General features: G+C 36.0%; 1 protein-coding gene across 4 annotated transcripts; it reads right to left on the minus strand.

Annotated features, from left to right (window-relative positions):
• Positions 1–9,643: 9,643 nt before the first annotated feature.
• ABCB1 (ATP binding cassette subfamily B member 1) lies at positions 9,644–58,068 on the minus strand. Of its 4 annotated transcripts, XM_050971261.1 has the most exons (31): positions 57,869–58,068; positions 50,544–50,680; positions 45,691–45,853; positions 44,778–44,893; positions 43,984–44,044; positions 42,542–42,689; positions 39,586–39,646; positions 35,747–35,938; positions 34,912–35,083; positions 33,659–33,783; positions 32,743–32,914; positions 31,046–31,159; positions 30,632–30,742; positions 29,428–29,553; positions 29,031–29,234; positions 28,495–28,665; positions 27,140–27,301; positions 25,368–25,610; positions 24,470–24,616; positions 24,035–24,139; positions 22,717–22,794; positions 21,262–21,345; positions 19,986–20,189; positions 18,017–18,117; positions 16,881–17,021; positions 15,595–15,751; positions 15,089–15,286; positions 14,396–14,602; positions 13,341–13,487; positions 11,782–11,968; positions 9,649–11,235 (listed from the first exon to the last, which is right to left on the minus strand). In XM_050971261.1, the coding sequence occupies exons 4-31, from the start codon at positions 44,867–44,869 to the stop codon at positions 11,231–11,233; spliced, it is 3,915 nt and encodes a 1,304-aa protein (XP_050827218.1). In that variant the 5' UTR covers positions 44,870–44,893; positions 45,691–45,853; positions 50,544–50,680; positions 57,869–58,068; the 3' UTR covers positions 9,649–11,230. The 4 variants fall into 4 exon arrangements, with proteins under 4 accessions (XP_018764928.1, XP_050827218.1, XP_009084175.2 ...); XM_009085927.4 differs by having other exon boundaries at positions 9,650–11,968; XM_018909382.3 differs by lacking the exons at positions 9,649–11,235; positions 11,782–11,968; positions 13,341–13,487; ... (3 more) ...; positions 16,881–17,021; positions 18,017–18,117 and adding an exon at positions 19,441–19,549.
• Positions 58,069–60,948: the final 2,880 nt, after the last annotated feature.

The raw sequence follows: 60,948 nt of genomic DNA on the forward strand, positions 1-60,948 counted from the left end.
TCCAGAGCATAAGCATAGGTGCATAGTAGGGTAGAGAATCAGAGGGGGGAATAAATCAGCAAATGATTTAATCAGACTGGGTAATAGGGAAAATTATTTTGTAAGTGGTTCACAGACATGCTTAGAGCAGACAGCAAGAAATACAGGATTGGCTATTGCTTTGAACTGTCAGTGTGGTGTACAAGTCAGGTCTAGACAGCAGTCAGCCTGTAGCAGCTGCTGTAGCAGTTTTTCTATTACTTTGCTGGGTGTTTATAAAAGCACAAACCACAGGGATCCCCAAAACTGCTTGTGGGCATTTAGGTCTCAGCACACAGTGAGGTCTCTGGTGCTGAAAGGACTGAAGCTTGTTTGGGGAGCCTGCTGCTCCTCTTCACATCCCCTGTCCTACACTTCACATCATGAACTGAACTCTACAGGCACTGACAAGGGCACTTCAACACTGACCAATACTGACCTGGTCCAGAGCTGCCTTCACTGCTGGTTCACTCTCAGTATCCAAAGCTGGTGTTACCTCATCAAGCAGAAGACTCTTGGGATTGTGAACTCTACTAAAATTTGAAAGTATCACAATGATTCCATACCAGAAGGCCAAGACCTGTGATGTATGTATCAAAAAGAAAGCAACACCCATAGAGATGTTGGCTGATACAGCCTGTTTGAGAGCAGTCTGTTTGACATCTTCTATTTTTTGGTACCTGAAAGGAAAAAAAAAACCCACAAAAAAGCCCTAGAACAAACAAGAAGTAACCCTTTCATTGTGTATATGCATAAATTTACCTTGAAATGCATTGAAGATGTATAAAATGTTTTTGTACACAGAAATTCAAGCACAAGAAAGATCTTGCTAAGAGTAGAAGAAAATGTATTGACTGCTTCTCTATACTTGTGATATACTGAGAAATTTTATCTTTCTGTAATTACAGATGAACACACAGAGAAAAGGTCTGCAACAATGGGTTTTCATTTAATGTGTCTTGGAAATGAAAAAGCATTGAAGTTATAATTGCACAAGGGATGGCCTGAAAACTGTCATTCAGCCTTAACTTTCCTTTAAAAAACCCCACAAAAGTTCATGGGGCCAAAAGCAGCGTGACAAATGTGATTTGGGGTATCTTAATTACCACATCTGACCTGAAAGGGAAAATGGTAAGGAAGGAATGTACTTCTCATGGTGATCATGAACTCTTTATTTCAGGGTATTGAATAACCTGGCCAACATAATACTAGTTCAGTACCAAAGATTTTTAGGGATTATTTTTAAATTGTGGATAGAGACATGGGGCTGAAGAGTTGAAACAGAAAGAGTAATCAGAGAAATTGCACTTATAATTCCCATGCTACACAAACAGCACAGAAAGCTTTCAAACAAATCCTAAAGAAAATAATAGTCTGAAATAAATGGCAATAGATTATGTTATGAGTTAGTGAAGCAAAGAATTAACCAAATTATTTTTCTTTGGTACTCTTTTTTTTCTAGAGAGGCTAGACCCAGTAAAACAAATCCATTGGGACTTCATTAATGCCAATTTATCCTAAAGCCATGAGATAAATTATTAAACAATAGTTGTGAAGTAATAAATGAACAGTAGGGTAAAAAAGAATCTGAGGAAGACAGAGGTGTTCAGCATGGAGATGTAATAATACCCAAGGGAGCTGACAACAGTAATTCCTCACTTAGTCTTGGGACTTATTGCTCTTACTTAAATTAATGACTTGGGCATGCAAGCAATACTCATGATTATGAAATTTCCCGATGGTGCAAAACTGAGAGGATCAGAACAGAAAACCAGTGAGAAGACAAGGATAGAGAATACCAGAATATCTTACAGAATTAAGTAAATTATACTGGAGAGCAGTAAAAAGAGAAGAAGCAGATGAACCATAATTAGGTGAAATACAATATGACAAAATTAAAAAAATATGATCAGTTTAAACCTTTAGTGTAAGAGAAAACCAAAATGACTTAATTTGGTTCCCTAGCAAAATGCCACCTGAGAGAATCTAAGATTTATTTCAATAAACAGCATAGGAAAGTAAACCCATAGGAGGAAGCTTCTAAAGCAAAGGCTCAGTGCTGGTCCAGGAATAAATCAATAGACAGAAACTGTGCATCCATTTTGTTGGAAAGAGATGTTTAATCTTCAAACAAGTAGAATATCCTTCCTGAATCAGTGGAGTTTAGAAGTTCAGGTCATGCTCTTGTTTTCTACAAAAACAAGAACTTGGTCTCAGTAACAGGAAGGTCTTTCTGCTTCTGAGCCATGAGGAAAAGCCTACATCAGGTTCAGTGCACTCATGACAGGAAGTGGCTGGCAAACAGGGCCTTGAGCAGGTAGAAGGGATACATTAGAAAAATGAAAAATCTCTTTAGCCACTGTTATAAAAACAACTGACATGTGGAAACTTTGCAGCATTATATCTGACTGCATGATGGTGGCACTGGCACTGCTCTTCTTCAGTTGCACCAGTGTTGTCATGCAGCTATTCATACCTATATCACAAGATCTTAATTCACTAAGAGACAGATTGTCTTTTTAAATCTTGCAGACACCAAATGGGACTATTATTTTATTGAAATCTCATATGTTTTTCACATCTTTGCATGGAGACCTGATGAGAATTCCATAACAGGATTGAAGGCTAGAATCACAAGCGTCGATTTCCAGCCTCTTGTAAAACCAACTCTAAGTGCCATGAAAAAGGTAGCCACCACCTAAATGAAGATTGCACTTTTTTCCCTATTCCTTCTTTAATCTTGGAGATGCCACTAAAACAACCCAGCTGTGAGAGATCCCTCCCCCAGGGCCCCCCAGAGTGAGATGTGTGGCAGTGATTTGTGCACTGGGCTATGCCTCAACCTCCTGTGGTCCTGACCCACTGACACCGGAGGGAAAGCATCAGAGAACAGGAAAAAGGATGAACAAGAAAGTTGTGGCAGGAAGAAAAGAAACCAGGTTGCAAATCAGGCAGGGCTGGTGTCAAAATGAGAGCAGGGGAGTGCAAGGGGACCATGAGGAGGGAAAGATGTGGGCATGGAGGAAGAGTACAATCGATCTGTTGCAGACAGGTATTAGGGTGGGAAAATGCAAGGTGCTCCCTCACTCATAAAATGATGTTAGCTCAAAGGCATGACAGAAGTTGAATTCCTAGTTTTGTGAAATATTTGTAATAAGATTAACAATATATTAGAATAATCTTTAGAGAGCATTCACTTGAGATCTCTATTACAAAAAAGAACAGCCATGACTCGACTGAAAACTTTCCTGTTTCCTGGTCATTTCTTCCTCCAGCTTTCCCATCAGAGTGTAAGGAAAATCTCTTAGAAAAATTATTCACTGATGTACCAATACAGAAAAATTTGCCATAGAGTTTTACAATAAGCTTTAAATTCTGCTGTATTTTCTCTCTAGAATTAGTTTAATGGGTGGCTGTATTTATACCTAGAAAATCAATGTTGTCTTTTAGAGTTTGATAGCGTTGGGTGAGAAGGGATAAAAGCTCAGAAATTAAACCAAAAAAATTTGATCAGAATGAGGTTTCAATATGTGAGAGATCTTAGAAACTTGGGGGAACAAAGTGTTTTCCTTTCCTTATGAGTTCCCAGGGTGGCCTTTGAGAGTCTTACAGCAATGCAGTAGAATGAGGAGGTGGCAGAGGGGAAGGGGAAAGCTGCTCTCAGAAGAGCAGAGAGAAGCAGCCATGGCAGTACCTGAGCATCCACTCTCCAGCTGCCCGTGGCTGTCCTGTAATTAACTATTTGCAATTCCTAACAATAAAGATTTTCCAGTCCCTGGCTTTCACTGAAGAAAGCCATGGCTTACTGTCATGATGTCAAAACAATGTCCTGTTAGAAATGATGGCTTGTTGGTAAGAGTGAGAAAACAACCCTCTTTCTCCTTTGGCAGACACAACCCAAATCTGATTCTTTGCCTCAGGTTGTCAACAGAGGTCGTGAAGTATTTCTATAACATTCCTTTTGTTGTGTTTTAGTCATCTTTGAGGCATGGGAGACTTTTATGTACTCTTGGTACAGTCTATGAAGTTTTGTCCAAGCATCTTTTCATAACTATTTACTTCTTAATACACTTGTGATGTACTGAATGGTTTTGACATACTGAAATATATCCACCATATGGAGTGGACATATTTAATTGGCTGAATCCACTTGGTTGACCACCATTTTTCCTGCATAGAAAAACAGAGTGGCTGAAGTTGACAAGTGCCTCTGGAGATTGTATCAAAGCCTAGCTGAAGCAGGGACAAGTAGAGCAAGTAGTTTGGGGCCATAACTAGTTTCATTTTGGATATCTGAATATAACCTTCACAACCTCTCTAAGCAACATGTTCCAGTGTTCATCCACCCTCACAAAAATGAGCAGGGCCAAGTAGAACAAGTAGTTTGGGGCCATAACGAGTTTCATTTGGATATCTGACTATGAACAACCTCTCTATGCAACATGTTCCAGTGTTCAGCCACCCTCACAATGATAAACTGCTTTCTCATGTTTAGATTCAATCAGTACTTCTTCCTCTTCTGCTGCTGGACACAAAAAAGGGTAGTGTTTGTGCACATACACATTCACCCGCAATGAGAAGTTCATTGGTGTGTTGTTGAGAATTATTTTCTTCTTGTGAAGCAATCTCATCCTAGAAACAGAATTTTCTCAGTGTAAAGCAATAAGCCATCTCTGTGTCCTCACTGCAGCCAGTTTAGCCAATAAGACAGTTAAATTATTTTAAAGCCAATAAGACAGTTAAATTATTTTAAAATTATTTTCATTTGAGTCATACAAAAGTGCATTGAACATCTGTTTTAAAGTTTGTGGTATATTAAATGGAACCAAACATTGAATTTCCTGCCCACAGCTGTGAAATCAAGCTACTGTGAAATGCTTTTATCTTTTATTAACAGGCAACACTAAATTCACCTAGTATAAAATGCCAATGTTGGTGGTAAAATGCCTGTTGTCTCACAGGTGAACAGTTTCACTTCAAAATAAATGTGGCCTTTTAATACCCTATTTTGTAAATTCCTGTATCTGTTCTGTAAAATTTAGAGGTCACATGAAATTCAATGTAGAATGACAGTAGTGTTGAATGAAATTTCTCTTAAAGAAGCAAGTCACTCAAAAGAAATGGAACTCAAACTCTGTATCTGGAATCAAATTACTCAGACTGTGAAATACTTTTTACATGGGAAGATCCTTTATCCTTCTCCTTTATCTTAATAGGTTTTGTGACAAATTAGATTAAATTAGGAAGAAATAAATGAAAGACCTTTGATTTGAATGTGGAAATAAACATTATCTACCATCCTGGATTGCTTCCAGCAGGTCTGCTTGACATAGCAGAAGCTGGGAAGAGCAGTTAGTGTCTACTGCCTTAGCCTGGGTCTTAGGAATTCTGACTTTAAAGGACATGGCAGCAATGGCATCAGGACTGTAAATTTGGTCTGCTAATCCCTTAGGCAGGGAAGAGAACATTGCTGTTTAGGTGTCAAAGACATACATGAAGAAGTAAAAAAAAAAGATAATGAGGATCAGTGTAGCAATTTTCTGAACAAATATGGCCATCATGTGGCAAATTAAAGACATGGCCAGTGGAAGAAAAATTGTTGATTTAAAGAATAGAGTAATAAGGAAGAAAATATACACCTTTCATCATGACTTGAAGGAAACTGGTGTTAAAGTTCAAACACAGAAATTACTTCTAGCATTTCAATTTCTTACAAGTACCTATAGAGAAATTTTGAAAGATACTTTGAAATTTATTTTCATTTTGAAATGAAATATTCTTAGATGGAAATCACATACATTTTTCCTACAGCTAAATTCTCATAGGTAATAGTGTGGAAATGAGTGCTAGGAGGAATAATCATTCCTTCAGAGGAAAGATTTCAAATGTCTACATACAAGCACCAAGTGAGCAACCAAGCTTCTGATTTTTGATCACACTCCTCAGGAAATTGCAGGAAACGAAATTATAAACATCTGCAAAACTAGATTGCTGCATGCTTCATTGAATGTACCATTAACAAGCCGAACAGGGAAGTATTAGCATCCAGAACTGTAATTCACAACTCTAATGTGCATAAGGAGTAGAGTCTAAGCTGTTTTTGATTCAGTAAATATGTAAATAACTCTGATCTTTAATAACTCATCTTCTTTTACAGTGAAAAATAGACAGCTATGTATAGATAAAGCTTCTGTAGAGCTAGCCAAAAGAAAATCCTGGGAAAACTTAATTTAGATTAGGAATTCATCTGATGGATGGAGAAATCTATCATAATTCCACAGTGCCTTTACCTACTCTTCCTTTGGAATGTGCGCAAAAATTTTATTTGGCTTTTTTTTGTTTGTTTGTTTGTTTGTTGAACAACATGGGAATAATGTATTGCTTTACAATAGTTATAAATACATGCATATCAAAGAATGACTGAAAAGTTTCTACAACAAGCAAGCACATTGATTATTCCAAAATGAAAGCTGTACAAAATGTCATATATGTAAAAGGAAAGGTAAAAAGAAGGTAATCGTGGGGAAAGAGAGCCTAGAAAGAAAAAGTGTGGTGCCAGTATTAACCAGACAGCTTGTCATAGCCCCAGCAGAAAAGAGAGCAAATGGTGCTGGCCATGGTGCACCTACACAGCTTACCAGGGCATGTAGGGACAGGACAAGGGGAAATGGCTTCCCGCTGATAGAGGGCAGGCTTGGACCAGGTCGTAGGAAACAATCCCTTACTCTGAGTGTGGTGAAGCACTGGAGAAGGTTGTCCAAAAAAGTTGTGGATGCCCCATCCCTGGAAGTGTTCAAGGGTAGGTTGGAGGGGGCTCTGAACAACCTGGTCTAGTGGTGTCTGTGCCCACAACAGGGGGGTTGGAGCCAGATGTTCTTTAAAGTCCCCTCCAACCCAAGTCATTCTATGATTCTAAGTTCTGCCCTGGCTTTTTAATATATTGCTGTAATGAAATCTCTCCTAATTATGGACTTTTGAAGTGTGAGTGGGAACCCACAGTTCCTGTATCATACAGAAATGCTTTCCTTCTCCCCTCAACATTATTTCATTTTAACATCTTGTATATAATGAACTGATTTTTTTTTCTTGGATTAATCAAGTTATTCACTTACTCCTTTTTCATCTGTGATTTGAGGACCAAATCAGAATTAACATAGAAATAAAAAGATTTCTGTTTGTCAGATGATGTAAGTACCACACTTTTTAGTCTTAGAACAAGTGTTTGTGTATTCAAAGAAGATTCTTAACATATTTTTCTCCTTTGTCATATATATAATATAATATATATTATATAATAATTATTTCTACTCAGAGATGTATGATAATATATTATTATTTAATATATATAATAATATATATTATGTAATATATCATTTTTATTCAGAGAGTATATATGTAAGCAGGATATTTGCATTTAAGTTACCTAAAACATCAGTAACTTTAAATGTCAGGACATTTTAAAACAGCCCCATACAATTTCTAGTATTTCCATTAAAAATGTCTCTGGCTTGGTGAATGTCAGGCTGCAGCCAGTGTTTATGGATCTACTTTTATAGAACATTACCTAATGCAGGATCTAAGATGCTAATTTTATTAGAGCACTCATTCAAGGTGTGATTCATGTACTCTATGCCAAGGCATTTACAATGTAGGTAACATTGGCATTTACAATGTAGATAACATCTCACACCCTCTTATGAAGAGATACAATACGAGGTTGCTGCTAATCTGACCAGCTGGTGACAGCAACTCCAGAACAGGATGAAATGTGCCCCAATCTTCATTGGCCAGACCTCTTTTAATCCTGCAGAAGATAGACTTGCTTAGGTTTGAATACTCACTGTGAGTTATGTGCAGTCCTGTGCTAGATCTCTGCATCAACAACATTATGGTACTGTTCTCCATCTTTAGTGGAATGAAATGTATACAGGAATAAGCACACAAAGACAAAATGAAGTGTGCTCACCTTCCAATAATGGGGATGGTTAAAGATAGTTGTCCCTGTGTGTTCTGCTCTTTTCCTTCCTGTTCTCTACTTTTAATAGCTCTAGAGTCCATGAAATTCACAGCAAAGAATTTGAAGTTGCTGCCAGTCCTGTTTCTTACTTTCAGCTTTCAATTAACTGCCTTAAGATAATAATGATAATGATAGAATAATGATACCATCATCTCTTGGAAGTACAGAATGAATTTATGATTAAATATATTGTTCTAGACAATTTGTCGGGAAGACTGAGTATTTGACAATTACAGTTGTTTAAGCTGTCCATAGATACAATTGCAATGTAGCTTTTTCTGCACAAGAATTGCATGGTTTTGCCCTGTATTCATAAGTATCAGGTTTCTTCTTTCCTCCTAGTTGTCTTGTTTCCTTTCAATGACCAAATCCACAAGTTAGACTGGGTTTTGAGGGAGAGTAGTAGGACAAAGAGTTATAAAGTTACAAATAGACTGTACACCTAGAGGAAGATATCGTGTTAATGTCTATTTGTGCTATGAATGATTACAAGGATTACTCATTAACAAATGTTTAAAGGAGCTATTTAGTGTCTTACATAAATTAAGCTCCCAGGAAGGTTGATTTTATAGACAAGTATAGCATCAGGAAAGAGACATCAGATTCAAAGGATTTACTTGCAAGAAAGGAGAACTGGTTCCACTAAATCTTGATTGATGGGGTGTCACTTTTAGGGAGGAGGACCATCTAACTTCTCCCAACATGTGGGATAGATCAGGAAGAATGTTGAAGGAATGCCTGAAGAAGAGACTACTGGAGATCCAGAACTGATGTACAGTCTTCCTTTGGACATGGTACATGATCTACAGTACTGGTGAGAAATACTCTTTCAGAAACTCTTGAAGGGAGAGAGAATGAGTTTACTCATGCTCTCACTCTACGTCAGATACTACAGAAGGGTTTAGAAATGAGATGCTTGTTGCATAAGGAACAGCCAATTATCCTTGCAGGAGTCAATATGCTGGAGAAGGTTGGGCAATAGGACACTGGTATTTAACAGCCAGATAAGAATCTGCAGTATTAATGACTTTCTAGACATAATCCTCTTTTTCTTCTGAGAGCTCTATTTTGATTAATTGTTTCAGTAGGAGGGCTATCAGACTGTTGAATGATAGTCCTTGCTTTCTGTTTTTCCACAGTCAATGGCATTTGCTTGCAAAGTGGTTAGGATTGCCAAGGTGGTGTCAATGCTGACATCTCTCTAAAGTCTTGCTCCAAGGATAGTGAGGCACAAGAAATGTGGTCTAGAGGCACAAGAAGTGTGTGGAAAACATTATATTACCTCCCCTCAAAACGGTGAGTCTGCTTGAAACAGGCTTGAAAGACAGAGGAAAAAAGGCCTTTTATTTCAGAATAACAACATATGCATACCATCCTGCATTCAGAGCGCTCATGGGTGAGAACTGACTGCTCCAGCAAGGAGGGCTTAGAGCTCAGAAAAGTGTCTTGTGACATCAAGGGGAACCAGAATGGTTAGAGCCTAACTGGAAAGGCAGAGCTAAGGAGTAAGACCTATTCAGCCCCTTGGAAAGATGTGGTAGAACAATGGTCCTTAAATCAGAATTGTCCTAGTTCAGTAAACCCTTCCTTTGGGTAAACCATTGCAATTTAAAGGTGTATGAAGAGAATGTCAAGAACATATTTTTGGAGGTGCCCTTGTCTGTCCTTTTGACTTTGTGCTTAGAAAATACATTATGAGCTATTGAATGCTAGTTCAATTGTAACAATACGGCTGTCGCTGTCTTCTGAAAAAAAATTCTGAAAAGGATGCAACTCTGAGCAGCAGCATAGCTGTTCAAGCACTTATTTTGAATTGGGATTATTATACAAACTTTTGTGTAAGACTCAACAAATACTTCTTTAAAAATGTGGAAGAAAAGAATGGGGAAAAATAGATTGTTTTGGAAAGTTTCTGCATTTGATGTGAATTTCTGAAATACATTTTAAACTATATGATCAAAATTTTAAAAAAATTGTTTTCAGATATTTCTGGTAAAATATTTACAATGTTATCTTGATTTTCATGAAGAGCTAAATTGTTCTGGTAAATCAAGCATCTTTGAAAAGAATTGGGGAAATAACTCAATCATTCCTAATCCAATAATTAGAAAATATATAATCAACAATTAAAAATACTATTTTAAAAACAAAATACTAACATCCCAAATTTAATTTAAAAATATCACTCTAAGTATGTTCTTACTTGAATCTTCAGACTATGATTTTGAAGAGTACCTATTTCATTCTTACAGTTGCAAGTATAACTTATTTATATTATTATGCAGAGTAATATCCTTATTGACAGAAAAGAACCTTATTGTATCAAGGAATGCATAAATGGAAACAAACAAATTTTCCAGTCAAACCGGTTTTCAATCTAAGACCGAAACAAAAGAAAATAGGTATGTGATTCAACAGGAACACAGTGAGACTGCATCAATCAACGTTTTGTAGAGTGTAATTAGTACATGGATGAGCCTAATTGATATGGCCTATCTGCCTGCAGACTGGTTCTGTGTGAGTAAATATCTAGGTGCAGGTATGACAGACCATATGGATAAATTTCAGGGAATGAGAAATTGCTATGACGGAAGTGCGGACGACTGATTCATCGAGACAGTTTTAAACTTAGAAACAAAACTTTACTGCATAAATACTCACTAACAAAATGCATTTCTACTGTTTAGTCATTAATAATTATTAGTCAATATTACTCCATGTTTGAAGCAATTAGCCCTTAACAGCCATCCTATATTTGCAAATAATATACAATATCCCAGAGCCATGCCAGGAATTCAGCACCAATGGTTACAGTCCTTGAGAGTCTCAGTCACGGCAGTGCTCAGATTCAAGAGCTCTTCAACCAAGAGCTCAACACTGAAAAGGGTACTTTCCTTCCCCCTCCTCCAAGTGCAAATCCAGAATTTCCACCTTGCATTAAATATTGCAGTCTTTAGAGAGCTCTTAGTCCTTGACCTCTGACTCCTAGGACTTTGACAGACTTGCAGACAGTACTGTCCCAGGCTGCAGCAGATGCCTTGTCTTGCCCATCAGTTATGGTCTTGGGTTTTTTCCTTATCTATTGTTTAATTTGTTTCATTTCAAGCAGTCTTTTTCCATTTCTTAAGGTTGCAACTCTTCAATGATCAGTAATTAACCACCAGTAAGGTATTTACAGTTCTGGAACCTTTGTTTTCAGCCTGTGAACACATTTTCAAGGCCTTTACTAAAACTCCACATCATAACAGGAGACACCTGGCATCAAGCTTCAGCTGACCTGCAAGTTTTCATAACATAACAACCTGGCCTAATAGGCCAGGACTGACTGTCTTACACAGGCACAGCAAGAATAAGGCTTGAGGTTTACTTCTGACAAGAGCAAAACTGTTTTTAATGAGCATGAAAATATTTCCAAGTTGCTTACACCTAATTAGAGTGATTTTTGAAAGAGTTTAAAGCAAGCTAATAATAATTACACTTGGCTTAGCATGCTTCTACTTTCATGAGTGCCATGGGCATCTGCTTTGGCCACATAAAAAAGAGGTTTGAATAATGAAAAGTACTAGTAAGAAAATGGTACACATTTACTTAGTATTTCTTTGGCTCGTATAGCATATGAAAGGAATGAAGAAAACCAAAAGTAACAAGGCTGACTGTTGCTATTGAAATAATGATAATGACAAACGTAGCCACAGTGACAATTCACAGATAAATACTGCCTTGGATTGAGATGTTGCATTACCCACTTTGAACATTGACCAGGGAGTAGTAGACACCTTTTTCAGCCAGCAGCTGCTGGTGGGTGCCCTGCTCTGTGACCCTGCCGTTCTGGACCACGGCGATCTTGTCCGCGTTCTGGATGGTGGAGAGGCGGTGAGCGATCACGATGCACGTGCGACCCTCTCGAGCTTTATCCAGTGCCTCCTGCACAATCTGCACAGGGAACAAACCAAGAGGTGAGCTATTCTGGCAGCTGCTGGGACATACACCTCAACTGCCATCTGTAAGCTGGAATATGACACTGAAGGAAAGGGAATATCTGCTGCTCAAGCTACTCGATTAGAATTAGCCTGTGTTGGCTGAGTCCAGACTGTTAGAGCGGATAATGCTGTGATAGTTAAGAGAATTAGAAGGAACCAGGCTCATTACTAAGCATCACTGCATGGCAGGAAAAAAAAAAAGAAAATGTTTTAAATGTAGGAGATGTTCTGACTAGATATAAAAAGGATTCACTGCAAGGATAATTAGGCATTGGAACAGAGACAAAAACATCCCTACTGAATATCCTTGAGATTTTCAACTACCCTACCAGACACAGCATAAAGTAATCTAAATTTGAGTTCAGTATTGGCCTTTGTGTGTAGAGGAGGTTTAATTGGGAACCTCTACAGCTTCCTTTCATGACTGATAATTATTTATGGAAGTCAATATTCTTGGGCCAGCTGCTATCATACTAGTTCTCATGATTTCACAGGGAGTCTCATGAATCACATTTCCTTAAAGCTATCACTGGCAGAAAGATATTAAAAACAATCTTTTCTTTATTGTATTTATTCCTTATGCTTATTAATGCAGAATAAAGTAAGAGGTTGAATCTAAATTCCTAACTGGCATATAATCAAGAAAACAAAAAATCATGGGATTATTTAATGGCATTTTGCCCTTAAACCTCATTTTTTCATGCTGACAATTGATCAAAACTTGGTAGAAATCTTAACTTTCCAGATTATAATACATGATATAATATTTGCCTCATTAATAATCTCTGTTAATTTTCTACAGTTGGATTGTACTTTTGTAGTATCAAGATTACAACTTTGGCCATAAGAAATAAGTAAATACGTTAGCAATTTTTACCTAAAATTTTCATATTAGCCATGAACATGTAGCAAGGAGCAGAGAACAATGGGAGAAGGAAGAAAACTTAAGAAAGCCACATATCACAGTTTCACAGAAAAAAACCCCAAAACATTGTTCTCTGGCAGCATCCTCAATCTTTTTGGGTTCTGTAGTTTGTGTGTCCTGATTCAATTTTGATAGCACTTTCTCAGCTGAAGCCTGAAGAGTGCTAGGCTAAAGAAAGCATTCTTCATAGCAACTTCAATCTGCCTACAGCCATACAGATGTAAAAAATACTTTTTTTTCCCCCAAGGAGGGGTAAGACATTTATATTTGCCTAAATATGTAATTTGCATAAAATGCCATATTTCCAACTTTGGGCTTTAAACTGTGGGAGTAAAAACAATAATCATAATTTAAAAAAAAAAAGTTTAGATTCCAGATTCCTGGCTCATACTTAAGGTACCTTTTCACTTTCTGTGTCTAAGGCAGAAGTAGCTTCATCCAGCAGCAGAATTTGGGGCTTGCGCACGAGAGCCCGGGCAATAGCGATGCGCTGTTTCTGGCCACCAGAAAGCTGCGTGCCCTTGTCTCCTACACGGGTATTGTATTTCTGGAAAAAAATGTATTAAGGTCAGGCTGTGAATCAAACTCAATTTGGATGTATATTGAAGCATATCAACTCTGACACCAGCCTCCCATAATCTGCATATTCCACACCAGTAGCTTTCTGAAAACAGCTGACCAGAATTTCTATATGCCACAGATCTGTAAATCTTTAACTGGTAGACTTCTTTATAGAATCAAGTGTTTAATAAATTCAAAGCAGTGAACCACTCTGAGGCTGAAATGACAATGTTATTCTCAGTCAGACGACACAGCACGAAAGGTCAGTGAAAGTCTGTGACAATACTGGGGTTCAAACTCTGAAAAATGGAAAGTGGGATGAGTATTCAGGGGAAATGAGATGAAAATTTTAGCCTTTCTGAATATTTGTAATTACGTTTTCCTGGTCTGCATAAGGACAAGATTTTGTGTATGGTAGACCTTTCATCTGATCCAAGATGCTCGGTCTTATAGTATTATGTGTTTGTCTTATGCATATAGGTGAAAAATTGTTAGTAATTTTCAGACCACAGGAATACTTGAAATTCAAATTCTGGCTAGAAAAAAGTGTAAACTCATCAGTCTAGCAGAATCTTTTACATTTGCTTGAGAAAGACAGGAGCTTAAAAAAATGTTCAGCTATAAAACCCCACCCCTTAGTAGCAGCTCTCAGTTAGTTATAATTGTGTGTCTTCTTCCCTGAGATCTTAAAAGTTCTACTCTCCACCTGACAACGGAATCTCCCAGAGTGAAGATAAATATAAAACACAATTAAGGAAAATATTTTTTAAAATGTTTTGGATTTATTTTCATCTCAGAAAATTATTATACTCCAGGTAATTATAAGCAGACAGTTTTTCCCTGCCACATAAGTTCACATCCAGTTCTAAGAAGGAAAGAAAGGGAATAACTTACATCTGGCAGTGAGTCAATGAAGGAATGAATATTGGCTTGTTTTGCTGCACTAACAATTTCCTCAAAGGACACCTGCCGGCTGTTATCTCCGTAGGCGATGTTTTCGGCAATAGTAAAGTCAAACAGGATTGGTTCTTGTGAGACGATACCAATCTGAGCTCTCAGCCACTGGATATTCAGTGCCTTTGCAGTTTTGCCATCAAAAAACTGAGAAAGGAAACATTTTAAATTTTAGTCACATGGCTATATATGAATTTGAGACTTACTGTAAATTCTTACACAACAGTTGTGCAATTGCAGCTCTTTCCTTAGCTCTTTCTTACTAATTGCAAGCCCACATAGTCCCTTCCCCTCCTTCTCGTCTACATTCCAAAATTTTCTAATTCATACAAGTGAATGCTGCCTCAGTCCATATATTTATTAGTTTTTAAAGTGTTCTTATTATAAAAACCTCTGGAATTTTTTCATGAATTTAAAGCCATCATGAGACTGTGGATCAGTATTTTAATGTGGGAAACTGGGACTCATGTACATCTAGTTTAGTTAAGGAGACCCAATGAGTCACTGCTGATCTTAACATTAAAAATACTTAAAAAAACCCCTAGAAATACCTTTTGTACTTATAACATCACAGAAAACTAATGATGAACACCCTCACTTAACCTGTTGGCATGTTCTTGCAAAAATACTTACCAGTTCTCCATCAAGTGGGTCATAAAATCTCTCCAGCAGCTGAACAACTGTGCTCTTTCCACAGCCACTGCTGCCAACAAGAGCCAGAGTTTGTCCCTTTTCTACTTTTAGATTCAATCCTTGGAGGATTTTGACCTCTGGTCGGTTTGGGTAGTTAAATGCAACATCTTTGATTGTTATGTTTCCCTCAAATGTTTCCTATAATGAAAATATTATCACTGTTACATTTTTAAGACAATTTCACAGATGATTAGATTAGAATTACAGAAGTATCCCCACCTCCCCCAGAAATGAGAGGTTTTCAAAACAAATGGCCTCTTGACTCTTTGTGCAAAAGCTGGACTGCCAAGAGAGAACTTGGTCCATGCTCTGTTCAGATAGTGTCAAAGATGCATTGTGGTAAGGGTGTAATCAGAAGGAGAGGAAGAATCAGTTTGAAGAGAGTGAGGAAAGTGCTGTCCATATCACCAAATAATAGCATCACCCAGCACCCATGGCTTACTCACAGGCTTGTCTCCCTCCTCACTGTAACTGTCTATTGAGGGCACTCTTTCAAACAGCAGAAACAAGTGGGCTGCTGATATCTTGGCTTTGGCATAGTCTGGAGCAAAAGAACTGGTTTGTCCGAGTGCCATTGCACCAAATACAACAGCTGAAAACACTCTGTTAAGAAATCAGGAAAAAACTATCAAGAAGAAAAGAACAGTGGAAATGTGGCTGCAGTCAACTTTCACTCAGAGAAAAAAGAGGGCTAAATTTAGAAGAATAAACTAGTAATCAACTATTATTGCTTTAATTATTCATTTAGAAATTTCTTTTTACCTTCTCTTAATGTCATGAGATAATCATGCCTGCATTCCAGATTCAGTGTTTTCATTGCTCATTAGCAGTAATTTCTTCAGTTATTCATTCTGGTTACTATATTAAGTCTCAGCTGGGGCTATGAGGAAAGGGATCAATGGATGGCATCATTGCTACTCTAATGCTGTTCCATTCTCACTGTGGTTTCCTCTCTAGGGTTCAATGACCTTTGGGAGTTAATGATCACTTTTTAAGGCATCAATGAAAATAAGAAATCAAGCCTATAAGAAGGTGACAATAAAGATTTAATTTCCTACCCCATCTCTGCTGGAAAAAAATTGCAGGATTTACAATGCTGATAAAGGTTTAAAACTATGCTTTATTGGGTTTTGAAGACTTGTATGTCATTTTATGGAATTTTACTTAATTTATAGGCTACATTAGAATAGTTTAAGAACCTGTTGTCTTCAGCTATTACTTACTGCCACACAGCATAGAAACAAGATCATCACCAAGAACAGCTATTTGGTACATGAAACCTCTTAGGCTGTTTTAAGGCAAAGTAAAATAGATTCATTTTTGTTAACTTTGTCTTTTTTCTTCAGAGCTACATAAAGTGATCTGTTTTATTCTGTGTTTGAACAGCATAGAAGGGCTCACACAGTTTTTGCTCAAACCCTCCTTTCCAAAAAGGGAAGGGGAGGGTTTGAGCAAAAAATCTAACCAAAAAGCTGGCTAGAGATGTTCAGCTAGCAGATGGAATGCAGACACTTTCTAGCGTCTTCTGGTCAAAATGAGTTGTGTTAACTATCTTTAATTAGGTTGGCAACAAAAAATCAGTATGGTTGATCTTCTTGGGTAACTATATCCGCACTGGTAGGATCACAGTCTGTCATACTTGTTTCCATAGCCCTGTATTGAACTGTTGCTCTTAAAATTAGAAATAATTTTTCTGAACAGTCAGAAAAGGAATTGTAAGAGAGATACTCACAAAAATACACTTTTATACTCCATGTGTCCATTTACCACTAGGTAGGCACCAAACCGGAAACAGCCGGCGTAGGTAAAGAACATCATTGCTTGTGAAAGGGCAAAACAAAAGCCAAAGATATGTGCCTTCTTCACAGAATTCCTGTACAGAAAGAATGCATATTTTCATCAAAGTGTGCAGTCATACTGAAGTCCTAGTACACAAAAAACAATTTACTTCAATTGATACTGTTGTGAATGGAAAGTTTACGTGCACCAAAACATTAACTAAAAACACATCTTCACTCTCATAGGGCACTATGTTCTTATTTATACTAGAACAACAGCAAGATGAAAGTCTTGGAGCTATCCCATCAATGTCAATGCTGAGAAGGGTTAGGAATTGTTCTGCAAATCACTAGATATGAACTCAAAAGCCAGCAGCCCAAGAAAAAAAGCTAAGTAATATCCTTTATGTCCTGCACTGTGCTCTAACCACTCATTTATTATGGTAGATGTGTTACTGGCACCCCTGCTTCTTTCTCATTATATCTGTGCACATATACTTTCATTTACTTTACTTTTCTCGTAGATGTCTGAAAATAAAACAGTCCAGTCTGGAACAAATAAAACTTTCATTGGTAAAATCTATTTAGTTGTTTACTTTAAGACTTCAAAATTTTTATTTAATCCAGACAGACTTATATTACTTTATTTTCAGCCCAAACTAGTAAGTAATTGTTCAAATGTTTTCAATCTTACTAACACTTTAAAAAGTGGCTTAATGTAATATTCAATTTACATTAAAATAGTTTTAATTAAATATCCAACAAACCAGGTGGAAATTTAGATTAGACCACTTCAAAAGCTCACTTAAAATCAACATTTTTCCAAACTAAGTAACATTGTAATAGAAGATACCAATATTATAGAAAATTAATTACAGAATAAATAGTATACAGAAAATTAATTAAATTTTAAAAAATGTTGAGTCATGGTGGTTGCATTTGTCAATACAAATATACAAAACATTTACATTAATTCTGAGATAATTAAATTATACATTAAATCATACACACTATTAAAAAATTATTCTTGTCAAAGTAAATGTTTGCAATTAATTACAGATGTTTTTTAGTTTAGTTGTTTTTATTATACCTGTATGGTACAATCAGATGTTCTCCATACATCGACTCAAATTTTCTTTCTCGGGTCAAGCTAACAACAGTTCTAATATTTTCTATTGCTTCTGTGGCAATCTGCAATAGAAAAACAAATGTTTTAATCAAAAGTTAAAAGTATGTTGCAATTCCTTATTCTAAATTAGTAGGAGATTGTGTTGGAATGCAATTTTGTATTTTATACCGGATATTAAAATCATAGACCGTTGATATAAAAATAAGAATTTTATATTTTTCTTTTTAGGACAGTGAGATTTCCTTACAATGCTCAGAATTTTCTGATAAGACCTCTTAAATGTTCTACAAATAAATGGTGAAAAACCATTAGACAGCAATAACAAATATAGAGAAGATACTCCACGTGAAAAATGGCACATTGGCATTCAGCTTTCAGTCTGCAGAGTTTGGGCTATAATCAAAATGTCCAGGTTATTTAGGTGCCTTAGAGCCTAACTGAGTTCTCAGCAGTAAATATTTGCTCTGATACCTTCTTTTAGCTTGCAGATTCTTTAGACTTGAGTCATTTGTGTACATAAATGTGCCAGGGGAGATTCAGATTAGATATCAAAAAAACAAAGTCACTGTTAGGTTGGTCAGGAATTTGGATAGATTGCCCAGGTAGGTGGTGGAGTGTCTGTCTGTAAGTGCTCAAGAGATGGATGGGGGAATATGGTTATGGGGTCATTCTGGTGGTGCTGCCTTGATGGTGGGACTTGATGACCTTGAAGGTCTCTTCCAAACTTGAAGATTCTCTCAAAAGATTCTCAAGGCTTCAATGCATTTTGCTATCATATACATTTAATGTAATTTTAGTTTAATTTAGACCATAAAGTAAGGTTTTTTAGTAACATAAGTTCAGCAGCTCTTTGCAGAAAGTACATTTTCCAGGTGGAACAATATTTTTACTGAAAACAATTACTTTTTTTTTTTTAAATGAGAATTGAATAAAATGCCTATAGTCCAGTGCTTGCTTAGGTGGCCTTGAGAAGAGAAATTAATATTATGATGAAAAGAAAATATTTTTTTAAGTTTCCAAAAAAATTCATAAATATTTGTAACACCTGAGCTAATTCTTCACAATATGCTGCATTAAGAAAGTATTTAGTGTTTATTCCAAGAATTTTCAACTATGCTCTATCACATCTTACAACAAAATAACATAAAATAAATGCTCATCCCTCAGAGAGAAGCAGAAGAAATGTACACAGTTGAAAGGAAAGGAATGGAATTGCATGACCTTAGATAAATTATTTTCTTTTTCTCAGTTCAAAAGAGTAGGACATAAAATGAGATTTTAGAAAAGTTTTACCTTGAAGAAAGCAGTATCTGGGAAGTGATGAAATAGTTGTTCTGTCCCAAAAGGATTTTTGGAATGAAGTGACATTAAATGCCTTCATTTAATTTGTTAAACAAGAGTCTAGCCTTCTTGCTTTTCAGTTCTCATCTTTCTCTTCCACTCAAGAAACAAAGGAATGGCAAACAGAAACCAGTGGATATATACAGATTATCACTGCAAACATTAATAAGATGAAGAAGGGAAGAGAAAAAAAAAAAAAGGAGTGTAATAAATGTAAGACAGATGGCAAGCCAAAAAAGGATGACAGGGAAAAAAAAAAAGAATGTCAAAATGAGAGTGGTTGCAGAATAAGGAAAACAAAGATGTCTCAAAAAGGAATGACAGGAGAATATGTCTGAATTGTCTTTAGCACATTCCAACATTTAACAACTAAAATATTCATTGGTTAATACCATTAAGTCTTCAATTGTTATTGAAGAGGTGTGATGCTCTGTAGGTCTACCAGTGTACCTGGCTGTGTACCTGACTGCCTTTGGAACTTGCATAGTGTGAAATGTTCTGGACCCAGAAGTCATACATCCATTAACAGTGTTTTGGTAAATATGACTGTATACATTATACAGAAACAGATTAATTTCTCTAGACCCACCTTTCCTGCAGCTTCCAGCTCTCGTTTATCTTTCTTAGCGTGCCCAGCCAACATCTTCATTTCAATCATCCCTGCCACTGCAATGATGGGCACAACAGCTAAAAGCAGCAGGGTCAGCTGCCAGCCATAAATCAATGATATAAGAATTCCAGTCCCCAGGTTGGCAATGTTTTGGGCAATTAATGCTAGTCTGACACCAGTTGCCTGGACAAAGAAAAAAAAGCATTTCTTACCCACATAACTGCATTTTAAATACGGAAAGCATTTTCACCCACAAAATTCCTGATTCTCAAAACACTGCTTAGAAAGTCTTAACTCAGTTTTGCTATTTTTCAAAATGGCAGGTTTTTAAAATGTTTTGTAAAAAATTATCTAGATCATTTTTGTATCTTCTTTCCCCATATTCTGATTACTTCAATATACTCTGCAATTTCTAAATTCTGCCCTTGAAACTGAACAAGCTTTACCCTCATGTCATACTCACATTTACATCTGAACATTAAAATCTGTCATATTGTCTAGATCACAGAGCTAGCTTTACAAATCATCACACAGAGCCAAATGAAGAAGAAAATTAAATATTTAACTTTTCCTATGGAAATAAAGCCAAAGATACTTCAGAATCCTTCAGTTTAGAAAAAAAACCCAAGCACATAACTTCATGTAACAGTAAAAATTTGCTTAAGCATACACAAATGATTACATTCAGTGTTCTTTAGCTTGATATTACAGAGCCCTGAATATACAGAATTTACCTTTAAAGAATCTCCATAAGGTAACAGAGAAAAGGAAGTCAATTGCTGACAGTTCTTTTTTTTTAATAAAAAAAAAAACCAACCAAAAAATAGCTGGAGATTGTAAACAGAATAAATTTAGTCACATGTCTTTAGGTGAATAAGGCCTCTTTAAAAAGACTTCTTAGGTAGGAGATTCCCAATAAATTTGTTTAATCATAAAGACCCCAATAGAACACAATAGTTTATTTTTTAGAATAAATTATTTGGAAATTAGTCTGTAAATACATATTACCATAATTTTCATAAAGTGCAGGAGTGCATTCTCTACCAGCTATTGGTATATATATATAATTATTATAAATATATCAGTACCTGGTAAAATAATTTTTATATAATTTATTTTATATCTAAAAGATACCATTTTATCCTATATTTTAGTTGTCAAAATCAAGACTGGTATCCAGCCAGTCAAACCCAAGCTGCAACTTCATTGCATACTAAACCAAATAGGAAAACTTCCAACCCAAAATTTTACTTACTCCTTTCACTTGAGAGGCATCATTAGCAAGTCTTGTAGTTAAGGCTCCAGTGCTATTTTTAGGATTATCAAACCAGGCCATATCCTACAATAAGAAAAATAATTTTTAAGACCAAATTTTGGATATTTCAAATAAACTGCTAAGTAAATCTGGTAAGTGGAAGTGCCTCGGTTCTACATATTTAAATAAGTTTAATTCCATCACTGCACATTGGGTATATTTAGAAAGAAGTGAAATCTTGTGAATCATTGATGTATTCATTGTCACTGCTGAGAAGGAAGGGGAGCAGCTGAGAGATTCCCAAAAGCAAAATTTACCCTCCCTCACTGCTGCTCCTTCACTGAATCTGCTTGGAGGAGAGGACCCTGGGGTCACACTCCCTCATGGTTGCAAAGCTGTTTGGGGAGGGGTTAAATGTAAAGCATTTTCAGGTTAAAAACTAAATATTCCTTGCTTTGTTTCTTCCCATATTGAAGAGGCTGATTTTTAAGCTATGAGACACCAACAAACCAACGACAACAACAAAACCCTGAACCCAACCAAAGGAAAAATCAAACTGTTCTATCTGATCAAAGTTAATTGTCTGGATGAGGCACACAGTTTATGATTTATTCACCAAATATCTGATTTAAACTGTGAGGTGTATGCATTGAATGAAGTCCTGGTAATGGATTACAGGCATTTGTGACCTCAAGACTCAATTGTAAGATTGCCTTTTCATTAGATTTTTAGTATGGCCGATCTATAAATCGTGATTTTTCAGACTACAACAGTTTTCTGTCACATTGAAAATAGTCATGTTCACATGAATCAAATTCTGTGTCTACATGCAGCTTTATGTGCAAGACTTAAAACCCCCTGTCATATTTTTTATTTCAAAATCTAAAATACTGATCCTGAAATCATGCAAAACTAAGGCAAATTTAGAATTACTTAACAACATTACATTCTATTTATATTTTAACTCTCTGAAAGTGGTTTACTTTTCAATACACAATCTTTTTATTGCATTAACAAACAACAGTAAATGTACAGAGACTTCAAATAAATTAAATAACCACAAATCTGTACATAGCACAAGTCAAATCAGACATTTGAACTAAGAGTTACAGTGTAAGTTGTGTTGTATTTCTTTAGGGGAGATGGGGCCCAAAGAAAGCAAAGTAGGCAAATGAACAGATAATGGGATACTGCTGGTGCACATCAACTTGTCAGGCCCTTGTAACTTGGCTGTAGAACTAATTCTTTGCAAGGAGTACATAAAAAGCTCTTGTATTGATTCAAGACTCTCCCTCTAAGGACACTTTGCATAACCACATGTAATTAATCAAATTGGTTTCTAGTCTGGTTTAAACAATCTTCCCTGTATGATAGTGATGTAGAATACAGTTATTTTATACCAATACCATCAATTATTTTTAAAACCCTGGAAATCAAGATATTTATTATCCTTACCTGTCTAAGCATGGCTTTAAATGCCATGAACCGAAGCCTCATTGTAAGAATTTCTCCAGCTTTGCCAAATGCGAAGCCCTGTTTGAGAAAAAGTACAATGCTTAGTATAGTGTTACACTGTTAGTGTTTATTCAATAAATATTTTAGATAAATTGCCTCTACAATGTCAAAGTAAAAAATATTGCAGTCCTGTTTGCAGAAAGCAAATGTAAAACCAGGTATAATATGCATAAATTCTAGTAGGTTCACAGTACTGACATTCAAATACTATTAATGAAAAAAATATAGGGAGCATAGCAATATTTCCTAGCACTGCTTCACCAGCATGCTTTAAGGAGAAGGTTACTAATCAACCCTTTGACTTCATTTGTCTGAGTCAATGCAAGTCAGATTTAAACAAGTAACATTTAGGTCATTCATTTTAGATAAAAGGCTTTTTAAGGCAACCTGGGTTCAGTCAAACACATCAAATTTAAAAACATTACCTGAATATTTCTAAACTGAGCAAAGCCCTATCACAGCCCTGTACTACTCAGCCTTCCATACTCAAGGCCCTTTCTGCTGGTGCAAAGAGACAATTCCACAAACAAACCAGGTTTCTGCAAGAGGCTGTTTATGCTGCTGTCCCAAGCATGGTATTACTTCACTCCATGGGCTCACTTAATAGATAAAACTATACAAATGTGTTCCTAAATTATAAAATGGACTATAGATGAAAATATTTAATAAGATTGCTATCTTTTTTTTTTTAAGTGGCACTGTTGTAGCAGGTACAACCCTTAGTATTTCTGCAGGAGGAAGTGACTATCAGTGTGATGAGTGTCACCTGACAAACTGGGACTGGCAGTCTTTGGGGACTCCCACAGAGGAAATATGGGATGTTCTCTTGGATAAGGAAAGGGTTAGGGAAATAACAAATTGGAGAACAAAGGCAGGAGATTGAGAGATTTTCAATTACTAACAGATTCAAATAGGAAGGCTTGAGGTGAGAGGGGGGTGGTAGAATGTGAGGACTGGAGCTAACAGTTGCCTGTTAGCTGACAATGCAAAATGAGTGAGAAAATCCAGAGTTTCATGCTGAGAAGTGTCTGACTGATGAGCAAGATGGGAATTTCTAAAGTTAGGAGGTCTGAATAGATTCAAAACACTCTTAAACACAAGCAGCTCTAGGTCAAAAAGGTTTCAACACAAGCCATATCGAGAACCACAAATACTGGTTTGAGTTGGAGACATACTATGAAGACGTAAATTTTTAGTATATTTCAGGTTTCTAAAACATGATGAACAAATGAAATAAGGTTAAAATATTAAAACATACCTGAAAAAAGAAAGTAAAAAAGGAAATGATCCCAAGTACTAAAAACAGCAGTGAATACAAGTTGCTCTGTTTTCTTAAGAGGTCCTTGTCAGTCTCTGAAAAAATCTATAATATAAAATTTGAAACAGAGTTTTTATAAAATTAACTTACAATCTAAAATACTCTCATCTTTCTCAGTAACTTTTTTGGTGGTCAATTGCATTCACATGAAATTTAATCATATATCACAAAATATTTAATGTATAACAATCATATTTCAGGTTGTAGCAAGATTTTTAGCATTTTGTAAGTGTCATACAATTTTTCAGATTTTTGCAATAATGCTTCATCCACTCTTCAGCTTCAGTGATTGTTTTTAGTGATTGTTTTTAACCTAATTTTATTAGAAATAAATATTGTGGGCTTGTAGTTTTTGCTTATTTTATTCCAACTTACCCCAATAATTTCAGAAAATATGACTGCAAATGCAGGTTGTAAAGCTCCATTGATAATTGCACACAAGGTTCCAGCGACAAAGTATGGCCATTCAGTTTTGTTCAACTTCATAATTTTCAGAAATGAAGCTGGAGGTATTTCTTCAGCCTAAAAGAAGCGAATTGCATTAGGACAAACATGAATGTATTTGGAGAAACATGGAGAAAAGGAGAAATTAATAATCAATTTCCTATTCCTATTCAGGGGAAGAAAAACTGTATAGTTTTTAATAACATAAATAAATGATTGTACTTTTTTTTTGTTGTTCTAACATGAGGGAGATCTGTACACTGTATCTACAGCACTTTTTATATTAGTTTATCCATGTAATTTTTGTTGGTGAATACTTTGGTATTGGTCAGTGATGACTGAACTACTCATTCTGGGCATATTACTGTGAGTAATCCATGGCTTGATTAATTCAAGTAATTGTTCATGAACCAATTTATAACAGTAAAATAATTGCTGTAAATATGAACGTAATCATATTTTGTGGGAGGGAGTTGCAATTTTTGTTGTAAGTTATTATGTTGGGCTAAATATTTTGTTTCTTATCCAAAAATGAATGTTTAACCTGTATAGGTTATGTTGGCATGGTAGGTAAATATATGTGAGTATGTTTCTTTTAAAGGAAATTTACTTTCAATAACAAGTTCATCATCTTTGTTATATTACCATTTTATTTCTATTATCATTTATGTTGAAACTAAAAAAGAAAGTTATGAATATTTTCAGTCAAAGGCTATTTAGTATTTAAAAATTCTCATGTCTTTTTGTACCTTTTTTCAGCAGGAGAAGGAATTTAACAAACTTCATTTAAAGGAATTAAGCTCACCAGCAGCTCTGCAAAGACACTTACAGGGGAAGCTTTTTCCTCATCAGGACTATCACTTTGCTCTCCTGGCTTTTTCATGCTTCTCCGAGTTGATCGTCTTCTTAGTCCTCTAGTTAAGGGTTCTTCAGAGCCTGGTTCACATTCACTGTTTTTGACACTATGTACATTCTCATAATTTTCTGAGGATGGAAGTACATGCTCATAATTTTCTGATGATGGAAGAACATTCTCATTATTTTCTGATGATGGAACTTCAGCTTCTATTGCCTAAAAGTGGGAAGAAGATTATGCTAAGATTAAACATGCACGTATTACTTCAAACATTCAAAATTATGAGGTAACCAAAGTAAAAGTAACTTTGTTTCAGTTGAAAGAGATATTGAGGAACAACATATAATGCCTTAAGGAGGTATGAAAATCTGTATCATTATTATTAGAGCTCCATCTTCAGAGCTTTAGTCATATATGAGTTTTGCATCTCTCATGAAAATTCTTATAGTAAGTGGAAGACTGAGAGTAGCTGCTCTATTTTTTAACAAATTAAAAAAAAACCCCTTTAAATTGAGAGAAAAACCCTTTGCACCCCTCTTGGGATCTTTTAGAATGAGTTCTTGGGGAATATACAGTTTATTTATGAAGTCATAAAACATTACTGCCTTTATTGGAAAACACACTGAACAATTCTTGACTTTAAATGGAATAAGGAAGTTTAGGAGGAAACAAGTCAAAAAAAGATTTTGACTGAAAAATTAGAGCAGCCTGGAAAAGAGCCTTACCCTTTGTGGTAATTTTGCCAGTCTCTTTGAGAGAATAAATAAATGACTACTCACCCTGAAGTTTTTGATAGCAACTGGATTCAAAGTTGCCTTCAACTTGTGTTTTGTTTTTTCCAGATTTTTTAAATTACTTAGTGCTTTTTGCATTACTAATAAAAATATCTCTTTTTACTTGCTTTCAATTTTTTTATTGTTTTTTTCAATTTTCTTTCCATTTTATATTTCCTCATTTTCCCCATATTTGCATTTGCTTGGATACAAAGTTACTTTGAATCTAAGGTAACCAAATGTATTCTCCTATGAAGAAATATTTTAATTGGTCTGGTCAACCTCTTCAGTGTGACATACTGAGATGGCAGTTTCAGTTTCTTTAATGGACATAGAGGTTATGCAGTAAAACAAAGGCTACAATGAAAATCTGCTATAACCTAATGGTTACATGGGACATTGGGATGTAAGTATCAAAGTACCTTGGTCTTCAATTACTAACTAACACATTTTGGAAATTTATTATAATTTGCAATCTTTTTTTTTCCTATCAGTATAAGTTAGGAACACATTTTTGCTCTTTATTATCTGAATTCTTTTTTCTTTTTCTTCTATTCCAACACATTTTTTTTTAGAAAGGAATTCCCTGTGAAGGATTGTAACTAAACAGCTTAAAATCTGCATGCTGTATTCCTCCAGAGTCAGCTACTGTATTTTACCTTTTATCAGACTAAGAACAAGCAATGGAATACCAAACTACTGTAGTTATCTGCTCTACACTAACTGCATAAAAGGAAAACATAAAATCATATTTCAAGTTTAAATACCTAGAGGATTAAAAATGTACTATCCTGGGTTTAAACAGGTCTTGTAGCCAAACTAGTGGTCTCTCTCAAATTATTACTCTCCTTTCAAAGTACATGAGTCTTTTGCTGTTATCAAAATAAGCTGCAGAATTTCTCATACTTCTGCTAAAATGACTATGGGTGTGGGAAAAAAAGGAAATGAGGCAACAGCTAGAGGCAGAAGTACCTGCATGTTAACCAGTTTGTAGTAGATTCCTTTTTTCTCAAGCAATTCAGTGTGATTCCCTAGCTCTGTGACAGCTCCACCTTCAAACACAGCTATCACATCTGCATTTCGGACTGTGGACAGTCGATGAGCCACCACAACCGTGGTGCGTCCTTCCCTTGCCTGAAAACAGCAGTAGTTAACGTGAGTATTTAAAAGCAAATGCAAAAACTGGTCATCCTCACAGCAGAGTGGAATAATACCTAAAAGAAACATTAAAATGGTTCACAGAAAAAGATAACTTTCGAAAAAAGAAAAATCTAAAAACATATTTCAATGAATTCTTTAAAACAGAAATATAATTTAAAGATTGAAATTTAATATTAGAGATCTTCTTTCACTGTGGCACATAAATACATCAAATTTGATCAAAAATATCCAAACAAAAATCTTAATAGATAAAATTTTAGAATGTTACGAACCCTAAAATGTTTAAAATGCTATAATTTTTAAATTAAGGCCCAGAATTCCCCACTCAAACTATAAAATCCACGGAGAATTTATACTCAGAAATATTAGAAAATACTTTACACTCACTTTTAAAGATACCAGTGTTTTAAGCTCTAAGTCATTGCTAACTCAAGTGACTACAATAAAAATAAAATTTTGTAAAGTTTCATATGAATTGTATTTCAACTAAGTACCTTTGGATATTTATAAGCATAATACATTAATGTTCCAAACATCACAGCTTGTAATTTTAATTAAGAGGCTCTTTTAAAGTGATCAAGCAAATTTAAGTTTAAATAATGAAAGTAATGATCCCAAGCAATGGAATTCTGTTGGAAGCTGGATAGGCTTCATCTTCAGTGATGTCCCTCAAGAGGTCCTTCATGCTGGCACCCATACTGCTCAATGTCTTCATGACTGATACTGGTAAATGGGATGGAGTGCACATTCAGCAAGCTCAGGGGTGACATCAAGCTGAGCAGTGCACTTGAGGGAAGGGATGGCATTCAGGGGGTCTCTGACAGGCCTGAGGAGCAAGCCCAGGAGAACCTCATGAAGCTTAGCAAGGACATGACTGACAATAATATGAAAGGCAGTAAGAGAGATAATGGACAGGGACGGTATTTACACCAAGAAAATGTTGACTTAAGCTTAAAAAGGCAGAAAATATGATTCTATCTTCTAATTTGAAATAAGATTTCTCTCTGTAATACCTGCAGGAAGTCAAAAATTCTCTGTACAAAGAATATTTGCCAGATTTAAGTTTATATTTTGTGTTTTTATGTGTCTCTATTTTCAACAAAAGTCCAGGAAAGAAGTAAATATTAGGCTCCTACTTACATGCTTCATTTTAAAACACTACTGACCTTGTCCAGTGCTGCCTGCACAACTGATTCGCTCTCAGTATCCAAAGCTGATGTTGCCTCATCAAGCAGAAGAATTTTAGGATTGCGAACCAAAGCTCTGGCAATAGCTATTCTTTGCTTCTGGCCTCCACTGAGCTGTGCTCCTCTTTCTCCAACCACAGTTTCAAACTTCTACAAGACAAAAACAAGTATTGAAAACGCTCAGTGGCGCAGTCCTTCCATTAAAGATGTCAGCAATGCTAGATATGCTGGCAACACCTTCTCTTTTCTCTACAGGAATAAACACCTACTTGGATACACCTAATGAATCATTTGTGTTCCTGGAGTTCTAGTAGTTCTTCAAATGACAGCCAAATCATTACCTGAAGATATAAAATTAGCATTATTCTCAAAAGTTATGAGGAAACTGTGCATAGCTCTGCATATTCACAGGTCCAGGGATGGCTTCCTGTCTTAACAAGCATTCCTTCCATAGAGCTATTTGGTACAAGAAGTTTTAGAAGAAATTATTGCAGCAGGAGAGCTGATCTGCTTACTTTGGGTAGCTTCATGATGAAGTCATAGGCATTTGCCTCCTTGGTGGCTTTTTCAATCTCCTCCATGGTGACATCCTCACGGCCATAGCGAATATTTTCTGCAATTGTAGTGGCAAAGAGCACGGGCTCCTGATTCACCACACCAATAACCTCCCGCAGATACCGAATGTTTAAGGTCTTAATGTCCTGCCCGTCAATGGTAACCTGAACAAAAGAAAGCAGACAAAAACTGTCTACTAGTTGTTTTGATCAAGGAATGTCTCTGTCCATGCCAGCATGTGCCATTTTAGCGGACACTTCACCATGTCACTTGAAAATTGATAAGAGCAGTGAGGCTGGAACCAGACTTTCAACACATGTGACATGCGGAGCAGTCATCTCACTTGAGGTGTCTTACCGTGCCTTCCTTGGGATCATAAAATCTCTGGATGAGTTGAACAGTTGTGCTTTTCCCACAGCCACTGCCACCAACCAGGGCCACTGTCTGGCCAGAATCAATCTTGAGATTCAAGCCCTTCAGTATCTGTCCATATAAGAAGGTTGGTCAAAAACATAACAGTATTTAGAAATGCCAAGGTAAATGTGAAAGACTAGAATGAAACAACTTTTATATTTCTAGCAGAATTTTGTAAAAAAAAATTATAAACATGTGGATTTAAATTTTGTATTACTGACGACTTCAGCTTAATTTTCCTTATAATTACATCACAATTGGCTCCGTATCAATGTATTATACAACACATTTCTCAATTACCTGTCTCATGAACCAGTTCATATGACAAAATAATAATAACACACTATTCATAACTAACATATAATACAGAAACAGTAAAATGCAAAATTTCTGTGTTATGTTGCTGCACCTTTTTCTTTAATTCATCATGCTGACTACAGGGAAGCTATGTAAAAGTCATGGTTAAAAGCTGAGTGTTATTTCCTTTCTGCCTATCAAAAGTAAGAAAGGTCACTTTATCAAGGTCAGAAATTTTCCTTCAAGGTAAGGAAGGAAATAGTTATGTAATGCAAAGACACTCTCCATGGAAATATTCTCAGGAATCATTCATATGTTGTCTATCATCAGTCCAGTAAGATTCTGAATATATGACAGTGCTTTAAAAAGGAAACTTATTCTCTGTCTAGACAAATACAGATTCTGATCTCTATTCCATAAACAGAAAGTCCTTGCTGAAATTGCTGTCTTTTTTTCCTGGTTCAGACACAGTTGTAACAGAGCTGCACTGCAATTATTTTAAAACTTACTAGCTCTTTATTATTACTATACACAAACACTTGAGTTAGGGTTGCAAATTTATTCTGATAGAAATACGTATTTATTGTTATTTGCATAGCTGGGGCATTAGACACTAACTAGGGCATTAGACAAAAAATTATTCAGGAAACTGAAGATGTTTACCTAAGGTGGAAATAAATCTAACTAAAATTACTGTGATGACAAGGTAGTTTTATATACATCAGAGAATCAATCTGAAACTGTTAGATTTTCAACAAAAAAAAGTTATCTGACTTTATAATGATTTTTTTCCCAACACATGATCCATATGTTCAACTGTGATATATATATAAAGTTTCAATTACAGTACCTCAACATCTGGTCTGGATGGATAATTGAAGTAAACATTATTTAATTCCAAGTTCCCTTTTATGTGGTCTGGTTTGTAACCTGCCTCTGAATAGCTGTCAATTTGAGGTTCCTGTATAAAATGAAATTCAAAAAAATAACCCAAATTTTTTTTCATTAAGAAGTCCTCAAGTGCACCATTATTTTGCAGAAACATTAAACATGTTTTTTAAGTAATTCAGGTGAGATTTTTGAAAGATCTAAATTGCACATTGTTTTGCTCCCTCACTGCTACTTTGATTACATGCTCATTCAAGAATACTTACACAATTTTTCTATTAAGCTTCTGCATGAATTTACTTCCTGCCTTTAAAAAGAAGGGTGTCTTACCTTCAAAAAGAAGTTTTGAAATGATAGTGAGGGCAATGATACTCACATTGTCTATTATATTAAAGATGGTATAGGCAGCTCCTCTTGCACTTGCAAATGCCTCTATGCTTGGAGCAGTCTGTCCAATACTGAAAGCTCCAATCAATACAGAGAAAAAGACCTGAAAGAAATGTTTACAGAGGCATGTATCCATTCCTATTTAAGCAGAAAATTATATTTATTTATTTCTGTTAGGTATTTTCGGGTAAGGACATTCCATGTCTGTTAAGGGAACTTTAAGGAATCTAGAATTAAAGCAAAACTGAAAAAGTCTCTCTTAGGCAGAGAAAAACAGTAAGAGCTTTTTAAGGTTCAGATCAGAACTGAGAAGCTGTACAACATTAATTTTGCAAACACATTGAGAAAAAGTGAAAAAGTGACTCAGAGTTGTAAAACCTATGAAAAAAATTATAATTTCACTTGATATCTCAGGATTTATTGTACTAATGCATTCTTTGGCCAAAAACCAGAAAGTGTATTACATATCTGCCAAGAGAACAACACATATGCAAAACACTATCATTCTGCTTTCAAAGAGACAGTGAAATAGAAGTATAGAAACCCAAGTTCTTCATCACAAAGTAATAAAGGATCCCCTTCAATGAAAGAGTAAAATGCAAACAAACAAGAAACTGCAGCAGAAGAGAAAAATTAATCATTTTCTCAGAATAGCAGGTCATTGCTTTCAGTTAGTTTCAAAACAAAAGCAATTAAACCACCCTGCTCAGAGATCATAACAGCCATAGTAGTCAGAGCAAAGTCTGCCACACCCATCCTCTTAAACAGGGGTAATTCACAGATTTTACACGTGATAATGCATCATCCATGTCATAAAAACATTGTTTGAGCTACAACACAGACAATTTGCAATAGAGTTTGCAAATACTTTGAACAGAATAAATTACACATAAGGTCATGAACTTCACTGAGAGTTTTCATATGCCAGCCTGTACAAAATGTTCAGAAGAGCCAAAACCACATATCAGAGACATTTTCCACAAACTTCAGTGATTCATAAACGAAATAAGTAGTTTTAAAAAATCTACAAATATATGCCTATGGTCAATTGGCTGGGTTTCATAATGGTTAACAAAGTTATTCTTCTTACCCTGTTTACTTCATATTTCATACAAAATTAGAATGTTTTCCACATCAAGAGAATAATTTAAGTTATTATTTAAATGTTATGGTTTTCTTCCTTGAGTAATATAGTGACATCTAATCACAAGTATATTTTTATCCCTCTCAATTTCTAAAAATACCGAGAAGTGATTCCAACCTCTCATGGTGCAAAACATAAGCAAACATTCAGAAAATGATCTACCTAGCCTGTACAACAGCTAAAAAAAAAGTATTTTTTTCTGCACCCCGGAAATATACTCAGCCCTCTGAAAGCAAATAGTAACTAGAAAGGGTATTGTTCTTCAGTTTTTGCTTTAACTTTTTCTATATCAGTCTGATCTTATGCAAATCAGAAAATAAATAGGATCAGTTGAAAATCATATATGTTTTAATTGGGTTCATATAGATTTTGAGATCCTACAGAAACAACATGTAGGCTTTTGTGGCGAGAATCTTTTTGTTAAGAAGGGAGGCTACTTTGCCAATTTTGGGACATAATTCTCATTACAGTCAGATACACACTTTAAGGTTTGTTCTTTTTCATTTCTCACTGTCACTGAGAATTAACTCATTAATACTTACTGTAAGAACTTTGCCAATTGTGTAATCATCATTTAAGATCAAAGTAGTCCCATACCAGAATGCCAGTGCATATGATGCATATATTAGTAAGAAAGCAGCACCCATAGAAATATTAGCTGTAATAGCCTTTCTTATTCCAATCCGTTTAGCATCTTCCAAATTTTTATGGTATCTGGAAGAAAGATAGAAGTTCAAAATATACTCACACTTGTACCATGGCACAAAAGCTCTGTGGATGGATTAGAAAAAGAATGTTTACAAAGTACAGCAGTTAGGTACATAAAATATCTAACCCCAAGACTGTATAAAGGTAAGCCTGCTAGTCAGGCAGGGAGTTTCTAAGGTAACCCCTAAAAATGCCAGCATTAGTCAACTTGGTATATAGAAATAAAAGGGCATTGCAGGTCAGGGACTGGAGTTTAAGTTGCTTCTGTAGATCAGTGAACTTCTATTGTGAACCACTCAAGATTAAAGGTTAAAGTATATCAGCAGATCTATATTATACAGTACAGCGGAAATAGAGATACTGCTTGTTAGCACCTTCTCAACTACTGAGTAATCAGATTAGATTACTCAATAGTTTAGTTTCAGATTAGATTACTCAATAGATTACTCAAGTTACTTATAGATTACCAAGGATATCATCATATTTTCACAGAACAGGGGTCTTATTTTGTCTAAAGCTCTCATGGTAAGGTATTTGAAGTAGTTTGCGTACCCCTTAATGCAGAGACAACATATCAACTCTAGGAAAATAACTGATTGTCTTTCAACATGTAGCAAACCTTGTAACAACCTCTCATTAACTAAAAATGCAGAAAGCACGAGACTTTCAACAGAAAATATACAAGAAAATCTAAAACCATTTAAATTGAGTATTTTAAAATCCACTGATGAAAGCAAATATTGTTCTTACCTTTTAATTTCTTTTTCCTGTCCTCCAAAAGCTATTACAGTACGGATTGCTCCCAGAACTTCTTCTGCAACAGCACCTGCTTTTGCATATGCAGCCTGTTCTTTGTCAGTGAAAGCAGAGAGAACCTAACACAGAATCAAGTATTTTGACATATGAAAACCAGAATAGGCTCAAGGACTCAAAATGGTTTTTATCACAATTAGTACGTTCCAATATGAAGCCTTTTGACTATATTAAGCATGGGTGCAGAATGCCCAATAATCAAATTCCTAAGTATGCTGTGAATTCAATAAAATAATTCCATATTGCACATTGCAAACAACTAAGGCCTGGATTTTCCCTTTTCACCCAGTGCAAGAGATAAGAGGAGTACTCATAGTGAGCTGGTGTGGTTCTCCCCAGACAGACCTCCTTGGCTCACTCTCATTTCTGGCTGCCTTAGCCAGAGGACCCTGTAGCTTAAACTGTGAAGAAGTGGCCTCAGTCTGTGAGGACTCAGCCAGTTGACATACATGGCACATGCATCTCTAATCCTACCTTTTCTGCAATATACTCACTCAAGACAGTGAAAAATTTATGATCTTTGAAATACAAGGGAAATAAAATACCATAAAAGTCTGAAGACTTAAAAAATATTAGGCACTGTGATCGCCTGGAAATCTGGATCTTTTCTCATCTAGGTCTGTACAGAATTTCTTACCAAATTTGTGAACAACTCTGAAAAAAACCTCTGTGTCTGAGACAAAGTTTTTTTCTAAATTATTCTCTTATTTTCCAGGAGATGCAATTATTTCTTCCAAGAGAAAAAGTACTTATACTTTTTAGTTAAAGAGTTACAGGTGTGGATTCTACACATATATCTTGCTTCTTTCTCTGTATGTGCTATATTAGCAGAAACAGCTTCAAACCAAACATGTCTGCCCAGTCTATGGGAATTATAATATTCAAATGACATAAAATTACTTAATTGTAGAATGACCTTGGAAGTGATCTTACAGATAGCTAGTTCCAGCTGCTCTGCCATGGGCAGGGACACCTTCCACTAGACCAGGCTGCTCAGAGCCCCACCTGACCTGGCCTTGAATGAGAACGTACTGATACACAGTTCATCTAAGAGCTTATGTACCTAAGTGTTATGCAAAGCTATAATTTCTCTAAACAACACATTCTAATACAAAGACTTACAGATATGCAGATTTATTTAATTATCTGTCATTATTATAAAAACTGACATTGTACATATGTTAACTTACTTTTGCCCAGAGGGCTGCTGAAAGTCCCAGGACAGGGCTAACTGCGAGTATTACAAGGGTTAATTTCCATCCTCTTATGAGACCAACAATAAATCCTGTCACAAATGTTGTTAGTGCTTGAACAAGCAATCCAACCTTGTCACCTATTCCATCATTAATCTTGGAGACATCACTGAAAAACAAATTACAGAGAGGAAGAAAAATGCAGAAAGCACAAGGAAGATTTCCAGTTTTATTATGTGTGGAAGACAATCTTTATTATTCAATTACTGCTCCCAATAACAGTTTTCTTCAAGGTAAAGCATTACCTTGGCCACGTAGTGTGGCCAAGGAAAATTTCATATTTCTTGTGAAACTGTAATGCTATAAACCTGCTTTTGTCTGAAAAAGTTGAAATTCTTTCTGCAGTGCAAAACTACTCTCACTTTCTTAATTTTAGAGTTTTTATCAGTTTGGTACTTGTGGGCTATTTGGAAATAAAAGAAAAAGGATTTTGTGTAGGCAATGTTATGCAGTTAAAGCTGTTCAAACTGCTGGGCTGAGCCAGCACCTTTTTCAGTCCTCAGTGTGCCCAGAAAGGAACTCTTCATGGGGTAATAACATAGGCTGGGCTTTAGTCATCCTCAGAGTTAAAGGGAACTTAACAAAATGCTTTTCTAACATCTTTGTGACAGTCCTGTATCAGAAGTACTAGAAATTCAGTCCCTGAGACTCTCCATGAGGAAATTTGAAAACTTCATTTCACCGTGAAATAGTTTAATTTAAAAATAAAAATTTCTAAGTCCTGCATGTTAAACAAGATCAAAAACCACCGGAAAAAGTATGGTGTACTTACTCTAGAAGACGAGTGTTAAGTTCTCCCACATCATTTACATCAAACCATCCAATTTCCTGTCTCATAATTGCATGAAAAAATTTTTCTCTGATTTTTTTTATTTGCCGACCTGCTGCTAAGGTCCAGAACGAAGTCTGAATATAAGCAGCAAGGAGAACACCAGCTGCTATTCCAGAATAGTAGTATGCATATCTGTAAGGGGAAATAAAAAAGGGCAAGATTCTCTGAAATCAGGTTAAAATTGGTTTAATTACCTTGTTTGTGTGAATTTATCATGATGCTTACTTTTTCTGTTTGATCTGAATTAGGGCTTATATGCTTGTACTAAAACTTACACTTCACTGTAAAACTTGCTGAGTTTTCCATGAATAGCATTTAATGTGAGAATTACCTTTTATTTTAATTTAGTAGGTATTTTCTCATAAGATTCTTTTAGAACTGTATTTCTGATACAATACCCTTTTCACTTAGATCTGTCATGTTCATAAACTGCTTAGCATTTTTAACACACATAGACAGGCCAAATCACATATTATATACACATTTTAATAATAAACATGCCTGTCTATATAAACAAACAAACAAACAAACAAACAAACAAATAAGTGGATGGATGCAGTAAATATTTTCTGATTTGAGAATACAGCATTACTTTATTTACAGCTACTGAAAACAAATGCCATTAGATCAAAAATTCTTTGGATCTCTTTTTCATAACTGATATCTTATTTTTACATTAATGCAGCCCTGTGCTATGAGCAGGAGTATGTGAACCATGATTTTTCTCAAATTGGGAGTAAATCTGAGTCACAGCTTTAAAATGTTTAAAAATAATAAAATCTATTTTGATTTGATGAAGAATTACATCAGAATCAGTTATAATTGTACTTACACCAGAACTGAATCAAAAAATGTAACTTAATGGATTTCATTTGCAAAACACAACCAAAATAAATTATTAAATATTTATGATGTATATTACCTGCAATTATAAGAATAATGTATATTACCTGTAATTATAAGAATAATGTATCTCCATAAAAGTAAACCATTAGCAAAAATCTTGACTCATGACCTTTTGTGAACTCTTGTGACCTTCGCTCTTTTACAAAGTTATGCATACTGATTTTAGAGAACTTTATAATGAAACTCAGCAGAAGCAATTTCAGCAATCTGTGTGCAAATGCTCTGCTCTAAGAGTGAATAGGTTTATAAATTAAACTTCTCAATTTTTTTTCTAATCTCTCTTGTGGCTATAATATCATACACTTCAGTTAGGGACTTCGAAACTATACTCACTATGAAATTCACTTAGTCAAACCTGTTTAATAAAATCAGGTTAATGCCTAACAGAAAGCTGGAATATTGACCTCAATCACATTCGGCTCCATTAAAACTCCACAAACAAGAAAAAAGCCTCTCAAACTAAACCCAAGAACACCAGTTCTAAATTCAGCAGTAATTAAGACAATTACTTTATGATGCTACATCTCTTTAAAGAATTGATTTATGCTTGGACTTTGTTTACTGACAAATCATATCCAAAGAGATTCATGTCTTTGCCAGATTCCATGCTGTTGAAATATATTCTGTAAATTCACTGCTGCAACTTATCAGAGAGTAAATGCACATTGCATTGAAAAATAATAGTTCTTTTTCTTTTGAGAAATAGTTGTAGTTTAGGCAAACTGTTTGAGTAACAAACTTGATTAAGTCCACATGTATGGCTCAGTACTTGAACATACCTGTGTGGGAACTCTGTCCTTGCAAACAGTTTCTATCACTATTTGACCTCCTGGCAGGAGTTCTAGAGAAACAAGGAGTTGGAGCAAAGAGCTTCATCACACCAGTGAAAATGCCAACTCAAGGCTCTCTCTTTGGAAAAGAACACCTATTCCTGTGCTGCTATTAAAACAATTATCAGTAAACAATTTGCTTCTAAAGGGAAACTAGGGTTGTTTTTTATTCTTGCTTGTGCTTTCAGAATTAATTTGTGGTGGTTTGACCAGGTTGGATTCCAGGTGCCCACTGAGGACACTATCACTTCCCTTCCTCAGCTTGACTCGAAAGAGAAAAATATAATTTAAAGCTTCTAGGTCAAGACAAGGGCAGGGAGAGATCACTCACCAATTAAATAATGGGCAAAACAAATTCTACAATTTTATATGTAGCAATTTTTAAGTAATTTTTTCAAAAGTTCTTTCAGAATAAACGTGAGACAGACTTTGAAAATGTTGTGCAGCTAGGCATCAGGTATTTACTAAACACTAAAAGAACTGTTAGGGTAGCTTCACCCATGCACACAATATTTAGTTTACAATTCTGCCTTCAAATTTGTTTCAAATCACCAGGAACAAGTATTTTCCACTGAATGTTTGTAGGCATTACTTACATTCATGTTAGAGACTGACAGAAATATTGCAGGAGCAAGAAACTCTCCTATAAGGCATAATTGCCAATTCCCTCTTGATTCATTCTCATTGCATTCAGGTTCTTCATTTATAAGAAATAGCCCTCTCCTAATTTGTTCATTTATTTTATGGTGAAGAGATGCTTGGGTATGTTTTGGGTTGGGGTTTTTTGGTGTAAATAGTCATCGGTTTTTTAATTGTAAAAATTAACTACTGAAGCTACATAAGTTTACAGTCCACTGCTACCCAAAATTATAATGCATTTTGATATAAAGCAGCAAGAGTTACTACAGAAAATGCCTTATCTCCTCCCTCTCTTCAAAAAAGACAATTGCCTTGAAGAGTACATCAGACATTTTTCAATATCTAATGAGAAGCAGAGTTCAACCTGAAGAAAAGAACCTGAAGTTATGTACAAGAAACACAGAAACTTTAGACATCCTGCATAAACCAAGTGTATGGACAATGGCTAATAAAGCCTCTTAACAAAACACATCTATTAGCGGCTTATGTTTCTTCTTATTTGATCTTTTCCTTATGGAGTTTTGTAGCAGAAGCCCCTACTGGCTATTGTCTTCTGCTGTTTCCAGATCTAGAATGCTAGATTTAAGGTAGCATATAATCTAAATCTGTATTTTCTACAGTCTAGGTAATTATAGAATTACTGAATTGTTAGGTTGGTAGAGACCACTAAGATATTTGAATCCATCCGTTAACTCAGCACTGCCAAGTCCATCACTAAAACACATCCTTCAGTCTCACATCCACAAATCTTTGAAATACATCCAGGGACTGTCACTCAAGTGCATCCCTGGATATCCAGTACCAGTGTTTGACAGCCCTTTCCACAAAGATATTTTTTCTAACATCCAACTTCCCCTGGCACAATTTGAGGCCATTTCCTTTTGTCATGTTGCTTATTAGCTGGGAGAAGAGACTGAACCCCATCTTGCTATAATCTCCTTTTAGGTACTCATAGAGAGTGATTGAGCCGAACTTGATGCATTGGCAGCAAAGTAGGTACTATCTGACATTTCAGCTTTTTTTTTGGCAAGTGAATCACCATAGCTCAATGTATCAACAGATGATAATATAATTTTTATCATAACAATACTCTTTATAAATTCAGAGGAAGAGAAGAAAGAAGGAAGGCAAGATTTCACTGGGACACAGAGCACCCCTGAAATGTGTCAGGATGGGTCAGAGCAAGAGATTACAGGAAAATTGTTGGAAAGATCTGGGAATGTTCAAGAATCTTACCAGGGCCTCAAATAATCCCTTTGTGCTAATCTTTAGTTACATATATTATTAAATCATTGGTTTTGTGTTGTTTACAGTGTGCAAAACGTCCTTGGGAGAGGATTGGCTTGACTAGAAATGTGTGGCTACATTAAAAAAAAAGAAGAGGAAATATCAATTTTGAATTACCTTGTCATATCTTCTTCCAGCTTGTGAAGCATTTCTGAAGTGAAATTCGTTGAAGTGTTTCCTTAGAAAGGAAGAGAAGAGTAGATACTTTTAACAGAGCACGTGACAAATCAGTTTTCCTGCATGCTGTTCAGTATATCTGGAGTTGCAACATCTCCTTTTGAATCAAGATGATTTGGAAGAAAGGAGGAAATTTTAATGCATGTGAATGAACATTACCAATACAGGGTTAGTCGTAACCCCATTGACTACAAAACTACATCACTGTAATTTGAGATTAAAAAGTCTTCCTGAGCATACACACATAGAAGAACAGAATGGTTAGGGTTAGAAAGGACCTTAAGGAGTTCACCCAGTTCTAACCCCCCCATACCATGAGCAGGGACAGCTTCCACTAGACCAGGTTGCTCAGAGCCCCATCAAAGCTGGCCTTGAACACTTCTAGGGGTCAGGCATCCACAACATCTCTGGTATACTTGTTCCAGTCTCTCATCACACTCAGAGTGAGGAATTTCTTCTGATATCTCATCTAAATTGTCCCTCTTTCAGTTTAAAGCCATTACCCCTCATCTACAGGTTGTTGGAAAAAGTCGCCCTCCAGCCCCAATTTGCTCAGCCTGTCCTCATAAGGGAATTGCTTCAGCCCTCTGTTCATTTTCTTGGCCCTCCTTTGGACTTACTCCAACAGTTATCCTTCTTATGGTGGGGGGTCCAAGGGCTGGATACAGCACTCCAGAGAGATGTAGAGAGGGTAGAAACGCCTCCCTCCATGTGCTGGTCATAATTCTTTTGATGCAGCCCATGCTATAACTTCCTGGGCTTCAAGCCTACAGTGTTGGCTCATGTTGAGCTTCTTGTCAGCAAACACCTTGAAATCATTCTCCTCAGGGCTGCTTTCAAACCATTTTTCTCCCAGCCTGTATTTGTTCTTGGGATTGTCCCAACCCACATCTGGAACCTTGCACTTGGCCTTGTTGAACTTCATGAGATTCCCAGAGACCCACCTCTCCAGCCTGTCAAGTTCCCTCTGGATACACCCCTTCCCTCAAGCATGTCAACTGCACTGCCCAGCTTGGTGTCATTGGCAAACTTGCTGAGGGTGCACTTGATCCCACTGTCTATGTATGTCATTGACAAAGTGTAGAACAGTGTCAGTCCCAATACTGACCCCTGAAGAACCCACTCATCACTGGTCTACACTTGGACAACTCTTTGAGTGTGATCCTCCAGCCAATTTCTTATCCACCAAGTAATCCATCCATCCATCCATCCATCCATCCATCCATCCATCCATCCATCCATCCATCCATCCATCCATCCATCCATCCATCCATCCATCCATCCAACTCATGCCTCTCCAATTTAGTAAAAATGATGTTGATTCGAACACTGTCAAGTCGTTTGGAGATAATCCAGGTAGATGATGTCCAGGCTCTTCCCTACACACCAAACCTGTAACCCAGTTGTAAAATGCCATCAAATTTTTCAGGCATTATTTGCCCTTAAAAAAGTAATGTTGGCCATCATCAAGCATCTCTTTATATTCCACGTGCCTTAGCACAGTTTCCAGGAGGATCTGCTTCATGATCTTGCTGGGCACAGAGGTAAGATTGACTGGCCTGGAGTTCCCTGGGTCTTCCTTTTTCCCTTTTTAAAAATGAGGGTTATGTTTCGGCCTCTTTCAGTCAGTGGGAACTTCATCAGAATGCCATAACATCTCAAATATAATGGACAGGGGCTTAGTAACTTCCACCACCAGTTCCCTCAGACCCCACAGATGCATCTCATCAGGTCTCATGGACTTGTGCACCTCCAGAGGCCTCAGATATACTCAAGCCTGACTTCCTACAGCAGGCAGTTCTTCATTCTCCCAGTCACTGCCTTTCCCTTCTGTGATTTGGCAGTGCGCCTGGGATATTTGCCAGTGAAGAACTGGGGCAAAAGATCATTGAGTCCCTCAGCCTTTTCTGTATTTCAAGTAACCAGGTCTCCCATTTCCTTCTGGAGGGGGCCCACACTTTCTCTCATCTCCTTTGATCACTGACCTACCTATGCAAGCTTTTCTTATTGCCCTTGACATCCCTGGCCTGATATAACTCTATCAGGGCTTTAGCTTTCCTAACCTAATCCCTGGCTGCTGGGACATGTACTCTGTATTCATCTGAAGCTCCCTCTCATTGCTTCCACCCTCTCAAGGCTTGTTTTTTGTGTTTGAGCTTGTCTCCTTTTTCATCCATGCCGGCTTCCTGGTGTTTCTGCCTGACTTCTTCTTTGTTGGAATCCATTGCTCCTAAGCTTGGAGAAGGTCATTCTTTAATATCAACCAGCTTTCTTGGGCCCTTCTTCTCTCCAAGGCTTTATCCCATGGTACTCTACCTAGCAAGATCCTTGAAGAGGTCCAGGTCTGCTCTGCTGAGGTTCTAGATAGTGATCTTGCTGTCCTCCCTCCTTGCTGCCCTGAAACTCCACCATTTCATGGTCACTGCAGCCCAGGCTGCCCTTCAGGTTCACATTCCCCACCAGTCCCTCCTTTTTAGCAAGAACAAGGTCCAGCATAGCACCTCTCCTCACTGAATCCTCTACCATTTGAAGAACTTATCATCAACACAATCCAGGAACCTCCTGGATTGCTTCTGCCCTGTGGTGGTGTTCCTCCAGCAGTTATTGGGGTGGTTGCAGACCCCCATGAGGACCAGGGCTTGTGAATGCAAGGCTGTTCCAATCTATAGAGGACCTCATCTGCTCAGTCTTCCTGGTCAGGCAGCCTACAGGACTCCCACTACAACATCACCCCAACCACAGTGTAGCTCTATTATAGTGAACATGAGCTACTAATTTGCATCATAGCATAGCATTGTGGTTTCTGACATCTGTATCTCCTGTCAAGATGTGTGAATCTTCCTGTTTCTTTTTTAAATAGGAGCCATTGTTCTTGTCATAGCAGATACATTCTTACCTGTAAAATTTGTGTCTCCAGATGCAACAAAGCTATCAGTCATATCACCAAAAATTACCATTGCAATAGGGAGACTGCTTCCATGGGCTACTGCCAGCAGAGTGCCTAGTATCATTAATAATTTATCTGACGAGCTGGAGTATCGGAACTGTGAGTGAGAAGAGAAATTCATTCTAACTCTTGTACTAGAATGCTAACACAACTCTATGACTACGAAGTCAAGAAAGTAAAGAAAAAGCTATAAATTGTGCAGCTGCTGTCCCAAACCTACAACTTTTTCTCTTTAGAAATACAATTTAAAATCAGTTTAAATGTACAGGAATAAATCCTTTCTATATAAGCATTTTTATTCTATAAACTCTCAAAACCAGAGAGATGTGGCATTTTAATGCACTAGTATCTGCACCTGGGTAAGAAAGGCCATAGGAAGACAAGACATAAAAAAATTTCTGCTTTTTACATTTGCCATTTAAAGTTCAAATTATAAGAAATTTTAATTATTTCCTTAGTTTCGATAACTAAGGAAATAATTTCTTTTACTGTAAATTCATTATTATGCAGCCAGAAAATCTGTTCCTAATGTACCATGGACATCATAAAAAGGTATTGAAATAGCAAATCCTCTTGCCATTGAACTTTATAAAGTTTGAACTCATCTACTACAAAATAGTTTGGTTTATTCTGTACTGTAAACTACCTAGTTTACTGATGTAAATTATAGTTTTATGATGTAATTGTACCAGTGTAAAGTGATATAGCAAAGCAAAGAAATTGGGCACAGGTCACCATCATGTACTACAGCTTTATGTTTGTTATTTGCAGTGTCATTGCTATGTATTATACACACTAAACCTACAAAATATAAAATATTTCAGTATCACTAAAAGAGGACCTAGGATTTACTTGATTAAATATAAAAAGGTTGTCTTTTAAAATACATACAGAAAATTTCAAAGAATCTCGAACCTTTTAGCATACAACTCTTAATTTTAATTTTCATCAGCAGCATGGAATTCCCCTTTACTGCTGACTCAGGTGATTGAATAATGACTCATGGAGATAATTAGTGTGATTAGTACCTGACTCTGGTAATTTAGAGGACAAGACCACACTCATTGTAGGTATATGGTCATGTTTCTTGCTGTGAGCATGGAAATTCCTATCTTTCACAGACAAATGGGTGTGTTTAAGATGATAATTTACCAAGGGAATGCTCCTAAGAATACTTATCTGTAAAAGGCAGCTTCTTTAGTAGAACTACATCCACAAAAAGAACTGCTTGATTTCTATACTATAGTCAATATTCTACAGTATGAATATATTTGGTAGAGACAGAATCATACATTCAGGATACTAACATAACTGTAGCCATTTTTGATTACACTTTGAAATGTGCCTGAGTGTATTTATACGTAGACACATATAGAGAGAATAAACCTTACCAGTGCAAATGGGCTCACCACCTTGGGTTTTTCCCCTTTCTTCTGCTTCTTCTTTGACTTGCTAAAAAAAAATGTGGTAGTTTTGGTGAATTTAAAAACAGACCTCATTTTGCAGAAATACTAATTCGACATAATAATGCAGTTCAATTATATTATAATTTTGAAATAATTTTACTGCAAACAATCATGTGAAATGAACATGATTTATTGGGCATTCTTGAGTTGCTTCTGTTTAAATCTTCAGCAATATAAGTAGCACCACCTCGTAACTTCTGTAAATTTAAGTCATGTTCTTCCCAGTTCACCCCTTCAAGGATGAAACAACATCAGTGGGGCTGCTCAGGGAAGTTGTGAACCAAAGCACTGTATAGATTTCCAAACAGAAGGGAGGAAAACTTTTGTAAATTGTGGATAGGGAATAGATAACATGTTCAAGGTCTGTAAAATGTTGATTGACCACTGTAGTAAAAATATTAATGACATAATGACATAATGACATAAATGTATCCAATATTTCCATTTCAACATAATTTCTGTCATATTTTAGAATTGTTTTTCTAGTCAATACTGAAGACACTTATCCTTTAAAGGAGAAAATAAATAGTCCTTCTGCATGAAATGAAAGTGCCAATCAATGCTACTCTTATGCTGATACAATGCTTTCTCTTACTAGGTCTTCTAAGCAAAATAAGTCAAAATAAGATTTAAATATGAATTTCAATAAAATATAAACCAAGTTAATGGTGTCTAATAGGCTTCCATACATAATGTTTACTGTATTTAAGAATCCTTACTGTTTGTCTTCAGATTCATGACCCTGGCTGGATGCAGCGATCTCATGACTATTTCCATCTGCAGCATACTTCTTTTCATCTTCAGAATGCATTTTAAATTTATTGAAGATAGTTTACTGTAAAATAATATTTGACTGAGAAATACACAATCTTAAGCTGAGGACAGTAATCTCAACAATCATTTGTTTGAAAGAAAAATATGGGTACTTATTACAATCAGTAAAGTTATTAACATCATACATTGCAAAATGAATATTCATAATGCACAAGTAAAAGCATATTGAAAGAAGTCCAGCAGTTTGGAGTTTCCTTACAAACATTTATATTCTGTATTTAGCCATTTGATAACTCTGTCATTTATTTAATTTCATTTGAACGATACAAGAATAATATTTTCTGCAATGCAGCACAGATAAACAAAATGAATGAAAAATTAAATGTGTATTTAAAAGAATATGCAGTTAATTAGATTTGTTTTAGTTATCAGTGAATTTATAAAATATCTCTGATTTTAAAAAAACTAAAAAAACCCTCCAAACTACTGACATACCGTGAAAGGTTGTTCCCGGTTTGTGTCTACTCCTCTGAAAAATTATTCAAACCTGAGCAGAATTAATATGGGTAAGGAAATGCAACATGATTGGACTTTGCTCCTCTTATGTAAGACAGACATGACAAATAGCTCTCACTTGGATTTCTTCCCACTCCAATAGCCTCGTTTATCTTGGATAGGGAAGTGTATGCACTTTAGACTGTACCTCCATTTTCCTAAAAGGAATAGTACTAGTCCTTGAATTCATGGTCACCTGGGAAAACAAGCCTGAATACTTTATTCTTCCCCCAGAAAAAGTTCCCTGTTATAGGTACTGTTGTTTTAATTATGGTCCTTAAATTGAAAGGAACTCCTCTTTACCTTATTAGAGATGTTGCTGAATGCTTGAAGTAACTGTTGCACTTAAAGATGAATCCATTCTTGAATACACAGTGAGAATGAAAACAGGTAACACCAAAACATTGTTTTAATATTTTGCTTCCTTTCCCGTCTTCTAAGTCTAATCCAAGAGAACATTACCCATCTAGCATGAAAGAAAACAGGATTTTACTATAGTCCATGTAGTTCCTCATTTGAGTAATTGCAGGACAGTAAGATGAGTTTCAGACTCGTTCTAGAAGTGTTTTGGAAATAGCTCTGGTCAGTAGAAATGTGCTTAACTAGTATTCTGATTTTTGAGTGTATGTTTATATTCTAAACTGTTTGAAATGGGCCATTTGCTCTATTGTGGAATGTGCTGTTTTTATGAGTATCTGTAGGCATTACTTCAATACAAATAACAAAAATTTTAAACACTTGAATTATTTGCACTTCATAACCCTTATTTCAATGTCTGTATTAAAGTAGACATGTTCAAGACTCAAGTAAAATTTATGAAAAATTAAATAAAAATACTTGTCCTAGAAGACAAGAAGGTTTACATGAATTTTCCTGTAGATAAATCACTTTACTCACATAAAATTTACTTAATATGATAGTTACTCAGAAAAAATTATTTTTGTTCTTTTTTGTCATGCATGCCTGTAATCTCAAAATGTTAGTGAAACAGTATTTTTATAATGTTTTGGAATAGAGATAGTCTTATCAGATTGAGGATTAGTTTAGAATGGGTAGCTTATCATTGCCAGTTGAGAAGAATAGAAAAAGTTAGTAAGTATTACATGTTTATCAAAAGTCTTTATGATGTATTTGTATAGAACTCTATCCACAGCAGTTACTGGGAATAATGGGTTTAAACTTGCATGCCTAAATGCTTTCCTGGACTTGATCTTCATGGACTGGTCCTATTATTTCAGTGGGAAGCAAAAAAAATAAAGTTAGACTCTTTAAAAAAAAGTCAATTTATTTAAAAAAAAAAAAAAAGAAAAGAAAAAAGAAAAGGGATAGTATATGCAGTTCTTTCACAATGGAAAACAGAGAGAGCTGTGAGATCTGTCAGAATGTTCTGTTATCTCATTGCAATGTCTCAATGCTATTGTAGTGCAATCATGATAAGAAACGGAAATAGAAATAAAACACGAGCAATTCTTACCAGAGTTTCTCTTGCCTGCACACAGTAATGCAAAGAAAATGAAAGACATCTCATTAAATTGATATTAAAAAATGGGAAAATTGGGGAAGGACAGTATTTTACATCTTCTTAATAAGATACAAAATTCTCTAACTTCTCTATAGCTTCTGTAGTTTGTTCAGTCACATATCTCCACAGTTGCAGTGAATTTGAAATCAGAGAAGATCATAAAATCTTTCTTCTAATCTCTTATATCTTGTTTAAAACCTATAACCTGGAGGAGTATACAATTTCAGCCTGAAGAGATTAAATCTGTAAAATAAACCATCAACATTAGAATCTGAGACATCCCCACTGCACATTACCTGAATATGTAAAAATTGTGTGGGTGAGCACAGCAATTGTGTAGGTGATTTACAGCCAAAATGTACAAAACCGCCTAGAAACAATGTAGGTGCCAGTCAGTCTAATCCAAGGAAAAAAACTTTTTCCTCCAAAGTCTGGCAACTGGTTTTGCCCTAAATACATTAGCAGGATTCATTAAGCCAGTGTTTCAAAACTCAGGTCAGTTCTTTGGTTACATCAACAGTTTACCCTCAGCTTTAGCCATTCTTTGATATCATTGAAGGGGAATTTTTAATTCTGTAGGCCAATGACTTGAAGCATGAAATCTTGTATAGACATTGTCTGTATCAAGTAGACATTGACTAGAAGCTAAGTAAGGATGTCTTGGAAGCAGAGTGTCCTGATCATTCAATAGTTCAAGACAAAAGAAAAGGTTTTATTTTTTGGATTTCTACTTACTAGTCACAAAATTTCTCACAGAAGAGTGATTTAAACAAAGATGACCAATCTATGACCTTTGAGCTATTTAAGGCTCATAAACAACTTGAAATTCCTTCTCAACCCAGTTTGTTATACTATGATTAGAAGAAGCAGAGGTCTGGTAATATGGGAACTGTTGGACAATTCAAATTCCTTGTTGCAGAAGCAAATAAAGAATGGCTGATAAGTTTCATCCACCTGGACTGTCAAAACTTCTCCTACATGTCCATTTCAGCCCCATCCAACAGTGGATCGGTGGGATTTTATGATGATAATGACGGCAGCTCAAAGAGCTACCTTTATTGAGATGGAGCAAATGATTTAAGAGATTTTAGCCAATTGAAAATTCACTAAAGAGACTCATGAGGTCAGGTAAGTAGGCCTTGTCTAAAGCAATACCTGTACAAGGGGAAAATTCCTCTAATTTTACACTAAAAATTACAAGTGGTCATAAGTTTGCTATGCTTATTGGCTAACTGCTTCTGTGCTCCATTTCCCCTTACAGACATTGTTTAGTTGAAGATAGAACAATACCTCTTGGATATTACAATTTCTGTGAAGTTCTGCATCATCAGATATATTTTCTATGTGAAAATACTTATTCATAAGGTTTACTTAATCCCCTCTTTGTTAACACAGTAGCCAATTTCCCTTTGCCTAACATACTTGTATTGTGTCTGCATTATATTCACACATCTTTTTTAGAATTTTAAGCATAAATACTTTTTAGGTGTTTGAAATATGATGATAGGCCCCTTGAAATGTTCTGTCAACATTGATTCTGTAGACTGTAGCACAGCAATGCCTTTCTCACCTATGTTATAAATACATGGTTTGAATAACCTCTCTTGGGCACTTCAGTACCATGAGAGATTGTATTGACGCAATAAACTAACCTTAAATCATCCTTTGAGTCAGTGCTCTTACAGACTATTCACCAGACTTTTCATTATAACTCTGTGATTTAAGTTGTAGTTTGCATGATTATTACACAATTTTTGGACTGCAGTTAAATTAGGAATATACAGATCATGCTGTACCGTACTCACTGTGAATTATTTCAGACTGTTTCCATGTATTTAACTATCTAAATTTACTTACCCAACCCCCTTCTTGTGTCAATTTGTCTTAATATGTTATATGTTATTGACCAACTGATCATGACCTATGGGTTTCTGAAACTGCAGAAAAAAGGCATTTGAAAAACAGGGTTCTCAGGTTTTGTGGTGGAGTTTCAACTACTTATGCTTCTAAAAAAAAATTTATGTTGAGAAAATCTCATCCCTCAAATCACACATGGGATCTATGCACGTTTTTATATGATGCAGGCCAGCACATCACAAATTGACAGATGATATTGGAACTACTGACACAGAGACATTAATCTAAATTTGATATCAGAGACAAATGGTTGTGAAATGATGGCACAATGCCTTCATAATTTTCTAAACAATGTCAAGAAAAGCTAACCTTTTTTCTGTATATTTATTAACAAAACTAGCAAACAAGACAAGAAACTGAAACAAATACTTCAACATCTGCATATACTGTGGCCAGAGAAAATCACACAAGCTATTATTTTCTTCTATTTACTTTAAAGATGGAAAGTTGGATTTTCTATTAAGAGTCAGGTAGGCAAAATGCTAGAAAGTATTGCAGGAATTATGTAATGATTCCCCAGTGACATTCAACCCTAGCATAGATCAGAACACCTGTGAAGAACCTCTGATGTATGGTACTAGAACTCTGGCTCTATTTCAGCAGCCTGTTAATCAGGGCTGGAAAAGAATAATTCTGTAAAGGAATTTTGCCAGCTTGAATACCATTCTATCAATGAGAATTGTCCTATATGAAGGGAATTATTACACTGTCAGAAACTGAAAATTTTGTGTTCCTTTAACTATGCTGAATGCTCAGCTACAGGATAATGCCTATTGTAGTTGCTGGACATTTTATTTTTCCTGGACAAAGCATTAGAACAAATCAAGTTGATGTAAACATCAAGCTTCTATTTGTGTGTAAAAGGAAAGTCTATTCTGAAAAGCATGTTTTAAAATTACAAAACTCCACTTTTATTGTCTGTGATTTGATTTGGAGTTAATTTTTTTATTCTCATAAGGAGGACTGCCACAAATCAATGTCACTGGATTCCTACTACTAATGTGCTAGTTTTCAGTCTTGTTTCTGAAAACATAATTATTACTTTCTGAATATTTGCATTTAAAATCATATTATTACTACAGTTAGAAAAATGAAAGAAATATTATATAGAAGATTAGGGCTTTAAGATGTTCAGGACTTTATTTTACAAATGAAAACTGATGGGAAAAGATAAACAAAATTACTTTTTGTGCAGGTGGAAAGCATTTTTCCCACTTAAATCTGAATAAAATATATAATACTATGATGTCCAATTTTTGTTCATATAACTTTTCTAGGCAAGGATATGTCTGGTGACATTGTAACAGTACAAGTAATCCTTCCCTCACTGAGTGGCTTTGGTTGGACAGCCACTGTTTGCCATACACAAAGAGCCCTTTGTCAATGAATACGCACAGCTTAAAAGTATTTAGCTGTTACTGATTAGTTACCACACCTTATCATTTTTTGATAACTTGAATTAATGAAATACTAAACTGAGTGTTGTTGTATTCAATGTCCATAAGCAAGAAACAGGGAAAATGTCTGTAGGCCAAGAAATCCTCAGTGAGGAAGGGTAGAGCTGGTTTCTGCTGTCCCTGGAATGGATCCTCATTGGGACTGAATTGCTGTCTTCCAAAGCTCTGCTTTTCCCTTAGGATTTTATTTCTTTTCATGATGATTTTTTTTTCCTCTTGAATCTCTAAACTGCTGCTTAACTCCATTTCAAGAGACTTACCTCTGTCTGCAACTTTTCTTAACTTGCAGAACCCCAGTTTTATCAACTTCTTTGCTGTTCTTGCTCCAAATTAGGCAATTTCCTCAAAAGTCTGAAAATGGTTGCAATTCTGTCTTGGATCACAGACAGCTGAACACCTGAGAAACAAGGAAAGGAGTTTACAAACTCACTACATATGAAATATATAAGAGCGCTGATATTATATTTTATACAGAAATCAAAGCTATTGACTTATTTCCTTGTACAATAGTATTCAAAGCCATATTTTCTAAATGCTTGCATTCTATTCCACACTATCTGTGAAACGTCTAGATCACGCAGGAAATTATTATACTGAAAAACCACTCATTCAGCTTCTTCCCAGTAATACTGAATTTCAAGTTTTTATTTCTGTGGCTACAGTTCATTATATGTGGAAGACATATAATGTCAAAATGCTGTCTTGTCCCTCCTTCCTTCAGATCACATCAAATATTACATATAAAATTCTTAACAGGTGTTTGAATTCTGTACCTGCACTGTTAGTTTCCAAAAGCAAAGATGGAGAACTTCAGACTATCTGAACTACTTGGAGGTTTTTTGGATGTCTAAAATGAATTGTCTTTGAAACAAGTTAGACCTGTTACCCCTTCCCTGTCCACAACAAATAGGGAGAACTTCTTCCACTTCACTTCGCTTCACTTTGCTTCACTTCACAGTACTTTCAAAATTTTAATGCTGCTTTCACAAATTTTGCTTGTTGTCTCTAAACAAAAAAACCCAACAAAAACAAAACTCCAAATCAAAAGAAACAAACACTACCCCCGCCCCCCCCGTTCCTATAACCCCTCTAGGCAGAATTGGTACTATTGATCTTTGACATTACTATCCTCTTGACAAAAACTATTTCAAAGATTTGGGTTTTTTTCAGGAAAGTAGCCCCAAACTAGGTGTTATTTCAACAATAGGCAAATATTTTTAATTTCTGTAACTAATTTAACTTCCATTTTCTGTGGCAGTATGGAAGAATACTTATTATATTTGATCTTAGACTTTGGATTTCATAGCTGTGGTCAAATGACTAAAAATAATCCTCTCATTGATTATGGTACTGTGACCATGTTCTGCATGTTGTCTTTAACCACAGTCAAATTGCCTTGTTCTTTTTTGATGTTTACTGTAAAACAAATGATTGCACACTCTAAGGTAAATGTGTTTCTACAGGCAATTGGATACTGTGCAGACACATGGTCACAGGCTCCAAACCTTTCAAACAGCCATAACCATGGACAACAGAGGTAATGCTCCCTCATATCATTTTTGCTTCCAGAAACATCTGCCATGTGCCAGACCTCTACCTTACGTGTCAACACCAATGATGCCTGACAACAATCCAGGGAGACTCACCAGGAAGATTCCAGTTATGATATCAAGATATGTTTGCTTGGGATTGTTTTGCAAGAAACAGTTCTAAAGAGACCAGAGGAAATAACTCTTCACCACGCAAGACTTCAGCAATTAGAAAATCAGATTTCTCTATTTTGTGGCCAGCTACATTGTGGCTACAGTAACTGAACAGGCAACTACCTGCAGTCTTTCTGGTGACTCAGATTAGATGCTCTCATGTCTGATTAATCTACCTGCATCTTCTCTAAGTCCCCATTTCCTTAATTCCATAAAGGATCTTTAATCTTAATTTCCGAAAATTCATCATATAATCATTAAAAATGTATTTTGATTGCAACAAAGTTTATAGTTCTATCCACGGATATTATCCTTGTTAAGGGAAAAACAACATTTTCCCATACACTTCCCACTGAAACTTGAATTTATTAGACTTTGCGTAACAAATCCAGATTTCAGGGCATTTTTCTTATTTATTTCTTACTGATGCCTAAGCATAAACTTTGTGTAAAAGTGACATAACATATGAAACAGTAATGCAATCAATGGAATTTAAGAAGTGCTAGTCATGGCCAATCTCATTTGAGTAATATTGGTAAATTCAGACCTTCCGGACAAGAAACAGAAGAAAGCACCCATATAAGATATTCAACTAATCAGCAAGCCTCAGAGGTCTTCCTCAATGTTCCTCCCCTTCCCTGTATGGACAGTGAAATCACAACATGATTTCTTACTTCCCAAACAGAATGGAAGATAGAGACTGCAGGTCAGAGGGAGAAGGACTGGCAGGTGCCTCCCCAAATGTTGATATTCATGGGGACCCTTGAATCACAAGGTTTTGGACAGTGTAGCAGAACCACAAAATGATACTTGAAGGAACAAAATGATCTCAGCTCATATTCCAACTTCCTCACTCTTTGCACTCTAGACATCCTCCTTCCTGACTCAGCCCTGTCACGACCTCTGTGCAGTTTACATTCTGCTTGCATGCAATGACACGTGACCCTGTATGAGTGCCATGATAGTGGATGTAATTCCTTGATTTCTTTTTTTATAGTCAACAATAAATCATGAATGATTAACAGCTCGCCCTGGTTCAGAACAATTGTGTTGCCATAACACCACTCACTCAGGGAAAATGTGTTTGTTAGTATGGAAAACGTTCAAGAAAGCAACTCTCAGCATCTCTTTGAGCACTAGCCAAACCAAGATACCTCCTACTGTAAGAAGAAATCTACTCTCCTTGCATTCATTGTCGGCACCTGGTACACAAGGATTGCTGTTCCAGTAGAAATTAGAGAACCTAAGGCAAATATCCTAAGGATCCAGAGATTCCTTGTGGGCAAAGTATGCTTATTAAATGCTACTGAGATTCCTCAATGGGAGCATCCTCTGGGATTCTCTGAATAGTCAGTACTATGAAGCAGAACCAAATTTAGAAAATTGATTTCTTTTAAACTACCTCTGGTGAGTACCTATGGGATTTGGCATGCAAGAAAAGCCTTTTATCTAACCAAGAGAAGAAAAAACCTGGGAGTGACTCCATGTCATGGGCCATTTGCAAAAGACATTATAGGACTTTTGTGGTGTCTGAAGGTGGATATATTGCTAAATTATCCCACACCCTAAAGAAGACAAATGATTTCTGCAGTGAACACGCATGGCTGACAATCAGTTCGTGAATACATCTGCTGAGCTGGAAGTTATAAGCAGGTGTGAGCAGAACCAGGCCAAGTCCTACAATGAAACTGATTCCATGGTATGGTGCACAAGAGGCAGGAGAATGTATCTGCCTAGGTTATTTATGGGATACCTTGGCAACACATTAGGAAAGAAGGATGCTTATTACTCTATGTGACAGGACCGTAAAAATTTCTCACACACTAACGGCATAATCTAATGTGTATATGAAATGGTATCTTTACAAGAACAAAACTTGTTGAAATACAGTACTTCATTTTGTTCCAAATATACATGTGACAAAATCTCTTTCTGAATACTGGTATGATGCATTGCTTCACAGAATAGACTTACAACCTCCTTTCCTGATAGATTTCCTCCTATATTCATATATCAAGTAAACAGAACTATTCAAGTGCAGTAGGTCTCTCAGGAAAAGCATGTGTACACGTTTCCTTAAGGCCTAAAAATGAAGCTAAGTCATCATGAGTGCATGGTCTTTTCATGCACTGAGGGTTGGATTGGATTGTGTTATCGTATTTAATTTGTTGCAGAGTTCACCTTGCTCCATTAACCCAGCACTAGAACTGACAATTACCTCTCTTTTCACAAAAGGGTGAAGTTGGGCAGGCAGAATAATGCTTACCTCAAGATTTCATAGTTAGATGTTCCCCATAAACATTTTAACCTCAAGAACAGTAAGTTATCTTGCTCCTTTTTATGTACCACCACCATGGTAGTCATCAATACACCCTTTGTGCTACCACAGTATTCATAGTAGTGGCTATTCTGATAATGGTAAACTAAGCAAACCGATCTCCTCCCAACAGATCACATGGATACAGATAAGGACCTGATTGTCATGTTGTATCAGACGACTCATATATTCATTACTGTTAAACCATGATAGGAAATAGAAGAAAAGAATAATTACATTGTTCAACTCTGAAAATCTCCTTATTCTTTATATATATTTAGATGAATACATGAAAAAAATGATATGAGAAACAATAGAAAGGGAAAAATATTTATGTATATCTTCTATATCAGCAAAATATAAGTGGAAATAATGGCAAATCTTACCAAAATGTTACCTCTTTTTTGCATCAGTTTTGATCTAGCTGATAACAAGAACATCCAGGCTTTTGTCTCTCTTTGGATTTGGGTGTGTGATACTAGTCTAATGGTGTTTAAAAGCAGTTTCTCTGTTTCCAGTTGTTACGTGTACCCTATAGTTCCTGCAGTGAACCATTTACTAACTTGAAGACACACCCTGAAACCTCTACTGCACAGATGGATTTCTGCACACTCAGAAAGCCATTTTACTTCATCACCAGTCACCCAGAACACAACTGTCAACTATACATACAATGGTTTAGGGGAAACTCAGACCACAACTATACTGAAAATTCAGCTCAAAGTGACAACAAAATAGGCTTTTATGATCTAGTTATGATGTTAAAACCAACACAGTGGTAAAAAAAGAACTCACCCTGCTGGTTACTCCTGCTTGGGTTGTGGTGCTTGTAAAATGAGGGAGATTATTATAACAATAGCAGCTGACCTGACTGCAGAGCAAGCAAGAGTATTTGCTTAAAACTTGAGGCCTCTGAATTCAAAAACTTTTAAAATGGGGCTTTTGGGACTAAAGAATTAGCTTTCCTTAACTAGTAAAGATTGCACAGCCTCAGAATGGAGTATGATTATCAGCTATACTGCAGGAAAAATTTCCTGTAAGAAATTTAGTAGGTAGATGTCTCAGAACAGTTATCTGAACAATGACAGGAGACTTGGCTAGATTGCTATGAGATTGTAAAATACTGTGAATTCTGGGATAATTGTTGGCATTGGCATCTGGGAATGTATCTGATCAAAGAGAACCACAGTATTTCACATAGTAGTGGTACAAGACTTAAGCTATCAAGAGTAATTATCAGACCTGAGAATCAAGCAGAGCTACAAAGACAGAGCTGCAAATTCAGCTTCAGCAAGTTTGGACAAGGAAAATGGGCAAGGTAAGAAAGAATACAAGGAAATCCCAGTTCTGTGGATCTCCTTCCTAAAAGGAGATGTCTACACACTGTGGACATTACAGACTGTAATTTTCAGAAATACAGCCTTAAATGACCCACAGTCTCCATTTAAGATAACAATAAAAAGGAACAGAAAAGGAAAAACAGTCTTCAGTGTGGGTTAAGCTCTTTATGTAAAAAGAGGTGGTAATGGTAATTGCAAAATATTCTTGGACAATATAATAAAATCTTCCTTTAGGGGACATCAATGAAACTGCAGGAAGAAAACATCATAAAATTTGAGAAAACGAGGCAAAGATTTTAGAAAACGGAATAGAATACATAAATTGCGTGCTGGCTCCTTTTGTCAAGCAAATAAAAAATCATGAGGAATGAAAACTACAGAAAATAATAGGTCCCTCTCAGCAAAGCCCTCAGACATCATCTCTTCCTCTCAGTAACAAAGTCTAGGGAGACTCTGCTGTCTATTTGCCCCTGGTCTAGTGGAAAAATTAAAATCTAACCAATGGCAATGGCCAATAACCATATCAGTACTGGGTAGCCAAGGGAAGAACATTAACTACCACTAGTGCCATGATGTTAGTTGATACCATAGTGTCAATAACCACTCTCCTCAACAAATATTTGTCCCAGCTATAGCCCAAGAAAGAAAGAAAATGATAAAACCTGCTGCATTGTATGCATGAATGGATGTTCAAGTACCTGTATTAAGATCTCTGCCTGCAGTTAAATAGCTGCCAAGTTCAAGAGTCTCCTTCTCCTGTTTCTTCAGGAATGGGAGGGTCCCTTTTAGGAACACCAGGGAATTATTGGCACAGCCTTGTTGAAACAAAATGTATTAGCTACAGATTTTGCTACGGATGTTTGTGAAATTGGGTCTGACCAGTGGGAGGTGAGGGTGGAGTGATTCCTGCAAGTCATTGATGCTTTGTTATTAAAAATCCGGAGGAAGCAAAACCAGTGGATATTTGGGTAACAGAATTTCCTCAAGTTTTGTGTGTCTGTAATTTAAAATGTGAAAAAATAGAAATTATGTTTTAATGGCAGAGGAAGGACTCCAATCCACCATCAACAAGTTTACTGGCAAACAAGATCTTAGTACAGAGACCTATTATTTTAACATCCTATTTTTCCAGAGTTAAAAGCAAAGAAAAAATGCTAAAAGTGAGATTTTAGCACTTAAATAATGTAACCATCTCTCAGGTTGGTTTCATGCCTGAAATTCATGCAACACTCAGCAGTTTATTTGACTGTTATTTTGTTACTGATTTAACCAGTGCTTTCTTTGCAAGTCCACGAGCAGAGCGGAGCTGATAACAAAATCTAGCCGTGAGAGAAAGTAATGTTGTTTTTTCTATGTTCCTCCAGACGTTCAGATCAAATATAACACATACGCATGAAATTACCATCAGAATGTGTTATGTCATACCACGCATGAATGATATGTCCATACACGGAAAAACTGGAAGGTTGGGAATATACTCAAAAAGTAGCCAGCATTACTCAAAACATAGGTTTCCAAGCTAATCATGACAAAACTCAAGTACAATCTAAAGTGAAATACTCAGACATAGTTTTAGGTCAAAGGAATGGTGATGCTGGCATCAGAGCAAAGGGTAGAACTGACTATAAGAGTCCATGCATGAAAAAATTGTGTTTGTTTCACTTTTGCAGCTGCTTAAATTTTTGTGAGAATCATATTTGCAGAAATTAGTAAACCACTAATCAAATTAGTGAAGAAATCTCACAAAAATAGTATGGAAAGAAAAAAAACACTAAAACTGCACTAGTTCAGATGCTGGCCTTTAGATGCACATTACTGTAAACTGTTTCATGTTCAGCTGGCCACTACCAATCTACACAGTGCTGTTTAAAGAACACAGAAATAAAATCATTTTGCTTTGAGATTCTTAAGATTTGTGGGGGGAAACTGTATTCCTTATTAAAAACCATGTTTAGCATTAGTATAGGCAATTAGCTTTGGATAGGCATCACTAGAGGCTGCTTTGCAGCAGTTCATATCACACATGCTCCACTAAAGCACATATCATACATACTCCACTGAAGTACATAATCAGTGGAAAAGTAAAAACTGGATACATATCAAACCTAGGCTAGCTGGATACACACTGGCTTTTATAAATAAGAGCTTTCTTTAGAATAAGGCAAGGCTTTATTCTAAACTCTATAGGGTTTTTAACCACTGGAAAGAACAGAACTGCACTTTACCTTTTTATGTGCCTCTCACCAGATAAAAGCTCCGTTATTGTCTTCGTGCCAAAGGTTATTCTGTGTGGTTCACAAATGGCTGCAGCTTTTATCAAAAGTATGGGAAATCCTCTATTAGATATGCTGGGAAAAATAAAAAAGAGCTGTCTGCTTTCATTCTGCACAAGCAACAGAGCCACAACCTCTGCTAATAATGTTAAAAGAGAAACCCAAAGGAAATGACCTAGCTTCATACTTGGTTTCAGACCGGATACATCAAGCTTTAACTATTTGACTACCAAAGTATGGAAATCTGGTAGCCTCTCTATCATGGAAAGGAAATCCTGAACATAGGTTAATAGAAGCACAGGAAAAAAATGCAGATCATGTAAAAGTCTACCAAAAAGAAACATACAGAGCTAGCAATCTCGGAATAATAGTCAAGCACACACCCTTGAAGAGGTTATGGTAGTCCCAGTAGATTTGACACTGGAAGAAACAGCCAGCTTGCAAACAAACTGAAGAAAATCATACAAAGCAAGGTATAAAAAGATAGAGCAACTTTACAATGGAAATGTAAATGAGGGTTAATGTAGGAAAAGCTTAATAATTGGAGCAAAGTAAAATGCAACAACAACAATAATAATAACAATAATGGTAGTAATAATAATGAAAGAGAGAGAGAGAGGGAGATAAAACCCAGGAGAAATTAGTGATGCACAAGATAGTTGCTCACCACTCACTAATCAATGCTCAGCCTGTCCCTGCACTGCGATTAGCTCCTCCCAGCCAACTCCCCCACCTTATAGGACCTTCTGTGGTAGGAAATATTCCTTTGGCCATCTCAGGTCAGCTGTCCTGACTGTGCTCCCCCTGCTCCCACCTTCCTGTGCAGCTCTTCACTGGCAGAACATGAGACACTAAGAAGCTCTTGACTTAGGATAAACACTGCTTAGCAACAGCCAAAATATCAGTGAGAAACATCAGAAGAAAATGAACTTTATCCTGGCCAAACCCAGGATAGCAGGCTAAGGTACAAACAGACTACACCAGAATATGTGCAGTCCCACCTTAGTTTCCTAATTCTAGACTCACTGACAAAGGTGGTTGAGGTAGTTCAGTCAAGAAACCTATAGCCAAGTGTACCGCCATGCAGGCATTTATCATTGTATTTTCCAGATGCAATTTAAACCAATAAATTTATTTGAGACAAGGAACATATATTCCAGGGAAAATCATCAAGGGATTATGTGGAAGCCTGTGAAGAAAAGAAAGGCTCCATGTTGCTATGAACTTGCAGTTCAAGGTAAACTGAATGGCTCGATGTGACTATAAAAATAGCACTAAGCCAAAAGGTGAAAAAATTACAGAAAGGTTTGGGATATTGCATCATCTCGTCATTGTAATGACCTGTGAGCCACAGCTTCTCCCATTTTCATGTGATTTAGAGCTATGCCTGGGAGAAAAAAAGTCTGCCCAATGTTTTAACTGAAGAATAGCTACTGACCCTATCTAAACACATGGAAAGAGATTAATGTTGCTATAGCAACTCAGATGGGAAGGAATGCTCAATGCACTAATAAACAAGCAAGAATGAGCCACTACTTTGCAGAATGGCAAGGAGGATGGTGAGTCATGTTGCATATTTTCCACACAAGTTTATAGTTTAAACTGTAAATGGGATGAACTAGCTCCAATTATAAACAAAGCAGGATCTTATGTATACCAAGATAAAGTGATAAATGGGAAATAGCCTAAATAGCTCCAGTTTCAATTTTAACTATGGCAAGGTAAATAAGCTAACAGAGGCAAGAATGTTATAAGTGTTGTTGTTAAAATTTAAGAGTACATAAGGGAAGTCTCAGGAGAATTATAGCCAGCAGAAAGGCTTTTAAAAGAAGCAGCATAAATTAATTATAAAGTTTTGTCTGAGTGAAGTCTGCCTGTTCTTGTTTTTATTATTAATTATGTTAGGTTCAAAATTGTGACTATTTGCTTGCATAACAAAGGTAGTAGTGAGCACCCTGCTCTTTATTGATAATAGAGTTTACCTGTAATGACAGAGGAAAATTCTTTTGTACCAAAGACAAGGAAAACATTAGATACATGTCTCCACTACTTTAAAATTGTGGGAAACAAATGTGAGGGCAGAACTTATATACTACTTTTATTAAAGGGCCATTGCAACACTGACCCAGAAATGAACTTCGTGTGATTGAGTACAACAAACTGAGAGTTTTTATGGATACCATTTCAGAGGGAGTAGAAATGGTGACTGGAATTTTGAACACAGTTATGTAGAAACTTTGAGTTGCGAGTTATCAAAACTGGAGCATATTATAAGCAACATTTAAACCCCAGAAATAAAAAATACATATAAGTAAATAATTGAATATTATTTATCTGAGATGTAACAATGTCACAAAGTAATAAAAATATAGATAGAAGTAGCAAAAATAATGTTTTATAGAAAAAAAAAGGCACTGGAAGTAGAAAGTGCTATTAATGTTATTAAACTACTAATATCAGTAGACTCTTTAAGCAGTAATCACCAACACACATGTTATGAGCCAATCAGAGTGTAGTATGACCAAAGTGTCAACATTGAAATGGAATAGAGCTGTAATTTTAGGAGAGATGAAGGCCAAGATCCTACACTGAAGAAGGTATAGAGATGATTGAAAAACAGCACACACAACCCACATTGCTATTGCCTGAAGAGATGTTATCAGTCACCATGTGGAAGGTAAGAGACAGTACTGATGGGCTATTAACAGATTCAAAAAGACATGTAAGAAAAGGGGTTATAGTCACTGGTCCTGTCTCACAGAAATGCAGTCTGAAGAAGGTTCCACAAGAGAAAGAGTATTGCTCCTACAATAGCAGTAGCTACTTGAGTGTAGACCCAAAAAGTGATTCTATCATCTATGATACCTGATACAGATACATGTAATTGTTTCTTTGTATTTCAATAGAAATTGTCAGAAGATTGTGATCTCTGTAGAGAAATAAGCATGCAATGTTTCTCCTCTATATAATTTTGGGTAAACATTTGCAATGTTCACCTACACCAGCAGAATTATAATATCCAGAACATCGGC

This window comes from Serinus canaria, chromosome 2 (genome assembly GCF_022539315.1).
Source record: "Serinus canaria isolate serCan28SL12 chromosome 2, serCan2020, whole genome shotgun sequence".
Lineage (NCBI taxonomy): Eukaryota > Metazoa > Chordata > Aves > Passeriformes > Fringillidae > Serinus > Serinus canaria.

Bases quoted from the DNA above. Each gene is read 5' to 3' on its own strand.
- ABCB1 (XM_009085927.4), bottom strand. From the start codon at position 44,869: ATGCATTCTGAAGATGAAAAGAAGTATGCTGCAGATGGAAATAGTCAT. The intron at 33,784-34,911 runs GTAAGTTAACAT...ATTCTGTGTTAG, and splicing joins CAGCAGCCCTCTGGGCAAAA to GTTCTCTCTGCTTTCACTGA. The intron at 32,915-33,658 runs GTAAGAACAATA...TCTTTCTTCCAG, and splicing joins CAGGAAAAAGAAATTAAAAG to ATACCATAAAAATTTGGAAG.